Source organism: Micromesistius poutassou, assembly GCF_964030765.1.
Source record: "Micromesistius poutassou genome assembly, contig: SCAFFOLD_2495, whole genome shotgun sequence".
NCBI classification, from domain to species: Eukaryota; Metazoa; Chordata; class Actinopteri; order Gadiformes; family Gadidae; genus Micromesistius; species Micromesistius poutassou.
In genome coordinates, this window is record NW_028179096.1 from 12,963 (window position 1) to 85,051 (window position 72,089).

Consider the following 72,089-nt stretch of genomic DNA (forward strand, 5'->3'; position numbering starts at 1 on the left):
CTGATGTTGTCAAGCTGAATGTTTTCGATGAACAGATCATTATGAGCCAACTGGCCGATGACACCACCGTCTTCTTAAAAGGTTTAGAACGAATCCCTAAAGTCCCTAAGTATAAATGTATAGAAAGTACTAAATTAAAACATTTCATCCATTACGTTTACATGTGATACTTTGAAACTTCAGAATTTGTTCTTTATTATTTGTAATTCAATGCGTGTGTGTGTGTGTGTGTGTGTGTGTAATGTAAAATGGGAACAGACTGAATAATATGTGTTTTATATGAACACTGTCTAATAAAGGTGTAATGTAAAACGGGAACAGACTGAATAATATATGTTTTATATGAACACTGTCTAATAAAGGTGTAATGTAAAACGGGAACAGACTGAATAATATATGTTTTATATGAACACTGTCTAATAAAGGTGTAATGTAAAACGGGAACAGACTGAATAATATGTGTTTTATATGAACACTGTCTAATAAAGGTGTAATGTAAAACGGGAACAGACTGAATAATATATGTTTTATATGAACACTGTCTAATAAAGGTGTAATGTAAAATGGGAACAGACTGAATAATATGTTTTATATGAACACTGTCTAATAAAGGTGTAATGTAAAATGGGAACAGACTGAATAATATATGTTTTATATGAACACTGTCTAATAAAGGTGTAATGTAAAACGGGAACAGACTGAATAATATATGTTTTATATGAACACTGTCTAATAAAGGTGTAATGTAAAATGGGAACAGACTGAATAATATATGTTTTATATGAACACTGTCTAATAAAGGTGTAATGTAAAATGGGAACAGACTGAATAATATATGTTTTATATGAACACTGTCTAATAAAGGTGTAATGTAAAATGGGAACAGACTGAATAATATATGTTTTATATGAACACTGTCTAATAAAGGTGTAATGTAAAATGGGAACAGACTGAATAATATATGTTTTATATGAACACTGTCTAATAAAGGTGTAATGTAAAATGGGAACAGACTGAATAATATATGTTTTATATGAACACTGTCTAATAAAGGTGTAACGTAAAATGGGAACAGACTGAATAATATATGTTTTATATGAACACTGTCTAATAAAGGTGTAATGTAAAATGGGAACAGACTGAACAGCGACATCTAGTGGCGAGGAACGGGACCGCACGCAAAGCGGGATTAAAACGGGGAGTTTAAAACGCACACACGTTCTGTTTGTACGAATAAAACGCATGATCATACCCTATGTTGTAATAATCGGAGATGTATTGATCAACGGAAGACACAGGTGGAGTTAAAGGTGTTGATTTAATGGCTTGTTTTACCACCCCGGTAACACAGGGCGTCCGTCCCCCAAAAGAGTCCCCGACTTTAGTTCCGCAGTCGAGCAGCAAAACTGTACCTGTTGTAACTAACAATCAACTAATGTCTGTCTGTCTGTCTAATTATATACTAATTATAAAGAGTATTTACTATAACTTTATAAGACTAATTATAAAGAGTATTTACTATAACTTTATAAGACTAATTATAAAGGGTATTTACTATAACTTTATAAGGCTAATTATAAAGAGTATTTACTATAACTTTATAAGACTAATTATAAAGAGTATTTACTACAACTTTATAAGACTAATTATGTAGAGTATTTGCTATAACTTTATAAGACTAATTATAAAGAGTAATGAAGCTTTAATAGAAGAGTTCTCAACAGCTTTATTATTTGTTCCTATAACTATATCAGCCTCATTATAACAGGAAATTATGTTACGATGTTACGATGCCTAGCAATTATGTTATGTTAATTACACGTTAGTAGAACCACACACACACACACACACACACACACACACACACACACACACACACACACACACACACACACACACACACACACACACACACACACACACACACACACACACACACACACACACACACACACACACACACACACACGTGTCCGTGGGGGCGGGGCCAAGAGAGGACACGTTGTTGAGGAAACTAAACTTAAGCCGTTTCTCAATACCAAGTACGCGGACTACGTTCTCGCGGACTTGGAAGTACGTACTTGGCAAGTCCGGACTTTCAAGTACAGACTTCCGAGAACGCGAGTACGCACCTGCAATTGGAACAGCAGCGGACTCGATGATGCATTCTGGGATATTTAACGGTCCCAAGTCCACACGAGTCACCTCCGATGCATCCTCGGTAGAACGGCCTCATCGAGAACGCATCGAGAACACTTCCGGGTTTTACGACAGTACTCGCGTACTTGGAATTGGAACAGTGCTTGGGCTACCACTGATGACGTTTATCGAGAACGCAAGTACACGAGAACACACGAGAACGCGAATTGAGAAACGGCTTCTCTCTCCCCACGCTCCAAATGAGAAACTGGGAGTTAGAGGAAGACATTTTCTCCTCTACCGTCTGAGGAGGAGCAGAAGGAGGAGGAGGAGGAGAGGGGTACATTAGATCCACTCTGAGGAGGAGGAGGAGGAGGAGAGGGGTACATTAGATCCACTCTGAGGAGGAGGAGAGGGGTACATTAGATCCACTCTGAGGAGGAGGAGAGGGGTACATTAGATCCACTCTGAGGAGGAGGAGGAGAGGGGTACATTAGATCCACTCTGAGGAGGAGGAGGAGAGGGGTACATTAGATCCACTCTGAGGAGGAGGAGGAGAGGGGTACATTAGATCCACTCTGAGGAGGAGGAGGAGGAGAGGGGTACATTAGATCCACTCTGAGGAGGAGGAGGAGGAGAGGGGTACATTAGATCCACTCTGAGGAGGAGGAGGAGGAGAGGGGTACATTAGATCCACTCTGAGGAGGAGGAGGAGGAGAGGGGTACATTAGATCCACTCTGAGGAGGAGGAGGAGGAGAGGGGTACATTAGATCCACTCTAAGGAGGAGGAGGAGGAGAGGGGTACATTAGATACACTCTGAGGAGGAGGAGGAGGAGAGGGGTACATTAGATACACTCTGAGGAGGAGGAGGAGGAGAGGGGTACATTAGATACACTCTGAGGAGGAGGAGGAGGAGAGGGGTACATTAGATACACTCTGAGGAGGAGGAGGAGGAGAGGGGTACATTAGATACACTCTGAGGAGGAGGAGGAGGAGAGGGGTACATTAGATACACTCTGAGGAGGAGGAGGAGGAGGAGAGGGGTACATTAGATACACTCTGAGGAGGAGGAGGAGGAGAGGGGTACATTAGATACACTCTGAGGAGGAGGAGGAGGAGGAGAGGGGTACATTAGATACACTCTGAGGAGGAGGAGAGGGGTACATTAGATACACTCTGAGGAGGAGGAGGAGGAGGAGGAGAGGGGTACATTAGATCCACTCTGAGGAGGAGGAGGAGGAGGAGAGGGGTACATTAGATACACTCTGAGGAGGAGGAGGAGAGGGGTACATTAGATACACTCTGAGGAGGAGGAGGAGAGGGGTACATTAGATACACTCTGAGGAGGAGGAGGAGAGGGGTACATTAGATACACTCTGAGGAGGAGAGGGGTACATTAGATACACTCTGAGGAGGAGGAGGAGGAGAGGGGTACATTAGATACACTCTGAGGAGGAGGAGAGGGGTACATTAGATACACTCTGAGGAGGAGGGGGGAGGTTAGGGTATAGGGGAGGGGGGAGGTTAGGTTATAGGGGAGGATGGAGGTGAGGGTATAGGGGAGGGGGAGGTTAGGGTATAGGGGAGGGGGAGGTTAGGGTATGGGGGAGGGTATAGGGTTGAGGGGAGGTCAAGGTTATGGTTAGGGTCAGGGTTAGGGGAGGGGGGAGGTTAGGAGAAGAGGAGGAGAGGGGAGGGGAGGTGGGAGGGGAGGGGGAGGATAGGGAATAGGGAAGATTAGGGAGGAGGTGAGGGTAGAGGGGGGAGGTAAGGGGGGAGGATGGAGGTGAGGGTATAGGGGAGGGGGAGGATAGGGGAGGGGGGAGGTGAGGGTATAGAGGAGGGGGGAGGATAGGGGAGGATGGAGGTGAGGGTATAGGGGAGGGGGAGGATAGGGGAGGGGGGAGGTGGGAGGTGAGGGGGAGGATGGAGGTGAGGTTATAGAGGAGGGGGGAGGTTACCTTACCTTATTAGGGTAACAGGCGTGTGTATAATAAAAATGACCACACAAGCCACACAGCCAGGTCGTTTTAAATGATTTTATATCATAAAACAACATCAGTATACATTTCAACAACTGTGCGCACAGAGAAACAATTCTGGGATGTGAATAAAAAAAAACAACGGTTCATCGTGAGACCATCTGACCCTAACTCTGTCCCTAACACTGAACCATGAGGAACCCTTGAGAAACAAGGAACCCTTGACAACCCGTGACTTAAGTCACGTCCTGCGAGGTGGAGCAGTCCCATCGTAGTCCTCGTCTCGCTCCTGGTGGGTCGTCAGCTTCATCTGTTCACAACACAAACACACATTAAAAGAGTGATGTTACGTCACCAGGTGTGAGTGTGACCAGCGGTTACGTTTTAGTTGTGTTTTAGTGTCCACCTTGATGTACGCTGGATAAACTACAGTAGTAGCAGCTGATGTGACCGTAATTACCTCAAATCACAGCTTTGGCTAAAATTCACAGAATGAAAAATCGGAAGGAAAAACGAATTAACACGCTCTATGATCGTTAATTTAAAAAGATTGAATAATTAAAAAGAACCTCCAGGTGTCAAGTGTTTGGTGATGGTTACCCTCCGGTCCCCAGTCTCCGGTCCAGCCTGGTGCCCCATTCCTGGTCCAGGGGGATCTGGATACCCTCTGGTCCACAGCCTCCAGTCCAGCCTGGTGCCCCATTCCTGGTCCAGGGGATCTAGTTACCCTACATTATAATTAAGGGTGAGAAAAGCACTATACACATCCAATGTAGTATTATTATTATTATATATCACCCTGGTGCCCCATACCTGGTCCAGCGGGATCTGGTCTCCAGCCTCTGGTCTCCTATGCCTGGTCTTGGGGATCTGGTCACCTGCTGGTCCTCTGCCTCTGGTCCAGGAGATCCTGTGAAGTCAGACAGCATCTTTATAGACACGTGCACATAGCGGTCTTGAATCTAACTACCAACCCCCCCCCCCCACAGAAGCCCCTTACCTTGAGCTGGAACGACGATGGAGATCTTGGGGTGCTTTGGTCGTCTCGTTGCAAAATACAGCCAACAGACTTACCTTGAGCAGATCTAGTAGTTTGTTGCTGTTGGTTCATGTACAAATAATTGACTATACATTTCATATCCCCCCCATTAAGCAAATAAATCCCACCCATAAACAAGGCTGACAACCGTACAAAATAACAAACTGTTCTCATGCCTTTTGTCTACTTCCTTACTACTCTCTAAAACATTGCATGCACATCGCATGAGCGTTGCCTTACTGATCAGGGTGTGATCTGAGTGACCAGAGATGCATGCTGGGATACTGTGCCATCTGACGCCTGCAGTTCTGTAGACGTTCCCCCTCAGGAGAAACCCAAGTTTTCAAAAGGCTGTCGTGACATCAGTTACATGACCTGGAACGTCCGTCAAGACCGTGACAGGGACTCCCCGAGGAGAAACGCCAAAGGGTAGGCTGTGAGGCTCCCCCTCTCGGCGACTAGAATACAACCCAGCTCTTACAGGAGAGAATCATGGAGCACATTTCAACGTTCCTCTTCATAGACCTTGAAGCCCCAGTGAGGCTTTCTTCACCTCCTCTTCTGATGAAGAGCACAACTGCAGCTCGACAGGGACGTGAGTTGGGATGTTTCCAAGATGGTTTCCGATTCAAGGGGGACCCGTCTCCCAGGTCCAACTAGCCTCGTCGTTACAATTCAGCCCGAGAAAGACTTGGATCTCAGGGCAGGAGTACAGGAGAACCAGAGGGCTAGCAGTCCATCATGTTGAGGTTAGGTAGGGAAGCCACGTCGCAGACTGGTTCATCTTCCATCTTCAGTCAGTTGGTTGGTTTCTCATCCGATTCTGTCCATTCGGAATGCCGTTAGTCCATCATCCATTGTACCAAGTAGCCATTGTCGCTTCCCATTGTTTGCATGATTCAGTCACACTGCAGTCCAAGCTGCATGACACTCAAGTCATCCTGTCCAGTGTGTAGAAGGGTCGAATTGAGATCCAGATGCTAGATCGCTCCAGGCTCTTGCTGTATTGAACACCCACTTTGTTATCCTCTTTGATTTAGGCCGCAGACTTGAGTCATCCAGAAACGTCAGACCAAAAGACACTCAAGGGTGTTTCAGGAAGAGTAGCGTCCTCCTATAGCTGAAAATTAAAATGTTCAGGTAATACAAGCCAAGTAGAAGTAGAAAGATTTCCCCTCACACATGTAGTGCCCAGTACCAGGTTAAAGATTGCCCCTCTCACACTTAGTGCCCCATGCCAGGGCAATGATTGCCCCTCTTACATAGTGCCCCATGCCAGGTCAAAAATTGCCCGTCTCACACTTAGTGCCCCGTGCAAAGGCAATGATTTCCCCCCTCACACTTAGTGCCCCATGCCAGGTTAAAAATTGCCCCTCACATGACGTAGTGCCAAATGCCATGCAAAGATTGCCCTTCACACACTTAGTACCCCATGACATTGGGGTAAAAAAGATTGGACAGTACCAGGTTAAAGATCACACCTCTTTATTTTCAGTTATCAGATTTTGTATATACACAAACGATGACAATACGCAAAGGAATACAAAGCCAAACGAGAGAGGAGAGACCAGTGGAGGGTTTGTAGGTCTTTGAGATAGGAGAGACCAGTGGAGGGTTTGATGGAGAGACCAGTGCTGGGTATATAGGCCTTTGTGAGAGGAGAGACCAGTGGTGGGGGGGCTGGTGGGTCAGACCAGTAGTGGGGGGGCTGGTGGGTCAGACCAGTGGTGGGGGGCTGGTGGGTCAGACCAGTGGTGGGGGGGCTGGTGGGTCAGACCAGTGGTGGGGGGGCTGGTGGGTCAGACCAGTGGTGGGGGGGCTGGTGGGTCAGACCAGTGGTGGGGGGGCTGGTGGGTCAGACCAGTGGTGGTGGGGCTGGGGCTTGGGCTTCAAGGCGTACGGAGGGAAACGTTGGAACGTGCTCCGTGGTTCTCAGGTGCAGGAACCAGGTTGGGTTCTAGTTGCTGAGAGGGACAGCCCTCACATCTCGCCCCCGGTGTGTCTCCTTGAGGAGTCCCTGTCTCCATCCTGAAGGACGTTCCAGTTCATGTAACTGACGTGACGACGGCCTCTTAAACACTTGGGTTCCCCTGAGGGGGAATGTCTACAGAACTGAAGGCCTCAAACAGCGCAGAACCCTAGCATGCATCTCTGGTCAGTCAGACCACACCCTTATCAGTAGGACAACACACACGGGATGTGATGCAATGTTGAGGAATGTAGTAGGAAAGTGGACGGAAAAAGTATCTTCTAGGGGCGAATGAGGCATGAGAACGGGGGGGGGGGGAAGAGAGAGAGAGAGAGAGAGAGAGAGAGAGAGAGAGAGAGAGAGAGAGAGAGAGAGAGAGAGCGAGAGCGAGAGACGGGGCAGGGCCTACGAGGGGCGGGGCAGGGCCTACGAGGGGCGGGGCGGGGCCTACAAGGGGCGGGGCCTGAGAACCAGTTCAAACTAAACGCTGTCAGCATTAAAGCATTAAAAGAAAATGTTTTGACTTACAGTTGGCAGTTTCTTCTTCTTCATGGTTCGATCGTTATACTCACAGAATCAGTTTCTTCTTCTTGAGCTGTGAAGGAGAGCAACAAGATTAGTTTTACAGCTTGTGTGTGTGTGTGTGTGTGTGTGTGTGTGTGTGTGTGTATAAAGACGTCCCCTTCACTGATTAATATCATTATGTTGGTAGATACTGCAGTAATCAGTGTGGATTCAAAGGCGTCAGAAAAGAAAAACGTTTTTTTTTTGCCTCCACCACCAGCCTCTGTGTTTGATTGGTTGATTGGTTAATTGGTTAATTGTTTGCTTCATGGGGTCGCAAACCCCGTTTTAACTAAGGGTACACTAAAAAATAAATAAATCATGAATCAAAATAAAAAGGTAAAAAGAACAGTAAAAGTAAAAAACAAAAATATTGTGTGTCCATTTCTGACTAAACATCACGTTGTGCATAGTTGTCAATAACAATAGAAACTGTCTAATGCTGTGTGTGTGTGTGTGTGTACCTTCTGATTGCCAATTGCTTTGTTTTCAGCTCGTACACAACTGCTATCCAGACCGTTTTAAACAACATGGTTTCACTGAACCCACCGTAACACATCATCTTAAACGTGTCCTCTAACAATCAAACAGACTCACGGCGTTGCCTCTCTGGTGCTTCCCGGTGGACGCTGACTGAGTGCATTCAGACGGCGCACGTGTCCGCCATTCCTCCTCCACAGGTGAGTCTGACAGGAAGTGACGTCACCGGAAGTGGATCAACCGGAAGTGACGCCATCGCAAAACTCAAACGGGCTACATAACACGAATTGATACATTGGCTTATTTAAACTGTCTACTAATTATCCACATCCCCGTTTTACCTGTAATTATGTAACTAACTTATTACTTACTAGCTTAATTATTCCGAAATCCGTAGCGCTGTGATTTTTTTCCCTAAATTAAAAAATAATAATTATAATTAAGAATAATTATAATTATAATTATATATATATATATATAAAAAGATATCTACATATATAGATATCTTTATTTTTTTAATCTTTTTTATTCTCATTTTCATAAAAAAAATTAATACAAAATCGGCGCTGTGTAACTGTACAATCAGGAGTTGACTTACACACTACACACTCACACACTAAATATATTTATATTTTAACAATAAACGGTATAAGTAAGTACGTAACTATTTTTACCAACAAGTCCCCCCCCCCCCCACCCCCCCCCCCCCGTGTGTGTTTAATTCTAGATAATGAGTTTGTGTGTAGTTAGTGTGTGTAGCTCGGGTTGTGTTTGTAAGTGTCATTGTGGTATGAATCTTTGCTCTTCCAGAAATGCGGTTCATAACCCCTGACAGATCACAAGACCCACGCAGAACCGGGGGTTTACTCACAGTCGGGGACAAGGGGAACTTCAGGGAGGAGATTGCGACGGTAGCCATCGCACTGAGAGTGTGAACCTCCTCAAAAATCTCTCACGGGGCGCAAGTGTGTGGTCGTGTAGCATAACCGCGTGAAGTTCCTCTAGTGGCCGCCAGATGGCGCCAGGGTACCGCTGCTACAGCCACAATAACGTAACACTTAAAATAATAATACATTCGGTTTATATATTATATATTTTATGTAGCGCTCTTCCATGTACTCAAAGACGCTTTACAGAGTGAACAAAAAATAATGATTAAATATAATCTAAATTAAAAGTGTGCTTCTTTAAAAATGTGCTTCTTTAAAAGTGTGCTTCTTTAAAAGTGTGCTTGTTTAAAAGTGTGCTTCTTTAAAAGTGTGCTTCTTTAAAACTACAATTCTTTAAAGCTGTGCTTCATTAAAACTGCACGCAGTGATGAACGGGACCTCGTACCGGCTTGCGGCCGCGTCACATGCCGTCGTAACATGTGCACACTTGTCAGCGCACATGTTACAACGGCACGTGACGCGGCCGCAAGCCGGTGCGAGGTCCCGTTCATCACTGCGCGCCGTTTAAATTTTAATGTTTCGCGAACTTATGTAATTTTAATTTTTTGTGAACTTATGTAATCTGTAGAAGCATATGAGATAAATTTCCTAGGAGGAGTTTGTTGAAATGTGAAAGTTGAAAAAGTGAAAAAATTCCATTCAAAACGGGCAAATTTGACGGCACGCCACGGATACGCCCTTCAACGTACAGTCACAAATAACACAGCGTTGGTTGAGCACCATTTTTTGACTGTACTGACCAATTGTGAAGCAGATCCGATAAATTCCCTAGGAGGAGTTTGTTCAAATACAAGGTGAAAAAAGCGAAAATAAGCCACCAAATTCTAAACGGCCAGTCACAAATAACACGGCGTTGGTTGAGCACCATTTTTTGACTGTACTGACTAATTGTGAAGCAGATTCGATATATTCCCTAGGAGGAGTTTGTTGAAATACAAGGCGCAAAAGTGAACTTTGCCGCCCAAAGTGAAAAATACAAATGCAATTAGCCGACTTTCGGTGGGTTTTGGGGCATGGGCTTTTCTGTAGGTATTGCCACGTTATACCTGCCTACCGATTTTCACACATATTGGTGAAACGTGGCGCAGGGGCTGCTTTTTAAAGTTCCTGTAGGGGCCGCTACAAACATGACAAATACGAATTTTGGTATGTGAGCTACAGCACCAGTGTCCTGTGAATTTCATATTCATAACTATTACGGTCTTTGCTGAGTGATTTTGAGCCTCTGGCTGCGCACAGTGATGAACGGGACCTCGCACCGGCTTGCGGCCGCGTCACGTGCCGTTGTAACATGTGCGCTGACAAGTGTGCACATGTTACGACGGCATGTGACGCGGCCGCAAGCCGGTACGAGGTCCCGTTCATCACTGCGTGCAGTTTTAATGAAGCACAGCTTTAAAGAATTGTAGTTTTAAAGAAGCACACTTTTAAAGAAGCACACTTTTAAACAAGCACACTTTTAAAGAAGCACACTTTTAAAGAAGCACATTTTTAAAGAAGCACACTTTTAAAGAAGCACACTTTTAAAAAAAGCACATTTTTAAAAATTTTCGCGAATTGATGTAATTCCAGTTTTGCCTCAGTCCCTAACAAGATGTCGGAGTACGAGGTCCCGTTCATCACTGCGCGCAGTTTTAATGAAGCACAGCTTTAAAGAATTGCAGTTTTAAAGAAGCACACTTTTAAAGAAGCGCATTTTTAAAAATTTTCCCGAATTGATGTAATTCCAGTTTTGCCTCAGTCCCTAACAAGATGTCGGAGCACTGTGCAGCTGTGTATTGTGTGTATGTATTGTGTATCAGTGGCGTTACTATGCTGTTTGAAAACAATTCAACTTTCCGACGGTCCTTGAACGTCCCCCGTTTACCGCACGACAACAGAGCAACAGGTGAGTCGACGATTCACCATGACGTCACACTATGTTCTTCGTTTTTTGACTATGTGTCTATGTTTACAGCCGGCTGGATGGCTTCAGGTCAGTGGTAGCCACTCGCGTTCTGCCACCCGAAAGTGTCGGTACGGCTATTGTTTACTAATTCAACTTTCCGACGGTCTTTGAACGCCCCCCGTTCACCGCACGACAGCAACAAGCAACACGTGAGTCAGTACACTTCAGCTGTCGGACTCAGTGTGACAACCGGACTTGCTTGTGTGTGTGTTTTACAAGTTATATTTATATTATATATAATATATAATATATATATATATATATATTGTGGCAACCCCGCGCTGTCTGGCGTGGACGAACAGCGCCAGCACCCCGAGCGGCTCAGGTAGTCCGCGAGAGATAGGCTACGTGCCATGGAGGGCTCATCCAGCAAACCAGGGCAATCGGGGACATTGGGATCACCTGGGGGAGCAAGACGGCAGAGGGGTTTTAAGGACCGGGCACGTTGGAGACGAGGAGTAAGTCGAGTGGAAGACAGTCGGGGTAAGGCACCGATATCCACATAGCGCACTGACGCTGGAACTTTTCTCCCACAGCGCTGAGCGGGGGGAAGCCGGGAGCGAGAGCCACGCCACCCTCCCGGACGGACCCGATTCGGAGACGCTTTCCCTTGTTGTTTGGCCCGCTGGGGAATAACCTGTGTTGCTTTATGATTCTCCTTTTTTTGTGAGTTGCATGAAATAAAAACGGTTGCACTGCAACCCTGTTTGTGCGTGTGATTTGAGAACCCCCCCGCCGACTATCGGAGTTGCCAGAATATATATATTATGTAGGCTATGTGTGTATTTATATATAGCCTAATCATATGTTAATTGTTTCTTCAACATATTAAAATAGCTGATTTTACTCGCCCTGTTTCTGCTTCTCTATCATATTTATAGTGTGTGATTTGCTAAACAGCTATCATAGACATTCTAAAGAGTAGACGTCGCATTGGCTCATATATGTATACTGACTAGATATCATAGATAGACGTCGATGGGACAGAAGACCGACATTCATTCATTCAGGTGGGTGGTTAGGCCGCCCCAAGATGGAGGTGGCATTGACGTATTATGTTCCACTGACGCTAGAGTTTAGTTTAGTATTTTTTATTATTATTGTGTCATGCATCAGCATGCCCAGCCCACAAGGGCTAACAAGACACCATTATAAAACAGACAGACCAAAAACCAAAATTAGATGCTAAACAATACTAAGATTAACGATATAAACCATCCTGACTACAAATGCGGCCACCGTCTCAGAGCGGAAGTACTACGAGTCGCGGAGCAGCATACACAAGATGGTGGACAGCGCGAAATCAAGAGCTTGTTGACAGTTTTGTGATTGGCTTATTTGAATCCCTGTGTCGTGATTGGCTGATGTTGTGCTGCGATTGGCTGTTGTGATTCAAATGTGTGTGACGCCAGGTAGGCTATAAAAGGATTGTCCGAACGGCAGTTGTCGCCTTCTTTGAGACTCAGAGCTTCGGAGCTGTGTTTTATTGCAAGGTTTAGAGCGATTGTGCGAAATATTTCTACACAGAGATATTTCAATCGAGAGAGTGTGCTTGATAGTTTAATACCTTTTCAGGTATACTATCACTACTATTAGTACTACTAGTAGTATTCTATCTATCTATTCTATCTATCTATTCTATCCATCTATTCTATCTATCTATCTATCTATTCTCTATCTATCTATCCGTCGATCTATCTATCGATTTACTTGGACGCTTGATCCTCCTTGGAACGACGGTGAGTTTATTTCTCATACTTCATTTATCATTCCATTTAAACGTGTGGTAGTTAAGATGCAAGTATGTTTCATTACAGGTTTCATTCGCTTTTTCTAATCGTATTATCGCATATTCTGTTTATATGTCTTTAGATGCCTCGCGGCAAGTCGTACCGTCTCTCTCAGGCGGCCAAGAGGAGAGAGGCAGCCCTACGTCCCGTCGACGTGGAACTGTCGTTTGACCGTCCCGAGTTTGTTGCACGTAAGTAGGGAGTTGGGTTTTTTCCATTGTCATCAAGTTCTATGTGCACAGTGAAGCTTTTGAAATTGTAAATGAGGTCAATATTTGTGTAATCTAGATGAGTAATATTATTACTAATATAGTATATACTATATTTAAGCAATAGATCACGCCAGGCTGTGGTATACGGTCATTATACCACAGTTAAGGGGCGTTGTCCATCCCGCCGCGCAGCGGAGGGACGGCGACCCCCTTCACTCTGGTGATTTTGCTACCTAGTGGTTCTGCGCATGCGCATGACGACGCTATTGATCCGCGGTGTAGTATTGGTGTAAAATATACATACTGTACCCCTTAACTCTCCAATAAAGACGTTATAATACAGTATCAGAATCTATAGAATCATGCTACCCTATCAAAAAGTGCTACCTTATGTGTTTGGTAGCGTATTTAATCTGTTGACCGACTGCCTCTATCAAGCGATGCTCCCACTACAGAAACATGTTATTTTACACCACTACTCACTCCATGTACACCGTAAGAATACTGGGAGCCTATTTTGATACTGTATTATAACGTCTTTATTGGAGATTTCAGGGGTACAGTATGTGTATTTTACACCAAATACTCAATACTATCGAGCAGTTCACTCACCGTGTGCCTATTGCTTTACAACATTTCGACCCTCTCCAGCAATCAACATGTTTTTAGGCTTCAGTGAACTATTCTATTGCTTTTATATATAAATAAACAACAGTTCAAGTTAGGCGCGGAGTGATACTGAACTCTGTGAACCAAACGGGCGTCATAGCTGTGTGTATATGCTCAATATACAACAGTTGGGAACCAATCAGATTGCTTGATTTAAGCCATCCGTTTTATAAATACTAATATACTTCTTTCTGTGAATAGGCCGTGGTACAGGGACACGCCGTCGTGTGACCCAGTACCCGGTGTCTGTGTCAGGCAAGACACACAAGCTCTTCGTTCCTGCGCATTCGGCTGATAAGAAGGTGATTGATTGTTTAAGAATGTGTTAATAATTTTTTTATTTTTTTATAATTTTTAATTTTTTTTATTATTTTTTTTTAATTGAAAAACATGATTTCTAAATAGGTTTTTCTATCTTTCAGTTTGTTCTTATCATAGGGGATTCCCATCTGCGCCCCTTTGCCGATGGAACGGTCGGGATTTCCAAGGGAAGGCTTTCCTTTGGGATCATGACGACCCCTGGGGCCAGCGCGTCTCATCTTAGGACGGAGCTGGTCCACGCTACGCTACCCCGGACACCTGATGCAGTCTGCATCCTGGCCCCCGGTAACAACCTGACCACCAGCACTACTCATGAATTGGCTGGTCAAGAGTTTGGGAAGCTCTTGATTAGTGCAAGTCAGCGTTGGCAGAATGTAAGTAATTTAGTTGATTGTGTGTATTTTGTTCAGTTCTTAAAATGCGTTAATGACGTGTTGCAGTACAGCGTACATGTGTTTAAATGGAATGTCATTGTCTTTCAAGGTTTTTGTCGTGGATTTCGTTCCACGCCTGAGTGTCGCTCCAGAGCTGCAGGAGCACATGAGCCGGGAGTTTCGTTCTGTGGCCAAGTCCATGGGTATGTTTCAAACAGATGTTTATGTTACATGCTTACTTTATTTGTCGATATATGAAGTATATGAATGATTTATATATATTTATCATTTCTTAGGTATGGCGTACTACTCGACGTTCGAACACTTCCCCTTCAGCGACCTGAATCTCTGGGTCAGGGATAGTGTAAGTAGCATATACTGTGTGCAAAGAAGGTTGATGATTTACACTAATTTGTAGTTGAATTGATAGTATTATTTATTGAAAGTTGATGTTATTGTTAGTGAGTGTATTATTCTATCCTTTTCAGGTTCACTTGAGCGACGAGGCTGGCATGGGCATTTTTGCCGAGTTGCTGTGGCATGCTGCCTACACGCAACTGGACGTGCCAGTGCCGGCGCCAGCACCAAAGGCGCCGGATGTTCCCGTGCCTGTGCCAGCACCGGCACAGGCGCGACCAGCATCGCCGGGTCCAATCACCCCTCCAAGGGTGATTGTGAGGGATTCTCCCTCTTCTCCCCCCTGCGATGTCTGGATGGAAGTGGTGAACGGCAAGAAGGTAATATTGGCATACAGTACTTCCCACTCATATTTGCAAAATAGTTGATGGTTGAAATTCAAAAATGTTCACCATGCATTCATTTTAATCAAATAATTGTTATTTGTCATTGCAGAGGATCCAATCTGCGGATCAGCTCTTCAGGCCCTCAAAGAGACGTGTGGTTCGGCATCAGGTTTGTAGTATATATTGTAACGTTAATTGTTAACATATGTATATCGATTGTATATCTGTGCACATTGATTTACTCAATAGCAATTGTGACTAATATTCTGTTTCTGTGTTTATTTCACAGGAGGACGGACGTGCCATCGTGCTGAAGGATTGTTTCATCCCACTCAATCCTGTCCACTTCAGCACCGCCATGTTGGCTGCGATGGACGCCGTGGTTCCAGCTCATCTTTCGAGCCCTGACTGCCCAGCCGTTCCACAACACACAAAGGTAAGTTGAAAATGTGACGTTTTGATTGAGGTCTTTTAAAACTGTATTGTCTCCCTTAAAACACTCCTTTTATATGTTCTAAAAGTGTGTTTGATTTTCTTTAATCAGACACGGTGTGTGGTGGAGCGACGTCCGAAACGTGTGGCCTGCAAGAGGAGACCTGCATTGTGCCAGGTTTGTCTTTATTTCATTAATGTAATCACTGAATTGCGCAGTACAAATGGTAGGCACCGATAATGCAATAGTTTCTTTGCTTTACTTGTTTAGTACTTTGGCAAGTATTGAAAACAATTAATAAAATACATGGTTTTGTTTCGTGTAAACAGGTCAAGGCGGCACCCAGCGTTGGGGTGTCTCCCAGGCTGACACGTGGCATCGTTGTGGACGTGGTTGCAGAGGAGGAGGTTAGTACGCTTTATCCTTAATCAGTTTAATTCTATGTGCATGTACATATTGTGTAATACACATAGCAAATTATTGCTATGACTAGCAAGTTCTCTCAAATGCAATAATGACACTTTTGTTCATGTATTTTCTTTAGGGGGATTCGACTGCTAGTGCTGTGGCTGCGGCCGTGTGGGAGGAGCCATCACCTACCACTGCTGCGGAGGAGGTTGGTACACTATATTCTAAATCAGATCAAACAAATTGTTCCAAATTATTGTATATGATTAGCAAGTTCTCTCAAATGCGATAATGACACTTTTGTTAATGTATTTTCTTAATTATTTTTAGGGGGACGCGACTCCGAGTGCTGTGACGGTGCCGGAGGGGGAGGAGGTCAGCAGAAGATTCATCCAAAGTAAGGTTGACGCTAACCCTCCCTCTTGCAGGTGTGGCGAGCGAAAGCCACAGGCTGTTGTGTCTGGTAGTGTAGTTAGAGGTGGTGGTAGTGGGAAAGTGTCGGCGACAACGACTGACGTGTCAATTGCGTGCAGTGTTGTCGCCGCACTTAAACATGTCATTGCCCCTGTTTGTACATGGGGTGCGCGAGATGTCGATAGTGTTTGTTTAGAAGGTGAGAAGTTGGCTAGTTCTGTAGGTACATCAAGTAGGGATAGTGGCTTTGATAGTGATCTGTGCGAGTTCTTGAAACAGCACAGTGTTTTTGGCAGAAAGTGGAAAGTAGCCATTGGTCCATCAGTCTACAGAGGTTTCGGCTCAGACGACTCTGTGTTCTTCGAAAAGCTACAGGAACCTTTGTTGACTGATGGATTGTGTCTCTTGAACCTGCACGGTGCGGTGAGTGTTGTCATTGAGCACAATGGTTACTTTGTTGTAGTTGATTGTAGTAGTTGTGACGTATCTGGTTTTCCATGTGGTATTGGTAGGTCTGTAGCGGTTTTTAACACGTGCCTGGCCGACCTGATGTTACATATTCAAAGTCTTAAGAAGTCTTTGGGTGCAGAGTGGTATGCCATTAGCAGCCTGTCTGTGGGGGTAGATTCAGACATTGACAGTGCGACATTGCTTGTAGATGTTGATGTCACAACCGTAGTTGAGGGTGGCAGTTCACCGAGTAAATCGAGTTCTGTCAGGGGATCTTTCCATCAGGGAGATTGTCGGTTTCGCCACGCTGGCGTTCAGTGTATGGCTATCAGTTTGGTAGCCATAGCAAAACACTCCATTGATGGCGTGTTTTCGTGGCAGACAGACAATCTCGACAAGGTGGTTTTTTTGGGGGATCAACTTTACAATCGGTTGAGGGACAGCAATGTCACCAGCGATGATTCGCCACTGCTTAGTGTTCCTGATTTGCCCCTACACTCTGTTATCGATGGACGCGCTTTCGACTTTGAATATGGGGAACATGTTTGTGGCCATGTTGATGTGGTGGCAGGTGAGCTGATTGATTGTGGTTTTGTCATCAGTCTCAGATCTGGTTTGTTAAAGATGTTGGTAAAGTATCAGACGTGTTTTCTTACATTAGGTGGTAGTACATGTGCAGTCATTAGTCAAGGTGGACGTTTTGCTATTGTAGATTCGCATGCGCGCAGTGCAGATGGGATGGTGGACGGGGAAGGGAAGAGTGTTGTACTGTATTTCACGTGCTTAGATGATGTTTTTGAGCACATCTGCAAGTTAGCGACAGGATTAAAACCACCCAAACCGTTTGAGATAGCTAGTGTTAGTGTTTTCCAGAGGTCCAGTTTAAAAGTAGAACCAACGGTTAGCTCGAGTGTAAAGCGTAAAGCTTCACCGAGTGGGTGTTCATCAAAGAAGTTTAGGAAGGGTGATGATGATTTGGATGTTGTTTTTGTAGGTGATGTTTTGAGTAAAGGCCTCCAATTTAAGCCGCTTTCTGGGGAAGTTGTAGAAACTCTGTGCAATCAGTTAAATGTTGACTCAGAGGAGGCAGATCTAGTTTCTACACAAGTTGGTCCATTGGGTGCTCCTTGTAATAATGGGAAAATAGTCGGGGATGGTAATTGTTTCTTTAGAGCAGTTAGTCAGTCTGTGTGTGGTACACAAAAGAATCATAGGAAAATTAGACTAGCTGTAGTTAGGCATTTGAAAGCTAATGGTGGTGTTTTGAGAAGTGAGTATAGTTCGATGGAGGAATATCTCACAGTTTCAAAAATGGCGTATGTTGGTAGTTGGGCCACTGAAGTGGAGATTCAAGCAGCAGCAGATATGTTGGGAGTTAGTATTTTTACTTACTGTGGTGGTCGCTGGCTTGAATATAGTTGTAAGTTGGAGTTGTTGTCAGATCAGGGAATTTACTTAGAGAATTGTAACGGTAATCATTATGAGAATGTTGTTTGTGTTCATAAGCCAAACATGCAGTGTTGCTATGGGTATTGCAAAGGGGGTGGGTCTAGTTACAATCTCAGAAAACATAGGGCTTGTGCAGACAATTTAACTTCGGTTGCATCTTCAATTTCAGAAACTAAAGTAGATGTTATTGCACAAAATGTAAAATCGGTAAAAGCCCAATGCATAAGTAGGTCTAAGTTGTGTCGGTCTAACCATTTAGTAAATGTAAATAAATTAAGAATAAGAATGAAATATCAGGTAAACAGGCTTAAATGTCTAGAAAGGAAGAAAATTAAATATCAGGAAAAAAATTGGTACAAGGAAAAATTGCGAGAAATTAGTAAAATTAAATACAGGAAAAATAAGTCTCACAGGGACACAAAAAAGGAAATAAGTAAAACTAAATATCGTATAAATAAGTATCACAGGGACACAAAAAAGGAAATGAGTAAAACTAAATATTGCACAAATAAATCTCACAGGGACACAAAAAAGGAAATGAGTAAAACTAAATATCGCACAAATAAATCTCACAGGGACACAGTAAAGGTAATGAGTACGTCAAAATATGGTGATAATGAGTCTCACAGGCAGAATGTGAAATCTATGAGTAGAAATAAATATCATGGAAATCCTCAGCATAGGCAGCGTGTAGTTGCAGATAATAAATTGAGAAGGCAACATATAAAAGCAACATTGAATGATTTTGATTTAGTTATGCAGCAGTTTTTGGCTAAAGTAAATGATGGCCCGGATTTCGTCTGCTGTGTGTGTTTTAGAAAGTTGTTTAGGAATCAAGTTTCACCTTGTAGCATCAAGGATTATAGTAAAAGTGAAAAAATAAATGAAATTGCAGGAAAATGTATTAGTGAAGCATATTTGCATAAATGTAGTGCAGATTGTGTGTTGCCTTGTCAGTGGTTAGATACAGCTAGGGCAAAGTTGTGGATTTGTTCTAGCTGTCACCATAAAATTACTACAGGTCAAATGCCACCAGAGTGTGCTCTAAATAATTTGGAGACGTGTCACATTCCCCCAGAATTGGCATGCCTGAATAATTTAGAGCAACATTTAATCGCACTGCATATTCCGTTTATGAAGATACTAGCATTGCCTAAAGGTGGGCAAAATGGCGTCCATGGGCCTGTGACGTGTGTTCCTGCTAATATTGTGCAGACGAGCAATTTGCTACCACGTTCTGACATGGCTGGGTCTTTGTTACCTGTTAAATTGAAGCGAAAGCTCACATACAAAGGGCATTATGAGTACCAGTATGTTGATAGTATGCGCATCAAGCAGGCTTTGCAGTATCTTAAACGGAATAATGCACATTATAAGGATATAGAATTCAATGAAGTGTGGATTAATGACTTTTGTAGAGAACAAGAAAGTGTGGCAGTAGATGACATAGCAGTACATGGTAATGGAAACAATGCTGCCGAGGAAGATGAGCTTCTGCATGACAGACAACAGCATTGTATGTTTCAAGACACTTGTCTTATGCCTGTTGACATTGGTCAAGAAGCCCTTGATCAATATTTAGATAACATATTAAATTTGGCTCCAGCAGAGGGAAACAGTCCTGTCAAGTTGTTGTCTGATCATTCAAATGAAGCAAAATGTTTCCCGGTGTTGTTTCCGACAGGATCCGCAACGTACCACGACGGCAGACCTGACCGGTTAACTTTGTGCCGTTATTTTAACAATCGTATTTTACATGCTGATGGTAGGTTTGCACAAAATGTAGATTACATATTTTTTGCTCAGTACATGTCTGAGGTTCAGCAAGTAGTGTCTAATGTCTCCATAGCATTGCGGAAGGGGAAAGGAGGGCAATTTAGAAAGATTAGCACTAGTGTATTGAACGATGAGGAACAGTTGAAGCAGTTGTTGCATTTTGACGATGGGTATCGTTTCCTTAAACCTATTAGAGGTACCCCATCATTTTGGCAGGGAGTGCAGCGTGATTTGTTAGCTTGTGTCCGTCAGCTGGGTATCCCGACGTGGTTTTGTTCGTTTTCTTCTGCCGACATGCGGTGGAAGAATCTTTTGACTAGTATTTTGAAGCAGGAAGGTAGGACGGAGACGGCCGAAGAGCTGGAGTGGGCAGATAGGTGTGAGCTTTTGAGGCGTAATCCGGTTACTGCGGCGAGGATGTTTGATTTTAGGTGGCATTGTTTTCTGAAAGAGGTTTTGATGTCTCCGTCTAACCCTATTGGGAAAATTAAGGATTACTTCTATAGGGTTGAATTCCAGCAGCGTGGTTCACCACATGTTCACTGCCTGTTTTGGATCGAAAATGCACCAATAATTGATAGAAATACAGATGAAGAGGTAATTCAATTTATAGATAATTACATAACATGTGAATTACCCGCACAGGATGAGACACTATTGGACATAGTTTCATCTGTGCAAAAGCATTCCAAACGGCATTCAAAAACATGTAAGAAAAATGGAACTGTTTGTCGTTTTAATTTCCCTAAGCCTCCGTCTGCGAGAACTTTTATATCTCGCCCGCCTATTGAGGAGGAGGAGGACAAAACATGCACATGTCAAGAAGACGGGGCACTGACATTGTCAGAATGTGCATGTCAAATTAGGAAACAGACTAAATTGGAACAAAAAAAAATGGCAGTGCGCACTATAACCAAAATAAAAGAGGCCCTTTCAGATGACAATCTCAGTTTTGACAGTGTAGAGCAGTTGTTTGATCATTTACAGGTAGACCAAAGGGTGTTTGAGTTGGCGTATGGTATTTGTGCTAGGAAGACGAGTGTTGTTTTGAGCAGGGAAACTAGTGAGGTTTGGATCAATCAATATAGCAAACCTGTCTTAAAATGTTGGAATGCGAATATTGATATCCAGTATGTGGTAGACGCGTATGCGTGTGTAGTGTACATTATTTCTTATATTTCCAAGGCGGAGCGTGAGATAGGATTGTTGTTGGGGAATGCGCAGAGGGAATCTGCTAAGGATAGGAATAGTAGTGCTAAGGATGCCCTTAAAAAGTTAGGTAGTGTGTATTTGCATAATAGAGATGTGTGTGCCCAAGAGTCTGTGTACAGGTTGACAGGAATGCATTTGAGGGAGTGTTCGAGGAAGGTTGTATTTGTTCCAGTTGGGGAGAGTAGTGTTAGAATGAGTTTGCCTTTATCAGTGTTAAAACGGAAGGCATCATCCAATGACCTTAGCACAGAGGACATGTGGATGACTAGTCTTGTGGATAGGTATAGGAATAGGCCAAGAGGTAGTGTGTTTGAGGACATGTGTATGGCTTTGTTTGCCTCGGAGTACCGCATATTGAGTAAATCGGAGCGGTCTCCCAACAGGATAGAACTGGAAAACAATTGTGGATTCATTCTGAAAAGAACGCATTCCGAACCTGCAGTTATTCGTTATGCGCGCTTTTCAGAAACAAAGAATCCAGAATTGTTTTACCAGAGTGTTATGCAGTTGTTTTTACCCTTTCGTTTAGATGTGCACCTGAGGCCAGCAGGTTTTGAAACATTTGAAGAGTTTCATAGTCGTGGTTGTGTTAGATTGAGTGATGGATTGTTGTATTCGGTGAAGTTGATAGTGGATTCAAATCGCAGGGGGTTTGAAATGAATGCTGAGGAGTTAGATGACATAAGGAATTCGGTAGATAGTGATGTGGTTTTAGAGGACGCCTGGGGTGAGCTCTGCCCGGAGCAAGAGCAGGAGCGTTTAGAGTGTTTGGAAGAGCGTAGGGAGACTGAAGAAGCTTCAGATGGGCCTGTAGAATTTATTCCGGATTTAGCGGTTAATAGCAGACAAGTTGGTGATTTGGAGAAGAGACAGAATGTACTGTGCAGGAGTGATGGCTTGGCGTTGATTAGATCTCTTAATGAGACCCAGCTCTCTGTCTTTTACCGGATTAGGCAGTGGTGTTTGAGTAAGGTTAATGGAGATAAGGTAGCTGCGTTGCAGGTTTTTGTCACAGGTGGTGCAGGGACCGGTAAAAGCCACTTAATAAGAGCTGTGCAGTACGAGGCAATGAGGTTGTTGTCACGAGGTTGTCGTAATCCGGACGATGTTTGCGTTTTGCTAACCGCTCCTACGGGGATAGCTGCACACAATTTACATGCAGGTACTATTCACAGTTCATTTAGCATTGGTAAAGATGTGCGGTTGCCTTACATTCCACTGGGTGAGGCGAAGCTCAATTCTTTGCGTGCTAAATATAGTAGCTTGCAGATTTTGATAATCGACGAAATTTCCATGGTTGATCATAACCTATTGGCCTACGTCCATGGACGTTTAAGACAAATTAAACAGTCTGGTGACTATTCCCCGTTTGGAAACGTTAGCATAATTGCAGTTGGGGATTTTTATCAATTGCCTCCAGTGAAAGGGAAAGCGTTGTATTCAGAGGATGTTAGTGTCGGTTTGTGGACTCATTTTCAGGTAGTGGAACTGAAAACTGTTGTCCGTCAGAAAGATGGTGTTTTTGCAGATTTGTTGAACAGGGTTAGATGTCGTGTGAAAGGGACCCCCATGCTGTCTTCGGACATTAAATTATTAAGGCGTTGCGAAACTGGTGAAGTGAGCTCAGCTTTACACATTTTCCCAACGAACCGGCAAGTAAATGAGCATAACATTCAACAGTTATTCAAGAGTTGTCCCGCATATGTCACGATCGAAGCAAAAGATTTTGTAACTAGCAAGAAAACAGGCAAGCTTGAGCTGAGGGAAGGACATCATGCCCTATCATACAGTACATGTCTGCAAGAGACCCTGCTTTTGGGAGTGGGTGCTCGTGTCATGCTGCTGAAAAATCTGGATTGCGATGACGGTTTAGTGAATGGTGTGTGTGGCATAGTCACACACATCGTTTATCCACCTAATGATGATAGGTTCCCAAAGACCATTTACGTAAAGTTTGATGATCATGAAATTGGAACCAAAAGGAGGAATTGCTCTTCATTTTCCTCTGCTGTTGAAATGCTTTCCACAGGCATTGAAGCAGAAGAGGAAAGAGTTACCAAACACGGTGGATCGCGCCGGCAATTTCCAATAAGGCTTGCCTGGGCTTGTACAGTCCATAAAGTACAAGGACTTACTGTAGATAAAGCGGTAGTTTCGCTAAAGAAAATCTTTGCAGCTGGTCAAGCATATGTGGCTCTAAGTCGCGTTAGAGATTATTCGGGTTTAGTTATTCAGGACTTTAACGAGAAAGCAATATATTGCAAAGACACAATTCAGGATGCAATTGCAACCATGCCTCCCTTCGTGGTCACTAATATTCCAGGTAGTAATTTCACTACACCACCATTTAATGTGTTTTTGATGAATGTGCAAAGTTTGACTCGACATGTGACAGATTTGGCTTTGTGTACACAGCATCTGCAGCTTAACTGTATTGCTGTTACTGAAACATGGTTGCCGGCAGCTTCCTCATTGGAAACTGTACGACTGGATGGTTATGCTTTTCACAACCATCCAAGGAGTCTGTCGTACGATAGCAGCAACTCCTTATTCAAAGAAATTCAAGACCAACAACATGGTGGAGTTGGCATGTATAGTGCAGACAATTTGGCGTACAGTATTATCCAGGTACCAACTGTAAATTTAGAATGTTTGGTTTACCACTGCACTACACAGGATATATTAATGGCAGTTATTTATCGCCCACCATCATATACCATGACATTGTTCAAAGAAAACCTTGACAAAGTACTTGATTGGCTAAATCACCAGAGTACCACAATTGCTGTCATGGGAGATTTCAATGACGACATTTTGAAATCATCAACTGTCTGCAAATTCATGATCGATAAAGGATTCATCCAAATAGTCAAACAAGCTACAACTGAAAAAGGCACATTAATTGATCATGTGTATGTGAAAACATCACATTATGATGTACAGGCTGTTGTCGTGCCGACATATTTCAGTGACCATGAAGGGATTCTATGTTCATTTACATCTAGGCGTTTAGAGCAGGGACTACTTGAATAACTGTTAATGTGAATGAAATAAGGATTAATTAATTTATTTATTTGTATGAATTTATTTATTTGTATGAATGTATTTATTTGTATGAATGTATTTATTTGTATGAATGTATTTATTTGTATGAATGTATTTATTTGTATGAATTTATTTATTTGTATGAATTTATTTATTTATTTGTATGAATTTATTTATTTATGGCTTATGAAATGCGAATGAAACAATGAAATTATGACTTATGAATTACATAAATGCGAATAAAATACGGAAATTATGGCTTATGAATTACGTTAATGTGAATAAAATACGGAAATTATTGCTTATTAATCACTTTAATGCAAATTAAATACGGAAATTATGGCTTATGAATTACTTTAATGTGAATAAAATACGGAAATTATGGCTTATGAATTACTTAAATGCAAATTAAATACGGAATTTATGGCTTATGAATTACTTTAATGCGAATAAAATAAGGAAATTATGGCTTATTAATCACTAATGCAAATTAAATAATGAAATTATGGCTTATGAATTACTTAAATGTGAATAAAATACGGAAATTATGTCTTATGAATTACTTAAATGCGAATAAAATAATGAAATTATGGTTAATGAATTACGATAATGTGAATAAAATACGGAAATTATGGCTTATGAATTACTTTAATGCGAATAAAATACGGAAATTATGACTTATGAATTACTTTAATGCGAATAAAATAAGGAAATTATGGCTTATTAATCACTTTAATGCGAATAAAATAATGAAATTATGGTTAATGAATTACGATAATGTGAATAAAATACGGAAATTATGGCTTATGAATTACTTTAATGCGAATAAAATACGGAAATTATGGCTTATGAATTACTTTAATGCGAATAAAATAAGGAAATTATGGCTTATTAATCACTTTAATGCAAATTAAATAATGAAATTATGGCTTATGAATTACGTTAATGTGAATAAAATACGGAAATTATGTCTTGTGAAATACTTAAATGCGAATGAAATTATGGCTTATGAATTACGTTAATGTGAATAAAATACGGAAATTATTGCTTATTAATTACGTTAATGCGAATAAAATAAGGAAATTATGGCTTATTAATCACTTTAATGCAAATTAAATACGGAATTTATGGCTTATGAATTACTTTAATGCGAATAAAATAAGGAAATTATGGCTTATTAATCACTAATGCAAATTAAATAATGAAATTATGGCTTATGAATTACTTAAATGTGAATAAAATACGGAAATTATGTCTCATGAATTACTTAAATGCGAATAAAATAATGAAATTATGGCTTATGAATTACGTTAATGCAAATAAAATACGGAAATTATGGCTTATGAATTACTTTAATGCGAATAAAATAAGGAAATTATGGCTTATTAATCATTGTAACGCAAATTAAATAATAAAATTATGGCTTATGGATTACTTAAATGTGAATAAAATACGGAAATTATGGCTTATGAATTACGATAATGTGAATAAAATAATGAAATTATGGCTTATGAATTACGATAATGTGAATAAAATACGGAAATTATGGCTCATGAATTACTTTAATGCGAATAAAATACGGAAATTATGTCTTGTGAAATACTTAAATGCGAATGAAATTATGGCTTATGAATTACGTTAATGCGAATAAAATAATGAAATTATGGCTTACGAATTATGTTAATGCGAATAAAATATGGAAATTATGGCTTATTAATTACGTAAATGAGAATAAAATACGGAAATTATGTCTTGTGAAATACTTAAATGCAAATGAAATTATGGCTTATGAATTACGTTAATGCGAATAAAATAATGAACTTATGGCTTATGAATTACGTTAATGCGAATAAAATAATGAAATTATGGCTTATGAATTATGTTAATGCGAATAAAATACGGAAATTATGGCTTATTAATTACGTAAATGAGAATAAAATACGGAAATTATGTCTTGTGAAATACTTAAATGCAAATGAAATTATGGCTTATGAATTACGTTAATGCGAATAAAATAATGAAATTATGGCTTACGAATTATGTTAATGCGAATAAAATAATGAAATTATGGCTTACGAATTATGTCAATGCGAATAAAATACGGAAATTATGGCTTATGAATTACGTTAATGTGAATAAAATACGGAAATTATGGCTTATTAATTACGTAAATGAGAATAAAATACGGAAATTATGTCTTGTGAAATACTTAAATGCAAATGAAATTATGGCTTATGAATTACGTTAATGCGAATAAAATAATGAAATTATGGCTTACGAATTATGTTAATGCGAATAAAATAATGAAATTATGGCTTACGAATTATGTCAATGCGAATAAAATACGGAAATTATGGCTTATGAATTACGTTAATGTGAATAAAATACGGAAATTATTGCTTATTAATTACTTTAATGTGAATAAAATACGGAAATTATGGCTTATGAATTACTTTAATGCAAATTAATTAATGAAATTATGGTTTATGAATTACTTTAATGCAAATTAATTAATGAAATTATGGCTTATGAATTACATTAATGTGAATAAAATACGGAAATTATGGCTCATGAATTACATTAATGTGAATAAAATACGGAAATTATGGCTTATGAATTACATTAATGAGAATAAAATATGAAAATTATGGTTTATGAATGACTTTAATGCGAATGAAATTATGGCTAATGAATTACATTACTGCGAATAAAATACAGAAATTATGGCTTATGAATTACTTTAATGCGGATTAAAAAAAAATTATGGCTTGTGAATTACGTTAATGTGAATAAAAAAAAAAAATTATGGCTTATGAATTATCTTAATGAAAATAAAATAATGAAATCATGCTTTATGAATTATTGTAATGTAAAATCATGAAACTATGAATTATCTTAATGTGAATCAAATCATAAAATAATAATGTCTGTAATAAGCCCTGTGTTTTCTGAGATAGTGGGGAGATGGATGGAGAAGAATGAGTGTAGGTGGTGTAAGGTCGGTGGAGGTGCTGAGGTGAGGCATTGATCCAAGGGTATGGTGGATGTTGTTGATGAGGAGGTTGTATAGAGGTGAGGGGAGAGAGTCCTGGGGTTTGGTGGTATTGTGGAGTAGGGAGAAAAGTGACTTGGAGTTGTATTGATTGGCAGTGATTAAGCTGGAGTAGTGGTGTTTTTTGGTGCAGGAAATTGAGTCGTTATAGTGTAAGATGTGGTTATTGTACATTCCTTTGTGTATAGTGAGAGCAGTTTTTCTATAGAGTTGTTGAAGTTGTGGCGAGGCGTGGTGTTTTAGAGATGGAGTGTGTGGAATAGTGTCATGTTGCTGTCATCCATTGTGTTTTATGAATGTTTATATATTATGTATATATGTTTTATTAATTATGTAAATGTAAATGAAATGATGTTTTATGAATTATATATGTTATTGTATTGCATGTTAAATATCAAAGGGTTTCGTTTCTGCATTGGCTACAGCATTTGTAACTTAAAAAAAGAATTGATAATTATTTATATTATACAACAGTTATTAATAACTGCAGACATTAAAGTAATCTATATTAAATATCCCAAAAGAAATGCAACTATGGCATATTTAGAATTGTAAACACTTAAATGCTATTGCCGATGCAGTTTTTGCTTTACCTTTCATGTATTATCAAAAAGCAAAAAGACACTAGTAATGGTACTCCTGGTTTACTGGGATGGGGTTCGATTCCCTGTGGTGTCCTGCTGATTGTTTTTACATTATGACCATAAAGGGATTCTATGTTAATTTACATGTAAGAGTTTAGAACATGGACATTGATAATGTGCATGTCATATGTGTTTTATGAATTATGTTAATGTGAATGAAATTATGAAACTAATAAAAGTTATTGCATGCTGTTTGCTGTTGGTCATGGTGGTTTGGCTTCTTTCTATCATGATAACATAAAATGTTATAATATGCATGTTTTTTATAGGTTCTTGTACTGCACGTTAAATATCATCAAAGGGTTTTGTTTCTGCATTGCAACAGCATTTGAAACAAAAAAAAGAATTGATAATCATTGATATTATACAACAGTTATGAATAACTGCAGACATTAAAGTTATCTATATTAAATATCCCAAATGAAATGCAACTATGGCATATTTTGAATTGTAAACACTTAAATGCTATTGCTGATGCAGTTTTTGCTTTACCTTTCATGTATTGTGAAAAAGCAAAAAGACACTAGTAATGGTACTCCTGGTTTACTGGGATGGGGTTCGATTCCCTGTGGTGTCCTGCTAATTGTTTTGACATTAACATGTAAGACCAGATTTAACAGAATTACATGTTGTAACAACTTTAACTAACATTATTAACCCTACATCAACTTTTTATAATTCCATACATGAAGCCATATCATCACACTTACACGGACATACCCTTCAACGTACTGTCACAAATACCACGGTGTTCATTCAGCAACATTGTTTAAGTGTACTGACCAATTTTGAAGCTGATCCAATAAATTCCCTAGGCGGAGTTCATTCAAATACAAGGTGAAAAAGACCGAAAATGGCCAACTTTGACAGCACACCACGGACATGCCCTTCAACGTACAGTCACAAATAACACGGCGTTGGTTCAGCTCCATTTCTTGACTGTACTGACCAATTGTGAAGCAGATCTGATAAATTCCCTAGGAGGAGTTCGTTCAAATACAAGGCGAAAAAAGCGCAAATAAGACCACCAAATTCAAAACGGCCAACTTTGACGGCATGCCACGGACACGCCCTTCAACGTACAGTCACAAATAACACGGCGTTGGTTCAGCTCCATTTTATGACTGTACTGACCAATTGTGAAGCAGATCTTATAAATTCCCTAGGAGGAGTTCGTTCAAATACAAGGCGAAAAAGCGAAATTTGCCGGTAAAAGTGTAAATAAAAAAAGAAAACAGCCGACTTCTGGTGGGTTTTGGGGCATGGGTCCAAGAGGCTTTTCTGTAGGTATTGTCATGTTGTACGTGCCTACCGAGTTTCATACATATTGGTGAAACGTGGCGCAGGGGCTGCTTTTTAAAGATCCTGTAGGGGGCGCTACAAACATGACAACCACGATTTTTGGTATGTGAGGTACAGGCAACAGTCTACACGTGTCCTGTGAATTTCATATTCATAACTCTTACGGTCTCCGCAGTGTGATTTACCCTCCTCTGGCGGCCATGTTGTTTTTCCAATCGACGTCATTTTACTTGAGCAGTTAGAACTTTGGTCCCCAAAGGCCACTGAGTTGGTCCCGCTGAAATCAAACATTGCGTCTATGAACTGTGGCTATTTTAGTAACAGGCCACGCCCATTTTGAAGCCACGCCCCATTCGAAATTCTTTTGACTTTATCTTGTTCAGAATTTGATTCTGAACAACTTTTGTATCTGGGTCAACATCATAGGAGTGAAAGTTGATGTTGATATGAGCAATTAAAGATTTTAGCGTTTTTAACCACACACCTTTTGGCTCATGGGTGCTTTAAACTTTATTGTACAGACTAATCCTTATGGCAGATTGAAGATAATGGGCCATAGATGATATGTGCCAAAGGATTTTTGTCAAAGTCGAAAAACCTGGGATCCTTAGGCAATTTGCTGTTTTTAACAAAATTCAAAATGGCGGAAAATCTGGCAACCCGGAAATTTTCAGTTGAAGAGACTTTTTTGTTCATCATGAGGATTTGCATGTGTGTGCAAAGTTTCATGAGTGTAGGTGAAACTGGTGACGCGTGCTGCTCGTGCAAAGTTTGCACTTTTGAACAGTTGGTATAGCGCCACCTTGGGGCCAATGTGAAGTTGACGGCTAGAATATCTAAGTTACAGCAGTCCCCACAAATGTACCAAATAAAAATGACTTTTCGTATATGTTCAGGGGGGGAAAAATGCAGTCGAAGACGAAGGAAAAGAATAATAATTAAAACTGCGCGCAGTGATGAACGGGACCTCGCGCCGGCTTGCGGCCGCGTCACGTGCCGTCCTAACATGTGTGCTGGCAAGATGTGCACATGTTAGGACCGCACGTGACGCAGCCGCAAGCCGGTAAGAGGTCCCGTTCATCACTGCGCGCAGTTTTAAAAAAAATTCGCGCCGGCTTGCGGCCGCGTCATGTGCCGTCGTAACATGTGTGCTGACCAATGTAGAAGCAGATCCGACACAAGATGTCGGAGCACTGTGCAGCTGTGTATTGTGTGGATGCACTGTGTGGCAGTGGCGTCACTAGGCTGTTTTCTAAAATAAAAACAAATCAACTTTCCGACGGTCCTTGAACGCCCCCCGTTTACCGCAGGACAACAACAAGCAACACGTGAGTCAGTACACTTCAGCAGTCGGACTCAGTGTGACAACCAGACTTGTTGTCATTGCTTGTGTGTGTGTTTCACAAGTTATATATATATATATATATATATATATATATATATTGTGGCAACCCCGCGCTGTCTGGCGTGGACGAACAAGGCCAGCACTCTGAGCGGCTCCGGTAGTCCGCGGGCTACGTGTCATTCACCGCGGCGGCACTGGAGGGGTCATCCAGCAAACCAGGGCAAACGGGGACATTCGGATCACCTGGGGGAGCAAGACGGCAGAGGGGTTTTAAGGGCCGTGTACTTTGGAGACGAGGAGGAAGTCGAGTGGAAGACAGTCGGGGTAAGGGACCGATATCCACATAGCGCACTAACGCTGGAACGTTTCCCTCACAGCGCTGAGCGTGGGGGAAGCCGGGAGCGAGAGCCACGCCACCCTCCCGGACGGACCCGATTCGGAGACGCTTTCCCTTTTTGTTTGGCCCGCTGGGGAGGAGCCTGTGTTGCTTTATGATTCTCCTTTTTTTTGTGAGTTGCATGAAATAAAAACCGTTGCACTGCAACCATGTTTGTGCGTGTGATTGGAGAACCCGCCGCCGACGATCGGGGTTGCCAGAATATATATTTTATGTAGGCTGTGTATATTTGAAAAATTGAGTTTTCGCATATGTGCAGTGGGGGAAAAATGCAGTCAAAGTGCCGAGAAATAATAATAAATATATAGCCTAATAGAATTGTGTCAACATAAAAATATCTGAATTAATTGTCCCTGTTTCTTTGTCATATTTATAGTGCGTGATTTACCAAATACCTATCTATATAGAGTAGAGGCTGCATTGGCTCATAGATGTATATTGACTAGATATAGATATATACACTGACTAGATGTTGCATTCGGCTTCTAAGCATCTGTCAACAATGCTGCCATCTTGGGGCATGGTAACCACCTACCTGAATGAATATTGATGGGACAGAAGACCCACATTCTTTCTGGTGGGTGGTTAGCTTGCTCCAAGATGTCAGTGGCACTGTCTGTGCCACATTAACACATTTTCCCTGTGGATCAATCTTATAACTAAAGCACTAACAAATGTTTCTGGAGATTAAAATTAAGTTCTAAATAATAAAACGGTATTTTCTACTGATATTGTTAGAAACGAAAAGCGCAACAATTCAGATATATTTTCTACACATCCACTTTTACATATCCACCAAATAACCACAACACACAAATAGGCCACACAAAAAAAATATTTATTAAATTAAACAAATTAAAAAAAAGCAAAAAAAATATGAAAACAAAAATTACATGTCCTCATCAGGGTCCCCTGGGTCCTCTGCTGGTGTGTGGGCCTGTGTGTTGGCCAGGTCCTGCGCTTGATCTGCACACATACAAAATATATATTCTCAATTGTGACAGTAAAGGATTTATTCCATCTAATGTGTTGTTCCAAATAATTCACCAACACACAATAAAACATAACATACGTACCAGCTCTGCAGAGCATGAGCTCCAGCTCTAACGCGTTTATTTTAGATTGTAGTAGGGTTTTCATTACGGCCATCTTTTGTTCTCCGCAGGTACTCTTTCTTGTGGACCGGATGAGGGCGTCTAGGGCCAGGCCATGGGAGGCCAACATCATATGATACAGTTCCTCTCTGGATATACTACTATCCAGGGCGGCATACTATGAACAAACAAAAGCAAATATTATTTATACATAGGGCTACGAGTTAATAGAACTGTTTATCAATCACACTGAATAAAGTCTTTAACAATCCACCTCTTTCCTTTTAACCTACAATCATATTTTTACACCAATGTTCACCCAAATACAAATGAATAAATAAAACATCACTAATGTAGCACCAAACATAGGCTATATGGAAAATGTAGCTACATCATTGTACACATTGTTGTTGAGAACAACTGCAAACGAATATAGTTCTTTAAACACTGTCTTAATAATAAAACCACTATAAGAACAGAAACACATTTAATACTTACAGAAGTCAACTGCAGGTCCCGCCTCACGACCTCCACACAGTTGGACGACATCGTCGGGAACTTGGTTGGGGAATTGTACTTGGCCATGTTCTGTAAAACATAAAACCGTGAAGAGGTTAACCCATCAATGCATACTATCAATAACACTGAATAAAGTGGAAAAAACCTTTGCAAATGACTTTCTCACACAAACATAAAATACAATCATGGCAAGCACAAACGCGTCTTACCGTTGCTGAATACGTCTGCCAGACACATCTGTCGGTCCGGCTTTATATAGGAGAGGTGCGTGCTCAAATCCCGCGCACTCGCGGCACTTGGCGAATACACATTTCGCTTACAATCATTGGCTGCCTAGACGCAAGAAATGCGGCTGCCATCTTGTGTGTAAGTGGCCTATATGAATCCGTTCTATCCGTTGTAACGTTGTAACAACAAAAATATCTGAATTTACTGCCCCTGTTTCTTAGTCATATTTATAGTGTGTGATTAGCAAAATACCTATCATCATCTATAAAGAGTAGACGCTGCATTGGCTCAGATGTTTACTGACTAGATAGTATTCGTAAACAATGCCTCCATCTTGGCATCTGAATGAATGAATGAAGGAAGTGAAGAATGAAGGTCCTTTCCGAGTATAAATCACTGTAAAACGCCTTATTACGGCAATATTCAAGCCGGTTGGTTGCTGACATAGGTCGGACGTGTAATATATATATATATTTACTAGCATTACCATAAACACACGTTTGACCCGACCCGATTGAAGATTTCCCTAAAAAGGCGTTTTAGAGCCATTTAGACTGGGAAAGATCGACATCGACATTCATTCATTTAGGTGGGTGGTTGTAGCCCGTGGCAAGATAGCGGTGGCATCGACGTATTATTATGTTCCACTGAACAGCGCAGCTCATGCGAAATCTCTGTATATGTATGCCATTATGGCATTGCTTGGACGTTAGAAATGCGGCCGCCATAGGCCGTAGTTAGACACAAGATGGCGGAGCACTGAGCTGTGTTCGAAATCGTTCCCTATTCCCTCACTCACTCACTATTCCCTATATAGTGTTGTAACAGACTTGTTTATTATTATTATTGGCGGGTTACTACCTATATAATGTTTATGATATAGTGAACTATATAGGGTACGAACAAACGAGAATTCGGACACTACGGTGAACAATTCTGAACGTCATTTGCGTCAGTAAATGCGCCCGCATTGTATTGTGGTACACGGGAGTAACATGTAGGGACATGTATGTTCCTGAACATACATATAACATGTATGTTCACTCAAATGTTGGGTATATATTCTGCATAAATCATATAAATCATATATCTATAAATGGCACAAATAGCACTATAACCGTGATAGGGATCGAAATCGACAGGGGGTCTTTGTTCGGGTTTTGGAGCTGCCCACTTCCATCCCTGTGTTGTGATTGGCTGAATTCAAACTGTGTGGCGCGAAGGGTACAAAAATACTTTGTCGAAGAAGGGATCTGGCTCTTGTTTTCAAACTGTGGAGAGGAGTGTTTGCATTTGCAAGGCTTAGAGAGTGTCCATTTGAACGTTTCAACCCTTTTCAACTACGTGATCTTCATTCTACTTACGGTTCGTTAATTTCTCATACTTCATTTGTTATTAAATGTAAACTTGATTATATGTATATATCTGCTGTGTATTAAATAATAAACAGCAGCTGTTTTTGTCATATTGTTACTACAATGTTGGTTACTAGCACTGTATGTACTCAGCACACTGTCTGATTATCTGAGAAGAATGCAGTTATTTATAATTATCGGTAACTGTATTTGGTATAGTCACAGGTATGCACACTATAGAAGGACTTTGTCATAGGTACGCACTGCACACGTAGCGCCGTTAAAATAATAAAGGGATTCCACCGCGGTGGGGGGAGGTGGGGGGGGGGGGGGGGGGGGGTGGAGGGGGCTTTGCGCCGGGTGTAAACTAGCAACGACACATGCGTCCGTGTAGAAAGTCAATTGCGCCGGGCGCAAGATAGGGCCCTACTGCTGGCGCACATGGCTAATTTGCATACGCGCACGTGACTCGGAATGGGGGGCGCACATGGCTAATTTGCATACGCGCACACAGGACTCGGAATGGGGGGGGGGGGGGGGGGGGGGGCGGGCGGTGGGGGAGAGTTGTGTTGCGGGCGGACGGGGGGTGTTGTTGACGGGGGAGTGGCGGAGTTACATTAAAAAATCGCGTTCAATAAAAATAAATAAGAAAAGTAGAGAATCAATTTGTGGCGCTCGTTGTTCAATCTGTGGCGCAGCGCCACACATTGGCCTATGTGTGGGAAACACTGATGTATCTATATCTATCTATATATCTATCTATCTCAGTGTTTCCCACAGACCAGGTAGCAATGTGTGGCGGATTTGTTGTACATCTATCTATCTGTCTATCTGTCTATCTGTCTCTCTCTCTCTCTCTCTCTCTCTCTCTCTCTCTCTCTCTCTCTCTCTCTCTCTCTCTCTCTCTCTCTCTCTCTCTCTCTCTCTCAGTGGGTCCCACAGACCAGGTAGCAATGTGTGGCGGATTTGTTGTACATCTATCTATGTATGTATGTATGTATGTATGTATGTATGTATCTATTTATGGAAACCCTTACCATAATAAATGCAGTTGAATGAAATTCTCACAGTATCATCAGAAACATTGATTAGTATACACGTAATTATTAGTTATTGCCATAGTTATTAACTACAAGTGGACATGTTTCATTTGAATACATTTGTACTTTTTTAAACTAATGTAGGCTACAACAAATGTAGTGGTTAATGTTAAACACACAACACATTGTTTCATAACAGGTTTCATTAGGTTTTTATAATCTTATGTTTATATGTTTTTAGATGCCACGCGGCAAGTCGTACCGCCTCTCTCAGGCAGCCAGGAGGAGAGAGGCAGGCCGACGGCCAGCAGAGGTGGAGCTGCTGCGTGCAAGTCCCGAGTTTGTGCCAAGTATGTAGCAGTTGGTTTATTCCATTTTTAATCAAGTTCTATGTGCACAGTGAAGTTGTTTAGTAAATTAGGTCAATATTTGTGTAATCAAGATGAGTAATATTTTTCTTTCTGTGAATAGGCTGTGGTACAGGGACACGCCGTCGTGTGAGCCAGTACCCTGTGTCTGTGTCTGGGAAGACGCACAAGCTGGTTGTTCCGGCTCCTTCTCCTGATAAGAAGGTAATTTATTGTTTAAGAATTTGTTAACAAATGTTCAGAGTAAAAACGTGATTTCTAAAGAGGTTTTTCTATCTTCCCAGTTTGTTCTTATCATAGGAGATTCCCATCTGCGTGCCTTTGCGGATGGGACGGTCGGGATTTCCAAAGGAAGGCTTTCCTTTGGAATCATGTCGACCCCGGGGGCCAGCGCGTCTCATCTGAGGACGGAGCTGATCCACGCGACGCTGCCGCGGACGCCTGACGCAGTCTGCATCGTTGCCCCTGGTAACAACCTGACGACCAGCCCTACCCACGAGGTGGCTGGACAAGAGTTTGGGAAGCTCTTGATCAGCGCTCGTCAGCGTTGGCAGAATGTAAGTTATTTCGTTGATTGTGTGTAACGTGCCATTTTTTGTTCAGTTATTAAAATGCGTACATGAGGTGTTGCAGTACAGCGTACATGTGTTTAAATGGAATGTCATTTTGAACAAAACTAGATTTGTATTTAAAATCTGTTATTCTGTTATTGTGTAGGTGTTTGTGGTGGACTTTGTTCCACGCCTGACAGTTGCGCCAGAACTGCAGGAGCACATGAGCCGGGAGTTCCGTTCTGTGGCGAAGTCGATGGGTATGTTTCGAACAGATGTTTATGTTACATGTTGAATGAATCATATTTTCTCATGTATTACAAACAGATTTATGCTTACTTTATTTGTTGATATATGCAAGTATATTTATATATAATTTTTTTTTTCATTTCTTAGGTATCGCGTACTACGCCACGTTCGACCACTTCCCCTTCAGTGACCTGAATCTCTGGGTCAGAGATAGTGTAAGTAGCCTACTGTGTGCAAAGGAGGTTGATCATTTACACTTATTTGTAGCTGAATTGATAGTATTATTAATTGAAAGTTAATGTTATTGTTAGTGAATGTATTATTCTATCATTTTCAGGTTCACCTCAGCGATGAGGAGGGCATGGGTATCTTTGCCAAGTTGCTGTGGCATGCTGCCTACATGCAACTGGACGTCCCAGTGCCGGCGCCAGCGCCAACGGCGCCGGATGTTCCCAGACCAGCATCGCCGGGTCCAATCACCCCTCCCAGGGTGATTGTGAGGGATTCTCCCCCTTCGTCTCCCCCCTCTGACCCGTATGTCTGGATGGAAGTGGTGAACGGCAAGACGGTAATATTCGCATACAGTACTTGTGTTTTCCCACTGATATTTGCAAAACAGTTCATAGTTCAAATTCAAAAATGTTCACCATGCATTCATTTTAATCAAATAATTGTTATTTGTCATTGCAGAGGATCCAAGCTGCGGATCGGCTCTTCAGCCCGTCAAAAAGGCGCCTGGTTCGGCATCAGGTTTGTAGTATATTGTAACATTAATTGTTAACATATGTATATTGATTATATATCTATGCACATTGATTTACTCAACAGTAATTGTGACTAATATTCTGTTTCTGTATTTATTTCACAGGTGGACGGATGTCCCATCGTGCTGAAGGAGTGTTTCATCCCACTCAACCCTGTCATCTTCAGCACCGCCATGTTGGCTGCGATGGACGCCGTGGTTCCAGCTGCTGTTCCACAACACACAAAGGTAAGCTGAAAATGTGATGTGTTGATTGAGGTCTTTTAAAACTCTATCCTCTCCCTTAAAACACTCCTATATATGTTCTAAAAGTGTGTTTGATTTTCTTTAATCAGACACCGTGTGTGGTGGAGCAGCGTCCGAGACGTGTTGCCTGCAAGAGGAGACTTGCAATGTGCCAGGTTTGTCTTCATTTCATTTTATTAATGTAATGCAATTGTTTCTTTGCTTTACTTGTTTAGTACTTTGGCAATTATTGAAAACGATAATAAAATACATGGTTTTGTTTTGCGTAAACAGGTCAAGGCGGCACCCAGCGTTGGGGTGTCTCCCAGGCTGACACGTGCCAGTGTTGTGGACGTGGTTGCAGAGGAGGAGGTTAGTACGCTTTATTCTTAATCAGTTTAATTCTATGTGCATGTGTCTTTGGCCAAAACAAATTGTGTAATACACATACAAAATTATTGCTATGACTAGCAAGTTCTCTCAAATGCAATAATGACACTTTTGTTCATGTATTTTTAAACTTTTTTTAGGGGGATGCGACTCCTCCTGCTGCTGTGACCGTGTCCTCGGAGCCATCGCCTACCACTGCTGTGGAGGAGGTTGGTACACTTTATTCTAAATCAGTTTAATTTTGTGTGCATTGGCCAAAACAAATTGTTCCAAATGATTGTATATGATTAGCAAGTTCTCTCAAATGCAATAATGACAGCTTTGTTAATGTATTTTCTTCATTTTTTTAGGGGGATGCGACGCCGAGTGCCGTGATCGTGACCGTGACCTTGTCGGAGGAGGAGGAGGAGGAGGAGGTGGAGGAGCAGCAGCGCCCATCAAGATTCATCCAAAGTAAGGTTGACGCTAACCCTCACTCTTGCAGGTGTGCCGAGAAACAGCCACAGGCTGTTGTTTCTGGTGCTAATGTCAGAGGTGCCCCGTCACCTGCTGGTGTTTCCGGCGTTAATGGCAAAGTTGCGGCGACAGCAACTGATGTGTCTATTGCGTGCGGTGTTGTAGCTGGGCTTAAACACGTTATTGCCCCTGTGTGTACATGGGGTGGTCGAGATGTCGATACCATTTGTTCAGAAGGCGAGAAGTTGGCTAGTTCTGTAGGTACGTCAACTAGGGATAGTGGCTTTGATAGTGATCTGTGTGAGTTCTTAAAACAGCACAGTGTTTTTGGCAGAAAGTGGAATGTAGCCATTGGTCCATCAGTCTACAGAGGTTTCAGCTCTGACGACTCTGTGTTCTTCGAAAAGCTACAGGAACCTTTGTTGACTGATGGAATGTGTCTCTTGAACCTTCACGGTGCTGTGAGTGTTGTCATTGAGCACAATGGTTACTTTGTGGTAGTTGATTGTAGTACTTGTGATGTATCTGGTTCTCCAACTAATATTGGCAGGTCTGTAGCTGTCTTTAACACGTGTCTGGCTGATCTGATGTTGCATATTCAGAATCTAAAGAAGTCTTTGGGTGCAGAGTGGTATGCCATTAGCAGCTTGTCTGTGGGGGCGGATTCTGACATTGACAGTGCTACATTGCAGACAGATGTAGATGTTGATGTCACAGTCGCAACTGTAGTTGAGGGTGGCAGTTCACAGAGTAATGCAAGTTCTGTCAGGGGATCTTTCCATCAGGGAGATTCTCGGTTTCGACACAATGGAGTTCAGTGTATGGCTATCAGTTTGGTAGCCATAGCAAAACACTCCATTGATAGCGTGTTTTCGTGGCAGACCGACAATCTGGACAAGGTTGTTGTTTTGGGGGATCAACTGTACAATAGGTTGAGGGACAGCAATGTCACCAGCAATGGTTCGCAACTGCTTAGTGTTCCTGATTTGCCTCTACAGTCTGTTATTGATGGACAAACGTTTGACTTTGAGTATGGGGAACATGTTTGTGGACATGTTGATGTGGTGACAGGTGAGCTGGTTGATTGTGGTTTTCTCACCAGTCTCAGATCTGGATTATTAAAGATGTTTGTTAAATATCGCACATGTTTACTGACATTGGGTGCTAGTACATGCGCAGTCATTAGTCAAGGTGGACATTTTGCTATCGTTGATTCGCATGCGCGCAGTGCGGACGGGATGGTGGACGGGGACGGGAAGAGTGTTGTAGTGTATTTCACGTGCCTAGATGATGTTTTTGAGCACATCTGCAAGTTTGCAACAGCATTGAAACCTCCCAAACCGTTTGAGATTGCCGGTGTTTGTGTTTTCCAGAGGTCTGGTTCAAAAGTAGCAGTAGACGGCAGGGGAATTCAGCTGGGTTGTAGTTTACCGACATTAACGACTGGGTCTTCATCGAAGGAGTTCATAAACAGTGATTATGATTCGGATGTTGTTTTTGTAGCTGATGTTTCGAGTAAAGCCCTCCAGTTTAAACCGCTTTCTGGTGAAGTTAATGATTCGGATGTTGTTTTTGTAGCTGATGTTTCGAGTAAAGCCCTCCAGTTTAAACCGCTTTCTGGTGAAGTTAATGATTCGGATGTTGTTTTTGTAGCTGATGTTTCGAGTAAAGCCCTCCAGTTTAAACCGCTTTCTGGTGAAGTTGTAGAAACTCTGTGCAAACAGTTACATGTTGACTCTGAGAAAGTAGATTTAGTTTCTACTTCATCGAAGGAGTTCATAAACAGTGATTATGATTCGGATGTTGTTTTTGTAGCTGATGTTTCGAGTAAAGCCCTCCAGTTTAAACCGCTTTCTGGTGAAGTTGTAGAAACTCTGTGCAAACAGTTACATGTTGACTCTGAGAAAGTAGATTTAGTTTCTACACAAGTTGGTCCATTGGGTGCTCCTTGTCTAAAGGAGAAAATTGTTGGGGATGGTAATTGTTTCTTTAGAGCAGTTTGTCAGTCTGTGTGTGGTACACAAAAGAATCACAGGAGAATCAGACTTGCTGTGGTTAAGCATTTGAAAGCTAATGGTGGTGTTTTGAGAACTGAGTATTCTTCCATGGAGGAATATCTCACAGTCTCAAAAATGGCCTATGTCGGTAGTTGGGCCACTGAAGTAGAGATTCAAGCAGCAGCAGACATTTTGGGAGTAAGTATATTCACTTACTGTGATGGTCGCTGGCTTGAATATAGTTGTAAGTACGAGTCGTTGTCAGATCAGGGAATTTATTTAGAAAATTGTAATGGTAATCATTATGAGACTGTTGTTTGTGTTCAGCAGCCAAACATGCAGTGTTGCTATGGGTATTGCAAAGTGGGTGGGTCTAGCTACAATTTTAGAAAACATAGTGTTTGTGCAGACAATTTGACTTCGGTTGCGTCCTCAATTTTAGAAACTAAAGTAGACATTATTGAACCAATAAAACAGTGTATTACATCTGTAAAAGCCCAATCTAAGTCTAATTATTTAGTAAATAAAAATAAATTACTAAATAGAATAAAATATCAGGAAAACAGGCAAAAAGCTCTAGAAAACATGAAAATGAATTATCAGGCAAAAAGTTGGTACAAGGTAAAATTGAGGGAAATGAGTAAAACTAAATATCGTGATAATAAGTCTCACAGGGACACAGTAAAGCAAATGAGTACGTCAAAATATCGTGAAAATAAGACTCACAGGGACACAGTAAAGCAAATGAGTACGTCAAAATATCGTAAAAATAACACTCACAGGGACACAGTAAAGCAAATGAGTACGTCAAAATATCGTGATAATAAGACTCACAGGGACACATTAAAGGAAATTAGTAAAAGTAAATATCGTACAAATAAGTCTCATAGGCAGCGTGTTGTTGCAGATAATAAATTGAAGAGGCAACATATAAAAGCGACATTGCAGGATTTTGATGTAGTTATGCAGCACTTTTTGGCCAAAGTAACTGATGGCCCGGATTTCGTCTGCTGTGTGTGTTTTAGAAAGTTGTTTAGGAATCAAGTTTCACCTTGTAGCATCAAGGATTATAGTAAAACTAAAGAAATAACAGAAATTGCAGGTAAATGTATTAGTGAAGCGTATTTGCATAAATGTAGTACAGATTGCGTATTGCCTTGTCAGTGGTTAGATACAGCTAGGGGCAAGCTGTGGATTTGTTATACGTGTCACCATAAAATTAGTACAGGTCAAATGCCACCTGAGTGTGCTATAAATAATTTGGAGACGTGTTACATTCCCCCAGAATTGGCATGCCTGAATAATTTAGAGCAACATTTAATCGCGCTGCATATTCCGTTCATGAAGTTACTAGCGTTGCCTAAAGGTGGGCAAAATGGCGTCCATGGGCCTGTGACGTGTGTTCCTGCAAATATTGTGCAGACGAGCAATTTGCTTCCACGTTCAGACATGGATGGATCTTTGCTACCTGTTAAATTGAAGCGCAAGCTCACATACAAAGGGCATTATGAGTACCAGTATGTTGATAGTTTGCGCATAAAGCAGGCTTTGCAGTATCTGAAACGGTCTAATGCACATTATAAAGATATCGAATTTAACGAAGTGTGGCTAAATGAGTTTTGTAGGGAACAAGAGAGTGTGGCAGTAGATAAGGATAGCATAGCAGTAGATAACGGTAACATAGCAGTAGATAACGGTAACATAGCAGTAGATGTTAATGGTAACGATGCTGCTGAGGAAGATGAGCTTCTGCATGACAGACAACAGCATTGTATGTTTCAAGACACTTGTCTTATGCCTGTTGACATTGGTCAAGAAGCCCTTGATCAATATTTTGATAACATATTAAATTTAGCTCCAGCAGAGGGAAACAGTCCCGTCAAGTTGTTGACTGATCATTCAAATGAAGCAAAATGTTTCCCGGTGTTGTTTCCGACTGGATCCGCGACGTACCACGACGCCAGGCCACACCGCTTAACTTTGTGCCGTTATTTTAATAACCGTATTTTACACGCTGATGGTAGGTTTGCACAAAATGTTGATTACATCTTCTTTGCTCAGTACATGTCTGAGGTTGAACAGGTTGTGTCAAACGTATCAATTGCGTTACGGAAGGGAAAGGGTGGGCAATTTAAAAAGATTAGCACAAGCGTATTAAACAACGAGGATCAATTCAAGCAGTTGTTGCAGTTTGACGATGGGTATCGTTTTCTTAAACCTATTAGAGGTACCCCATCTTATTGGCAGGGCGTGCAGCGCGATTTGTTAGCTTGTGTCCGTCAGCTGGGGATCCCGACGTGGTTTTGTTCCTTTTCTTCTGCCGACATGCGGTGGAAGAATCTTTTGAGTAGCATTTTGAAGCAGGAAGGTAGGACGGAGACGGCTGAACAGCTGGAGTGGGCAGATAGGTGTGAACTGTTGCGGCGTAATCCGGTTACTGCGGCGAGGATGTTTGATTTTAGGTGGCATTGTTTTCTGAAAGAGGTTTTGATGTCTCCATCTAATCCTATTGGGAAAATTAAGGATTATTTCTATAGGGTTGAATTCCAGCAGCGTGGTTCACCGCATGTTCACTGCCTGTTTTGGATCGAAAATGCTCCAATAATTGATCGAAATTCAGATGAAGAGGTAATTCAATTTATAGATAATTACGTAACATGTGAATTACCCGCACAGGATGAGACACTATTGGACATCGTTTCATCTGTGCAAAAGCATTCCAAACGGCATTCAAAAACATGTAAGAAAAATGGAACTGTTTGCCGTTTTAATTTTCCTAAGCCTCCGTCTGCGAGAACTTTTATATCTCGCCCGCCTATTGAGGAGGAGGAGGACAAAACATGCACATGTCAAGAAGACGGAGCACTGACATTGTCAGAATGTGCATGTCAACTTAGGAAACGGATTAAATTGGAACAAAAACAAATGGCAGTGCGCACTATGACCAAAATAAAAGAGGCCCTTTCAGATGACAATCCCAGTTTTGACAGTGTAGAGCAGTTGTTTGATCATTTACAGGTAGACCAAAGGGTGTTTGAGGAGGCGTACGGTATTTGTGCTAGGAAGACTAGTGTTGTTTTAAGCAGGGAAACTAGTGAGGTTTGGATTAATCACTATAGCAAACCACTTTTAAAATGTTGGAATGCAAATATTGATATCCAATATGTTGTTGACGCGTATGCGTGTGTAGTGTACATTATTTCGTATATTTCAAAAGCAGAGCGGGAGATAGGATTATTGTTAGGGAATGCACAGAGGGAATCGGCTAAGGATAGAAATAGTAGTGCTAAGGACGCACTTAAAAAGTTAGGAAGTGTGTATTTACACAATAGAGATGTGTGTGCCCAAGAGTCTGTGTATAGGTTGACAGGAATGCATTTGAGGGAGTGTTCTAGGGCAGTTGTGTTTGTTCCAGTTGGGGAGAATACTGTTAAAATGAGTTTGCCTTTATCTGTGTTAAAACAAAAGGCATCATCCAATGACCTTAGCACAGAGGACATGTGGATGACTACTTTTATGGATAGATATAAGAATAGGCCAAGGGACAGTGTGTTTAATGATATGTGTATGGCGACATTAGCCTCAGAGTACCGCGTTTTGAGCAAATCACAGCGATCTGCCAAAAGGATAGAACTAGAGAACAATTGTGGCTTCATTTTGAAAAGAACGCTTTCCGAACCTGCAGTGGTTCGTTATGCGCGCTTTTCAGAAACAAAGAATCCAGAATTGTTTTATCAGAGTCAGTTGCAGTTGTTTTTACCGTTTCGTTTAGATATGCACCTGAGACCCGCAGGTTTCGAAACGTTTGAAGAATTCCATAGTCGTGGTCATGTTAGATTAAGTGATGGACTGTTGCATTCAGTGAAGTCCATAGTTGATTCAAATCGCAGGGGATTTGAAATCAATGCTGAAGAGTTAGATAATATACGGAATTCGGTAGACAGTGATGTGGTTTTAGAAGACGCCTGGGGTGAGCTCTGCCCGGAGCAAGAGCAGGAGCGTCTACAGTGTTTGGAAGAGCGTAGGGAGAGTGAAGAAGCTTCAGATGGGCCTGTAGAAGTTATTCCGGATTTAGTGGTTAATAGCAGAGAAGTTAGTCATTTAGAGAAGAGACAGAATGTACTGTGCAGGAGTGATGGCTTGGCGTTAATTCGGTCTCTTAATGAAACCCAGCTGTCTGTCTTTTACAGGATTAGGCAGTGGTGTTTAAGTAAGGTTAATGGCGAGAAGGTAGCTGCGTTGCGCGTTTTTGTCACAGGTGGTGCAGGGACAGGTAAAAGCCACTTAATAAAGGCTGTGCAGTACGAGGCAATGAGGTTGTTGTCACGAGGCTGTCGTAATCCGGACGACGTTTGCGTTTTGCTAACTGCTCCTACGGGGATAGCTGCACACAATATACATGCAGGTACTATTCACAGTTCCTTTGGCATTGGTAAAGACGTGCGCTTGCCTTACATTCCACTGGGTGAGGCAAAGCTCAATTCTTTGCGTGCTAAATATAGTGGCTTGCAGATTTTGATAATCGACGAAATCTCCATGGTTGATCATAACCTATTGGCCTACATCCATGGACGTTTAAGACAAATTAAACAGTGTGGTGACTCCCCGTTTGGAAACGTTTGCATAATTGCAGTTGGGGATTTTTATCAGTTGCCTCCAGTGAAAGGGAAAGCGTTGTATTCAGAGGATGTTACTGTCGGTTTGTGGACACATTTTCAGGTGGTGGAACTGAAAACTGTTGTCCGACAAAAAGATGGTGTCTTTGCGGAGTTGTTGAACAGGGTTAGATGTCGTGCGAAAGGGACCCCCATGCTGGCTTCGGACATTCAATCATTAAAGCGTTGTGAAACTGGTGAAGAGAGCTCAGCTTTACACATTTTCCCTACGAACCGACAAGTAAATGAGCATAACATTCAACAGTTATTCAAGAGTTGTCCTGCATATGTTACGATCGAAGCAAAAGATTTTGTAAATAGTAAGAAAACAGGCAAGCTTGAGTTGAGGGATGGACATCATACCCAAACATACAGTACATGTCTGGAAGAGACCCTGCTTTTGGGAGTAGGTGCTCGTGTCATGCTGCTGAAAAATCTGGATGTCGATGACGGTTTAGTGAATGGTGTGTGTGGCATAATCACACATATCGTTTATCCACCTAATGATGATAGGTTCCCAAAGACCGTTTATGTAAAGTTTGATGATCATCAAGTAGGAACTAAAAGGAGGAATTGCTCTGCATTTTCCCCTGCTGTTGAAATGCTTTCCACGGGCATTGAAGCAGAAGAGGAACGAGTTACCAAACACGGTGGATCGCGCCGGCAATTTCCAGTGAGGCTTGCCTGGGCTTGTACAGTCCATAAAGTCCAAGGACTTACTGTAGATAAAGCCGTAGTTTCGCTAAAGAAAATCTTTGCAGCTGGTCAAGCATATGTGGCTTTAAGTCGCGTTACAGATTATTCGGGTTTAATTATTCAGGACTTTAACGAGAAAGCGATATATTGCAAACCCAAAATTCAGGATGCAATTGCAACCATGCCTCCCTTCTTGGTCCCAAATATTCCAGTTAATAATTTCACTACACCACCATTTAATGTGTTTTTGATGAATGTGCAAAGTTTGACTCGACATGTGACAGATTTGGCTTTGTGTACACAGCATCTGCGGCTTAACTGTATTGCTGTTACTGAAACATGGTTGCCGGCAGCTTCCTCATTGGAAACTGTACGACTGGATGGTTATGCTTTTCACAACCATCCAAGGAGTCTGTCGTACGATAGCAGCAACTCCTTATTCCAAGAAATTCAAGACCAACAACATGGTGGAGTTGGCATGTATAGTGCAAACAATTTGGCATACAGTATTATCCAGGTACCAACTGTAAATTTAGAATGTTTGGTTTACCACTGCACTACATACGATATATTAATGGCCGTTATTTATCGCCCACCATCATATACCATGACATTGTTCAAAGAAAACCTTGACAAAGTACTTGATTGGCTAAATCATCAAAGTACCACAATTGCTGTCATGGGAGATTTCAATGACAACATTTTGAAATCATCAACTGTCTGCCAGTTCATGATCGATAAAGGATTTATCCAAATTGTCAAACAAGCTACAACAGAAAAAGGCACATTAATTGATCATGTGTATGTGAAAACATCACATTATGATGTACATGCTGTTGTCGTTCCGACATATTTCAGTGACCATGAAGGGATTCTATGTTCATTTACATCTAGGCGTCTAGAACATGAACAGGGACAACTTGAATAACTGTTTTGATAATGTGTTTTATGAATTATCTTAATGTGAATAAAATAATGAAATAATGTTTTATGAATTATATATAGGTTATTCTACTGCATGTTGAATATCAAAGGGTTTCGTTTCTGCATTGGCAACAGCATTTGTAACTAAAAAAAGTATTGATAATCATTTATATTATACAACAGTTATTAATAACTGCAGACATTAAAGTTATCTATATTAAATATACCAAATGAAATGCAACTATGGCATATTTTGAATTGTAAACATTTAAATGCTATTGCTAATGCAGTTTTTGCTTTACCTTTCATGTATTGTCAAAAAGCAAAAAGACACTCGTAATGGTACTCCTGGTTTACTGGGATGGGGTTCGATTCCCTGTGGTGTCCTGCTGATTGTTTTGACATTAACATGTAAGGCTTCTATGTTCATTTACATCTAGGAGTTTAGAAAAAAACTGTATTGATAATGTGCATGTCTGTGAATAAAATAATGAAATGAATAAAAGTTCTTGCATGCTGTTTGCTCTTGGTCATGCTGGTTTGGCTTCTTTCTATCATGATGACATTAAATGTAATAATATGCATGTTTTTTTATAGGTTCTTCTACTGCACGTAAAATATCATCAAAGGGTTTCGTTTCTGCATTGGCAACAGCATTTGTAACTAAAAAAAGTATTGATAATCATTTATATTATACAACAAAGTTATCTATATTAAATATCCCAAATGAAATGCAGCTATGGCATATTTTGAATTGTAAATGCTATTGCTAATGCAGTTTTTGCTTTACCTTTCATGTATTGTCAAAAAGCAAAAAGACACTCGTAATGGTACTCCTGGTTTACTGGGATGGGGTTCGATTCCCTGTGGTGTCCTGCTGATTGTTTTGACATTAACCATGAAGGGAACATTAACCATGAAGGGATTCTATGTTCATTTACATCTAGGCAAGGGAACATTAACCATGAAGGGATTCTATGTTCATTTACATCTAGGCAAGGGAACATTAACCATGAAGGGATTCTATGTTCATTTACATCTAGGCGTTTAGAACATGAACAGTGACAACATGAATAACTGTATTGATAATGTGCATGTCATAATATGTGTTTTATGAATTATCTTAATGTGAATAAAATAAAGAAATGAATAAAAGTTCTTGCATCTCTTGGTCATGACATTAAATGTTATAATATGCATGTTTTTTATACTTAAATGCTATTGCTAATGCAGTTTTTGCTTTACCTTTCATGTATTGTCAAAAAGCAAAAAGACACTCGTAATGGTACACCTGGATTACTGGGATGGGGTTCGATAAACCAAAAAGACACTAGTAATGGTACTCCTGGTTTACTGGGATGGGGTTAGATTTCCTGTGGTGTCCTACTGATTGTTTTGACATTAACATGTAAGACCACATTTAACTGAATTACATGTTCATTAACCCTATATCAACGATCCGATAAATTCATTAACCCTATATCAACGATCCGATAAATTCCCTAGGAGGAGTGAGTTGAAATACAAGGCGAAAAAGTGCAAAAATTCCATTCAAAATGGCCAACTTTGGCGGTACGCCACGGACACGCCCTTCAACGTACAGTCACAAATAGCACGATTTTGTTTCAGCACCACTTCATGACTGTACTGACCAATTTTGAAGCAGATTCGATAAATTCCCTAGGAGGAGTTAGTTCAAATACAAGGCGACGGAATTCAAAAATGGCCAACTTTAATGGCATGCCACAGACACGCCCTTCAACGTACAATCACAAATAGCATGATTTTGGTTCAGCACCACTTCATGACTGTACTAACCAATTTTGAAGCAGATCCGATAAATTCCCTAGGAGGAGTTCATTCAAATACAAGGCAAAAAAGTGAAAAAAATTCAAAATGGCCGCCGAGAGTGAAAATTAAAAATGAAAATAGCCGACGTCCAGTGGGGTTTGGAGCATGGGTCCAAGAGGCTTTTCTGTAGGTATTGGCACGTTATACGTGCCTACCGATTTTCATACATATTGGTGAAACGTGGCGCAGGGGCTGCTTTTTAAAGTTCCTGTAGGGGGCGCTACAAAAAATAGAAACACGAATTTTGGTATGTGAGCTATCGGCACCAGTTTACACGTGTGCTGTGAATTTCATATTCATAACTATTACAGTCTCTGCACAGTGATTTTGAGGCTCTGGCGGCCATGTTGTTTTTTAAATCGACTAAATTTTTGGTGAGCAGTTAGAACTTTGGTACCTAACGGCCACTAAGTCGCTCCTGCTGAAATCAAACATTGCGTCTATGAACTGTGGCGATTTTAGTGTCAGGCCACGCCCATTTCGATGCCACGCCCCATTTGAAAATATGTTGACTTTATCTTGTTCAGAATTTGATTCTGAACAACTTTTGTATTGGGGCCAACATCATAGGCGTCCAACTTGACGTTGATATGAGCAATTAACTATTTTCGAGGTTTCAACCACACCACTTTTAGAACTCATTGGTGCTCTAAACTTTATTGTACAGACTAATCCTTAAGTCAGATTGAAGATAATGGGCCATATATGATATGTGCCAAAGGATTTTGGTCAAAGTCGAAAAACCTTGGATCCTTGGGGAATTTACTGTTTTTAACTAAATTCAAAATGGCGGAAAATATGGCTACCGGAAGTGTTCAGTTCAAGAGACTTTTTTGTTCATCATGAGGATTTTCATGTGTGTGCAAAGTTTCATGAGTGTAGGTCAAACCGGTGACGTGTGCTGCTTGTGCAAAGTTTGCACTTTTGAACAGTTGCTATAGCGCCACCTAGGGGCGAATGTTAATTTGAGGGCTAGAATATCAAATTTTTCACCAGTCCCCACAATTGCACCAAAAAAAAATGAGTTTTCGAATATGTTCAGGGGGGGAAAAATGCAGTCGAAGTGTTTAAAAATAATAATAATAATAATCACGAGGGTTTCAATAGGGTCCTTGCCAAGTTTGGCTCGGTCCCTAATAATCGGACCAAAAACAATAGGGACCTTGCAGGTTCTGCTCGGTCCCTAAAAATGAGTTTTCGAATATGTTCAGGGGGGGAAAAATGCAGTCGAGTGTAAAGGAAAAGAAGAAGAATAATAATAATCGGATCAAAAACAATAGGGACCTTGCAGGTTCTGCTCGGTCCCTAATAATACTAATTTAATAAGAACGTATATTAGTAGATAAGAAGTGATAATAAGTTCCTCTAGTCGCCGCCAGATGGCGCCAGGGTCCCGCTGGTACAGCCACAATAACTTAAAACTTAAAATAATAATAATAATACATTCGGTTTACATATGATATATTTTATGTAGCGCTTTACCATGTACTCAAAGAAATAATTACTTAATAATAATTGAATAAGAACGTAGTTAGAAGTTAAGAAGTGACATGCCATATCTCGTTCACACTTCAACCGTCTCATGGGGTGAGCCTTATTCATACATTCAATCAAATGTATATATATATATATATATATATATATATATATATATATATATATATATATATATATATGTATAGAGAGAGAGAGAGAGAGAGAGAGAGAGAGAGAGAGGAAGGGTTCTCATGAGATATATATGATATATAGGCTATAGGGGTACTCCTAGTACCTAGTACTCCGCACTTAAAAAACAGTAGAAACACTAACACAAATAATAATAATTAATTAATAATAATCTGTGAGCCTTATTCATACATTCAACTATATATCGGCGGAATGTCAAAATCTGTGCGTCAGAACTGCTGCTCAATCACTGCCTTCTTTGAGGCAGAGAGAGAGAGAGAGAGAGAGAGAGAGAGAGAGAGAGAGAGAGAGAGAGAGAGAGAGAGAGAGAGAGAGAGAGAGCGAGAGAGAGAGAGAGAGAGAGAGAGAGAGAGAGAGAGAGAGAAAGAGAGAGAGCGAGAGAGAGAGAGAGAGAGAGAGGAGGCCCTCAGGGTGCAGATGGAGCCTCTGGTTCCAGCCCGACTGGATCCTCTCGGTGGAACAGACACAGAGAGCGTTCCTCGGTCCTCCGACCGTAGGCTGAAGACTCCCAGAGCTCCGCCTCGTCCTCGTCTGAAGGACCGTCCCTCAAAAGGGTCCGACCGTCCGTCTCGCCCACGTCCTCCGCTCCCAAAGTGGATCATACGATGCGTCTCGTCTCCTCTCCTTGTCTCCTCTCCTCGTCTCATCTCCTTGTCTCCTCCTCTCGTCTCCTCTCCTTGTCTCCTCTCCTCGTCTCATCTCCTTGTCTCCTCCTCTCGTCTCCTCTCCTCTCCTTGTCTCCTCTCCTCGTCTCATCTCCTTGTCTCCTCTCCTCTCCTCGTCTCCTCTCCTCGTCTCCTCTCCTTGTCTCCTCTCCTTGTCTCCTCCTCTCGTCTCCTCTCCTTGTCTCCTCTCCTCGTCTCCTCTCCTCGTCTCCGCTCCTCGTCTCCTCTCCTCGTCTCTTCTCCTTGTCTCCTCCTCTCGTCTCCTCTCCTTGTCTCCTCTCCTCGTCTCCTCTCCTCGTCTCCTCTCCTCGTCTCCACTCCTCCTCTCCTCTCCTCGTCTCCTCTCCTCCTCTCCTCTCCTTGTCTCCTCTCCTCGTCTCCTCTCCTCTCCTCGTCTCCTCTCCTCTCCTCGTCTCCTCACCTTGGTAAACTGTCTTCCTCTCCCAAAGTGGATCATACGATGCGTCTCCTCTCCTCTCCTTGTCTCCTCTCCTCCTCTCCTCTCCTTGTCTCCTCTCCTCCTCTCCCCTCCTCGTCTCCTCTCCTCTCCTCCTCTCCTCTCCTCGTCTCCTCTCCTTGTCTCCTTTCCTCGTCTCCCCTCCTCCTCTCCTCCTCTCCTCTCCTCCTCTCCTCTCCTCTCCTCGTCTCCTCTCCTCCTCTCCTCTCCTCGTCTCCTCTCCTCCTCTCCTCTCCTCGTCTCCTCACCTTGGTAATCTGTCTTCCTCTCCCAAAGTGGATCATACGATGCGGTCCGCAGCCCGTCTGACTGCGGAGGCGTTCGCCTCGTTTGCGTCCGGACTTTTACGGAGCGAGTCGTTTCCCAAACGCTTCAGAAAAAAACACGTCTCCGGGCGCCCCCTGACGTGGGCCCAGTCTTCAGTCCCAGGTCTCTAAGGGGTCCTGCCCCCTGACGTGGGCCCAGTCTTCAGTCCCAGCAGGTCTCTAAGGGGTCCTGCCCCCTGACGTGGGCCCAGTCTTCAGTCCCAGGTCTCTAAGGGGTCCTGCCCCCTGACGTGGGCCCAGTCTTCAGTCCCAGGTCTCTAAGGGGTCCTGCCCCCTGACGTGGGCCCAGTCTTCAGTCCCAGCAGGTCTCTAAGGGGTCCTGCCCCCTGACGTGGGCCCAGTGTTCAGTCCCAGGTCTCTAAGGGGTCCTGCCCCCTGACGTGGGCCCAGTCTTCAGTCCCTCCCACTGGCTCTTCCTCAACTCACTGGTGGCTGGGGGGACAATAAGCTCTGACCTCTGGAGACGTTTCCTCCAACACGTCACAACAACAGTGGAGTCTCCATTCACCTCTTCATCAGTGTGTGGAGGGAGGATATTACCACACAACAGTGTCTCAATCTGTCAAATCCTTCCCTCTTTGTTAATCACATTATGTCTCCTCTTTGTGGATCCAGTCTTTACTAAAGGCCTTAGCTGTTCAACGACCCCATAACAGCAAGTTAATGAATAACCATTTGACCCAGTTATAAGATAACCTAAAGTAAATGATTAACTAATATCACTGACTATTAAGCCCAGTTATAAGATCTACACCTTAAACATTACAATTATATCAAATGTAGAGCAGTGAGGTACTCTGTGATTAAAATCAACTTATTATTTGAACTGATTTAAAACAGACATAATATACTACATGTGCTTATGAGATGAGCCATGTATAATCAAATAAAACAAATCCCTATACCACACATATGGGTTAAAGATGTGACATGCATGAGCATAATGACAATCACTTATACTTAGACAATCAGTGTCTGTGTGTGTGTTTGTGTGTGTGTGTGTATCTTTGTGATACATGTTGTTGTATCTATATATGATATATGTTGTATCTTTATATGATTTATGTTGTATCTCTATATAAATTCTGATCTTTTTACAATATATGTTGTATCTTTATGATATATATGTTGTATTTTCAGATGATATGAAGAATAATGTGGCGTGTGTGTGTTTGCGTCCTTGAGTCTGTTTGTGAAATGATGGCAACTGATACGATTAGAAGAAAAACATTTCCTGACACTGATGGTACAGATTGCAAGCAGACTGGGGGGGGTACAAAGCGGCGAAGGCGTGGGATGGGGGTGCTGGGGGTGCTGGGGGGGGGGGTGATTGCGTATCTGTATCTATGTTAGAGTTTGTGTACGCGTCGGCCTGGAGAGTCGCTCCGCCTGGCGTCCCCGACCGCGGCGGTCTCAGCCGCAGGATGTCACCGCGATAACACAGCAGGTTGCCATGGAGACGGCCTTGATCAGGTCCCAGACAGAGTCGACAAGCAGCAGGTGTCGGTGGGGCGGTGGGGGGGGGGGGGGGGGGGGGAGGGGAACGCAGAGAGAGCATCTCACTGCGGTGCTCATCCGGGGGACTTGTTGTTCCAGCAGTGGCCTTGGCCCAGGCCAGCGCTGGTTGGGGGGGGGGGGCGGGGGGGGGGGGGGGGGGAAGCAGATCAAATTGGGATTGTTTGGTCTTGGGGGCGAGTGGCCGCATTCCAGTTTACACGACTACTCTCTGTGTCCGTTCCGGTCTCCAGCACGATCCATCCAGACAGGTGGCAAGAATCTACACCTTAAACATTACAGTTATATCAAATGTAGAGCAGTGAGGCACTCTGTGATTAAAATCAACTTATTATTTGAACTGATTCAAAACAGACATAATATACTACATGTGCTTATGAGATGAGCCATGTGTAATCAAATAAAACAAATCCCTATACCACACATATGGGTTAACATAAAGATGTGACATGCATGAGCATAATGACAATCACTTATACTTAGACAATCAGTGTGTCTGTGTGTGTGTTTGTGTGTGTGTGTATACAGCTTGACAGCTAGACATGTCCACTACCTTCTAGTGTACAGCTTGACCACTCCTAGACATGTCCACTACCTTCTAGTGTACAGCTTGACCACTCCTATGTCCACTATGCTACCTGCTGTATTCTATCTTTTTACAATATATGTTGTATCTTTATGATATATATGTTGTATTTTCAGATGATATGAAGAATCATGTGGCGTGTGTGTGTGCTTACGTCCTTGAGTCTGTTTGCGAAATGATGGCAACTGATAAGATTAGAAGAAAAACATTTCCTGACACTGATGGTACAGACTGCAAGCTGATGATTGGTCAGAGTTAAAACACGTGACGTGGTTTCTCCAGCTGATATAGCGGAGCTGAATCCTGAGAGCAGAAGCAGTGGAAGCTGTCAGAGAGGAACCATGGACACCATCTCTGAACCGTACCCTGGACTCTCTGAGGAACCTGAGGACACGTCTTTGGACCGGAGGGAGACCAGCCAGAGAAGATTTGGTAGGTGCCCTTTTTTGAGCATTTAAAATAAATAAACCAGTAAAATAAATATTTTCATGTATTATGTTTATGTATTACTGTACTACTGTCTGTGTACGAATGTGTTACTGTATAACGGTATGTATGCTTATATGCAGGGGTGCACATAACTGGTACGCAAGTACGCATGCGCGCCCATAATCAGCGATGCGTAACGTCACTTGTGCCACTACAGCGCTTTTGCGTAACTCACCGTCAGGTCATCAAAACAAAACTACACGTGTATCTTGTACTACTTCTGCGTTTCCCCACCTGCAAAAAAAAAAGGCAAACGGAGCCGCTGTGTGCGCTGTGCACCGCGCGCACACTGTAGAACTGCGCAAAATCAGCTGGTCGCAACGCCCCCCCCCCCCCCACCCCCGTCAACAATCCTGCCTGACTGCAAACAAACACGCTCCCCCCACCCCCGTCAACAATCCTGCCCAACCGCAAACAAACACTCTCCACCCGCCCCCGTCAACAATCCTGCCCAACCGCAAACAAACACGCTCCCCCCACCCCCGTCAACAATCCTGCCCAACCGCAAACAAACACTCTCCACCCCCCCCCCCCCCCCCCCCCGTCAACGATCCTGCCCGACCGCAACCATCAATCAATCAGAGGGAGACAGCAAGTGCAGCTCGCAAGCGACCTCCCACACGAGCAATGGAATCATTTGACTTTAATATATGCCTTGTGATAGGGTTGCCTTGTGACGTGGCGTTTCATCGGTACATTTATTTTTAGAATTTTAAATTGCTGCAATAAATGATATTTTTAACATGTCTCTGTCTTTGCTGTTTAAATCTAACAATAGTCTACGAGTAATATATATGCGGGAACCACTGTTTTTGGGGTATTGCGAAATTGCACCAGCTGGACATTCAGTGGTATTGGATGACGTGTTTTAATAAAACACATCCAATACACGGAATGTCTGTAGAGGTCTTCAGATGTTTCTTCAAGACGAGGGATTCTGCAGTCCGTAGGGAGACTGTCTGGACTGTGAATTATAGCCGCACAGTATGAATATATATATATATCTGTGTGTGTGTGTGTGTGTGTGTGTGTGTGTGTGTGTGTGTGTGTGTGTGTGTGTGTCCTATTCCTGAACAGCTCTGAAGTCCTGCAACATTGTCTTTCTGATCTTCGGACTGATGAGTATTCTCCTCATCGCCCTGCCCTTCAGTGAGTCTAAATCATATCATCCTGAATACAATTAAAATAATAATAGAAGTAAAAATATAAATAGTATTATTGCTATTATTATTATTATCATTATTATTATTAATAATAATAATAATAATAATAATAATAAAAGCTGTGAGCAGCATTTAAGGTGCCAAACATAAGCCGACCAATAAACCATCAAACCTAACCCTAACCATTAAGACCATAGACTAACCCTGCCCATAACTTAACCCTAACCATAACCTAACCCTAACCATTAAGACCATAGACTAACCCTAACCATAACCTAACCCTAACCATAACCTAACCCTAACCATTAAGACCATAGACTAACCCTAACCATAACCTAACCCTAACCATAACCTAACCCTAACCATTAAGACCATAGACTAACCCTAACCCTAACCTAACCCTAACCATAACCTAACCCTAACCATTAAGACCATAGACTAACCCTAACCATAACTTAACCCTAACCATAACCTAACCCTAACCATTAAGACCATAGACTAACCCTGCCCATAACCTAACCCTAACCATAACCTAACCCTAACCATTAAGACCATAGACTAACCCTAACCATAACTTAACCCTAACCATAACCTAACCCTAACCATTAAGACCATAGACTAACCCTAACCATAACCTAACCCTAACCATTAAGACCATAGACTAACCCTAACCATAACCTAACCCTAACCATTAAGACCATAGACTAACCCTAACCATAACTTAACCCTAACCATAACCTAACCCTAACCATTAAGACCGTGACTCAGACCATAAACCTAAACCTAACCCTAACCTAACCATTAAGTATAACCTAACCTAACCTGTAACCTAACCCAAAATGGCCAACTTTGACGTCACGCCACGGACACTCCCTTCAACTTAGTCACAAATTGTACAGCGTTCATTCAGCACCATTTCTTGACTGTACTGACCAATTTTGAAGCAGATCCGACACGATTCTGAACAACTTTTGTATTGGAGTCAACATCATAGGAGTCCAACTTGATGCTGATATGAGCAATTAACAAATTTTGCCGTTTAAACCACACCCCTTTTAGAAGTCAATGGATCATGGGTGCTTTAAACTTTATTGTACAGACTAATCTTTATGTCAGATTGAAGATAATGGTCCATAGATTATATGGGCTAAAGGACCTAAACCTGGGATCCTTAGGCAATTTACTGTTTTTAACTAAATTCAAAATAGCGGCAAATCTGGAAAGCGGAAGTCATAGGTTCTTGAGGCATATTTGTTCAGCATGAGGATATGCATGTGTGAACGTAAGTTTCATGAGTGTAGGTCAAACTGGTTACGAGATATGCTTGAGCAAAGTTTGCATTTTTGGACAGTTGGTATAGCGCCACCTTTGGGCCAATCAGTGTAATATTTGCTATATCTGTTAATCTTGGGTCAACCTCTACAGTTGCAGTAAATTTCATAAAAAGTGTGCGAGCGGTTTAGGCTGTGTAAGTCAAACGTGTCGGAATAATAATAATAAAACTAATGATTACAATAGGTTGCCTCACACTTTGTGCTTGGCACCTAATAATAATAATAGTTACAATAATAATAATAAAAACAATAATGCTTAATTATTATAATAAAATTATAATGATAATAATTAGTATGAATATTAATTGTAAATTCATGTTTTCTTTCAGGGGGGATGGACTTTGTGTTTGATTGGCTGTGGGTCCTGTCATGTTTAGAGATGATGTCATTCTGTTTTGGAGCTCATTTCTTCTGTTCTCTTCTGTCCTGTCCTAGACTCAGCGACACCGTGGACGGAGGGGAGAGAGCACGTAATGGATGAACTCGGTAAACACCTACGTAGCTTATTTTTCTGCGTTGCACTAGTTTCAATTTGAGCTTGTAAATGTATTGCATTCTCCTCCACAGGGCCAGTTCTAGCTCTTTGGTAGCCCTAGGCGAGATTGAGTTTTGAGGCCCCCCCCCCCCCCCCCTTCCCATAGCGAGCGGAGCATTGCCCTGTTAATTAACATTACTATAATAAACATCACTGAAGACACATATTAACTGATTTACCTTTACGTTGCTTAGCAGTTTTTTTACCCATAAACATACATAAACAACCTCCATACATAAATTAAAGATGCTCAATAATATTTTACATTAAATGAACTATTAAAAAATAAGCAAAAAGGATCAAGTCTAATAAATTGCACACACAAAAATGCTACAAAGAATGTTCAAGGATATTTAACAAATTATGACAACTGTGCAAAAGCTCTTAAGCACACTGTAAGGACACTTTTATGTGTGCCAGTTTATGACCCATAAACTGGATTAACTATACACTCAAACTACAAACAAAAGTGCTATTATGGATACTGTACGTACCACTACTAAATTAAAAGAGAGAAGTTCTTTGCCTATCTCAAATTATAATTTAACCGTTGTATCTGGCGTTTCTATTCAGAGAATTAGAATTTGACTCAGTTCAGAGAGAGGTGACATGAAGGATCAGTTGTCCTTTCTCCTGCAGGTGCTGGGCTCTGCAAATATTGCCCCCACATACACTTATTGAAAAATTATTTACAAAAATCATCAATTAAATCGAATAAGTAAACGCGTGGCTGAGGGTGCGCCCTAGGATGATCATGTTTAATAAACATGTTTTATTTCGCTTGTTTAATTAAATTAAGATTAAATGTAGATACTGCTGTGATATTCAATCATATAGGAAAAGGTAGGTGAGAAAATTGGGTCAGAATCTTCTGGGTCGCCCTCTAGTGGACAGGTATTAGGAGAGAGTGAAGGGAGTGTCTGATGGTGCATCTCTAGATACGTGTTGTAAACGTTCATTCATCTCATCCTGGTTTCTTCTGGTTCAGTGATGCCCATGGAGGAGAAGGCCCCCAGCATCATAAATTTACACTCATCTACCCAGCGATTGCCCGTGGGCCAAACGACCCGCTTCACCTGCAATGCCAGTGGCACGCCAGAGCCCACCGTCGAGTGGCTCCACAATGGCAGGCCCCTGGAGAGGAACGGCACAGACGGCCAATCAGAGGCCTGGGTGGAGAGGGGGTTCCTCTTCATCAGAGGGGTGAAGTATGGCGTGAACACAGTCTGCTGCATGGCGAGCAACAGCGCTGGCACGGCCAATCACACCGCTGAGCTGCTTGTCTATGGTAAGATCTGGATCCAAGAAGAGATTGTTGTTGTTGATGTAGTCATAACATTGTTTATGTATTCACAACATTGTTGTTGATATATTCATAACATTGTTGTTGAGGTGTGTGTATATATATATTTAGAAATGTATATGTGTGTATATATATATATATATATATATATATATATATATATATATATGTGTGTGTGTGTGTGTTTGTGTGTCTATATGTTTGTATGTGTACTTTTTTTTTATTGCCACTTGTGTCATCCCCTGCTTTACCCAAAACGTAGCGAACCCAAAACCGTGATGTGAACCGAACCGTGAATTCTGTGAACCGTTCCCTAGTTTTAGTGGATGTCATGACGTGGAAGAGGTGTTTTTAAGTCCATTGATGTTAAGCTTCTACTGGAAGCAGACAACCAGCCATGTATGTTGTCTAATTGAACCTAGCCTCAAACCACAGACCCATTCTCAATAACAAAACAAACTATAACTCAGATGTGCAAACTTAATGGACAAGTGGAAGGATAGTGAAATAGGACACTATTTATAGGACACACACACACACTATTATAATCTCAAATATACACCACTATACTCATACACACACTATTATACTAATTTTACATGTATGTATGAGAGTGTATAGTCCTGTATATGAGAGTATAGTTGTGTATTCAAGAGAATATAGTTTTGTGTGTGAGAGAGAATAGTAGTGTGTGTGGGAGAGTATAGTAGTGTGTGAGAGAGTACAGAAGTGTATTTGACTGAAACGGGTTTGACAGAGTTTCACTCTGGAATTTCCAGCGATTCTGTTATGCTGTGTTCACACCAAAAAATGGTTTGGTTGCTTGTTTGCGTGGTCGCCTGAGTTTGAGAGTGGCTTCCTCTTGTGACCGCCCTGTTTCTGTCCTGCCAATTCATTCTCAACCTTTGGTCTTTACTTGTTGTGGAAGTACCAGAGACGTCAGAAAAACCGACACGGTCCTTTAGGATTCTGCAGGATTCGCAGTATTTTGAGCGCCAGGAGCTATACCGCTTCTTCTTCGCCAATCATGAACTGAGGAATCAAACTCGCTCCAATTTCAGTTAAACCCTCTCACACACACTTCTGTACTCGCTAACTGCAGCGCTAACGTCAACGCTAACTGCAAAGCTAACATCAACTCTAACTGCAGCGCTGACGCTAATGTAAATGCTAACATCAGTGCTAATGCTAACGTCAACGCTAACGTCAGCGCTAACACTAATGTCAGTGCTAATGTCAACGTAACATCAGCGCTAATGCTAACATCAGTGCTAACGCTAACGTCAGCGCTAACACTAATGTCAGTGCTAACGTCAACGGTAATGTCAATGCTAACGCTAACGTCAATGCTAACTTCAGCGCTAATTCTAACTTCAGCGCTAATGCTAACGTCAATGCTAACATAAACACTAATGTCAACGCTAACTGCAGCGCTAATGCTAAAGTCAATGCTAACTTCAGCGCTAACGCTAATGTCAACGCTAACTGCAGCGCTTACGGCAACGCTAACTGCAGTGCTAATGCTAATGTCAATGCTAACTTCAGTGCTAAAGCTAAAGTCAGCACTAATGCCAACGCTAGCGTCACCGCTAACGTCAACGCTAATGCCAGCGCTAACGTCCATTATTGTAGTCCACTATTGTAGTCCATTGTTGTAGTCCACTATTGTAGTCCATTGTTGTTGTCCATGAGGGAGAGAGAGAGACTAACAAAGACCACACTACCCTCCACCACGTGACTTTAACCAGACTCCTCCAGAGTGGTGTGATGTCCACTGATTGCTCAACGGGCAACAGCTGAGTCAGAAGGCTAGAGCGAGGCCAACTGAAAACGAATCCGGAATGAAACTAAAACTGTGATTCTGAAAAAAGTATGAATGTGTCTGAAAAAGTATGAAAATCTACAAATGTGTAGATTTGTTTTATTGTTTGAACGATGGTAAACGGTAATGATGGTCATTTTAACCAAGTTATGAAGTCTTAAGTTGTTGAAGTGTTGAAGAGGATGAAGCATGAATCAGCATTTTTTGAATTTTCCAATGGAAATGAATGTGGGAATTTTGGGTGAATAACCTGGAATATCTCGGCAATTATGAATAATATCATGTCTTGTTCTCCCGTCAGATGCCTGTGAACTCACACTGGACCCAAACACAGCCAACAGACGACTCTCTCTGTCTGAGGACAACAGAAAGGTGACGGTGGTTAGAGCGGACCAGTCGTATCCGGATCACCCAGAGAGATTTGACTACTACCGCCAGGTGTTGTGTAGAGAGGCTCTGACTGGCCGCTGTTACTGGGAGGTAGAGAGGAAAGGAGTTGTTTTTATAGGAGTGACATACAGAGGAATCACAAGGAGAGGACGGGGTGTTGACAGCGTGCTTGGAGGGAACAACAAGTCCTGGAGTCTTAATTGTTATGATGATCGTTACACTGCCGTGTACAACGGTAGACCGACAGACATACGTCTCGCCCCCGCTGGCTCTACCAGAGTAGGAGTGTATCTGGACCGGCCTGCTGGCACTCTGTCCTTCTACAGAGTGTCCCGAGGTGTAGGAGGGTCCTCAGACACACTGACACACATCCACACCTTCAGGTCCACCTTCACCCAGGAGGACCTCCTCCCTGTGTTTTGGTTAGCGGGGGAGGGTAACTCAGCGTCTCTGTGTCGGTTGTAGAAAAAAAAAAAGAGCGGCGGGGCGGGCACACACACACACACACACACAAAACAAGTTGTTGGGGGCGGGGGGGGGGGGGTTACGGTCCACGTGAGGTCTGTGGGCTTAACGGAGGCGTTCCAGGCGCCTGTCACCCGGAGCGCGTCTATACGTTGACTTTGTACAGATCGGCGCCGCCCCGTCTCTTTTGGCGTGAGCGCGGCTTTAGGCTGATCACTGTCGCGTATACGGGGACTCAGTGTCTCTGTGTCGGTTGTAGGAAAAAAAAAAGCGGGCGGAGGGGGGGGGGGGGGCGCACACACACGCATCTACACACATAAACACATACACATATACACGTAAGCACACACATACACACACACACACACACACACACACACACATACACACACCCCCGGACGACGACGCACACACACACGTGTGTGTGTGTGTGTGTGTCCGTCGTCGTGCGGGCGAGCAGGGGGGTGCGGAGTTGTTGGTGCGGGGGGGGGGTCCACGTAATGTTTATCGGCTCAGGCTGATGACTCAGCGTCTCTGTGTCGGTTGTAGAAAAAAAAAAGGGCGGACTGACACACACATACAGTATACATATACACACACACACCCACGTACACACACACACACACACACACACACAGACACACACACACACACACACACACACACACACACACACACACACACACACACACACACACACACACACACACACCAGGCGTGGTAAGTTGTTTTCGTCCGGGGGTGCGCGCGGGCGGAGTTGTTGGCGGGGGTGGGTGGGGGTGGGTGGGGGTGGGGGGGGTTGTGGTCCACGTAACGTTTATCGTCTCAGGCTGGTTGCCATCCCATAAAACTGATCGGCTGATGAACATCGAAGACAGATGAAATGATTAGCCCTCCCTTCGTCCCGTACTTCAAACGTGACGTACAGAATGTTGTGGAACAGGAAAAACCTCCTACCCCCCCCTCCCCCCTCGTCTCCCCCTCCTCCCCCCTCGTCTCCCCCTCCCCCCCCCCCCCCCCCCGTCTCCCTCTCCCCCTCCTTTTTATGGGGCTTCCTAAAAGTTGATGCTGGTAAACCATGAAAGGAAGAGACTTTTAAGATCTTCCATAGGGTTACCTGAGCAGGTTTTGTTAAGATTTGATTTTTAATTTGAAATGTATATTAAATACCTATTGATGGTAAATCACATGTTTTTTTTATGCTACAATATTTGTCCATTTTCAGACATTACCATATTTTATTCTCCAGGGCTCTGATCATCACTTTTGTCCTAATCCTAACAAGGATGATTTAGATGAGATTAGATTCATTAGGATCCCGATTAGCAACACACCAGAGAGAGAGCTAGTCTTCCTGGGTCCCAAACATCAAATATAGACAACAGACAATCACTTGTTTGACCTTATGTCAAACTCAAATAGAAATAGACTAATAAAAAAGTTTAAAAAAGATATGAAGGCTACAAAAAGAAATGACAACATTAAAAATGTATATACATTATGGACCACATGATTTTTTTGCAGACTTTTTAAAGTTGTATTTGCTATTTTTGCTAGAACGTATGTTTTTTTGGTAGTTCATTCCATAATGAAATAGTTGTGTAAATGATGGTATTTTTCAGTAGATTGGACCTCGGTCTGGGTAAAGCTAGCTGTCCTTTACTTGCTCCTCTAGTGCTATGACCGTGTCTGTCAGACACACTGACTAGACCTTCAGCAAAGAAGGCGGGTCTTTTGCAGTTTAAGACTGACCTTAGGAACAACAAGAGGTTAAGAGAGATTGTTTGTTTTACTGTGAGCCATGAAAGGCTAGTATGCATTACTTCAGTGTTAGTGTGAATAGAGCAGCTCGGTGCCAAAGGAACCTGATTTAAAGCAGGTTTTATATTTCATTCATAATAACCAGGAGGTCTGTGTTGTAAATGACTTTAAACTGAGTATTGATTCCTGGTGTTCTGTTGGGAACCAAACGGCAGCAGAACATGTTCAGTTATTAAAGATACGTGCACACCTGTTTATGATTAGTAAAGTCTGCAGCTTCTATTGTTTCAGTCCTTGTGTTTATTGTGTACATGTAAGGGACTATTTTTCTGTTGCATTTGTTAATGAAGCATAATTTTAATAAACAACTCAGTGGATCCAACTGAATGTTCTCGTGTGTTCAGCCCATCATCATTCTCCTTTTATTACTAAATAATGTTACATAAGTGCCTTAAGAATAATAATTTGTTAATCAGAAATTATAAATAAAACAGCAAATGTTGTTCTGATATTATTCTGGACCTCCTCCCTGGGTTTTGGTTGGGGGCGGGGGGGGGGGGGGGGGGGCGGTGCCTCAGTGTCTCTGTGTCCGTTGTAGAAAGAAACCACAGACAGACGGCCGGACACACACACACACACACGGGATTGGGATCACTTCCGAGTGGTCGCAGTGATCCCAATCCCAGTGTGTGCAGTGTATCATGCGTTGCTATGGTGCATCAGGTGCATGCTGGGAGGTGTAGTTCTTCCTGTCTCTCAGGTGCATGCTGGGAGGTGTAGTTCTTAGTGTCTCAGGTGCATGCTGGGAGGTGTAGTTCTTCCTGTCTCTCAGGTGCATGCTGGGAGGTGTAGTTCTTACTGTCTCTCAGGTGCATGCTGTGAGGCGTAGTTCTTCCTGTCTCTCAGGTGCATGCTGGGAGGTGTAGTTCTTCCTGTCTCTCAGGTGCATGCTGGGAGGCGTAGTTCTTCGTGTCTCTCAGGTGCATGCTGGGAGGTGTAGTTCTTAGTGTCTCTCAGGTGCATGCTGGGAGGTGGCAGTGAGTTGAAGTAGGGGTGCTGTAGCCCCCCCAGGGCGGGGGGGGGGGGGGGCGTCCTGCAACGACCATGCAGGACGAGGTAATAACGACCCCCACAACCAAACCAGGAGAGGATAATGTTACAACCAAGGCAAATAAAATATTAACCGTAGACTCTGATATACCTACGACTACAAATCAGTCAATCCTTTCTGAAGTAATGAACAAAATCAGAAACAGTAATTTTTCGACAATGAGAACACTCAGACAGATCAAACATGAGCCCATTAAAACAGTCGTTGTGCTAAAACCACAACTACTGCTGTAGCGGCCGTACAAGACGGCAAAGTCAAACAATTGGTCTGAACGGGTTGAACACAAACAGATCCCAGCAGAAGACTGTCAGACGTGTGCTAGAAGTGGTCGGGACGCGTTCTGGGTAACAAACACTAGATAACGTTGGGATCTCTGTACTGAAGGAACAACGCAGCGGCTGCTGGAGCAGGAAGGAAGCCCAACGCCAGCAGCAAACTAAATGACTGTTGGGTTGTGGCGGCGTGTTCAGCCCAGTGTCTGCTCTCCACAGGGCCCCGTGACTACAGCACATATCTCCGTAGAAGTAACGCTGACCACGCCACGCCCTGTTGTCTGAGGTCACGTCGGGGGACGGACACAACGCTGTCCAATGAGGTCGCTGAATTATCAGCCCCTAAAGAGACTCGTCTCCGTGTGGAACGGGGAGGACAACGTTTCCACAACAGTGAAGAAGGTACAGAGGCGGACGGCGTTGGGCGGGTGGAGGAGGAGTTATGCAACGTCATTTGGAATATCACCACAGACTGTATTGACGGGACGGGAACATGGCTCAGCGCCAGCCATAAAAGGTAGTGTGATGGAAAAATCGACATATCCGAATTGTTGTTTGATAAGTTTGTCTGTTCTTGTGTAACTTGTAGTGTCCTCAGTTTCAACCCTGATTGTCCCGCCCATTTCCTCCCAGCTGTCTATTGATCCTTGTGCTTTGGGTGAGAACGTCACAAAGACAGGCGTCTGGAATTTGCATTTGTTTGTCGTGAACCCCGACCGTTGTATTCCTAGGTGTTGGGACAGAAGGGCCGTAAAGAGAAGAATTTGCCCTTTGGTCTTCTCCTCTCTTCTTTGATGAACCTTTTGTGTGGGGAGGGTCTGAAACTGTATAAGAAACCATGTCAACCTGTATTCAGGACTCACTCTGCTAGAGAGGAGTCTAATGTATGCATGCATTAAAACCTAGGACCTTTTGCTTTCCAATGTATTGTGTGCTTTACTGCAGTGGGAATCTCACCTGGCCCAGACGCAATCTCTGTTAAAGGGGAATGGCCACGACAGTGGTCAGCTTAAAGAGGGTCATGTGTTTAATGTGCTACTCGCATATAATGAGTGTTTATTCCAGAGCCAGGACGAAGTGGTGGCGGATCAGTCAAAGTCCTTCTAGGCAAGTCCTCTCACTCGCGGCCATCTTGGCCACGCCTTTCGGGCAGCTATTTGGTCTCAACAAGACCAGGGCCCTGTCTAATGAATAGGGAGAGAGCTGGATCTCCATTTTCCGAGATCTAAGGGGCATAAAAAACACATGTTTGAAATCACGATGAAAAACAGACTAAAGGTAGGAGGAAAAGAGCGCACGCCCCGGAGCCAGAGATACAAACGGAGCGGAGAGGACCACCCAGGGGAGCAGCCCGTAAACACAAGGCTAGGAACCAGGGAGCAGGAGGGGGTGAAGCTCTCTCCCCAATGATCGGGCTGGTGAAGAACGCAGACTGGATGAACTGCGTTTATTATAATCAACAGAGGTTCGTTAATTACACGGACGACGCTTTATCTGCGCTAGGTGAGCAGCTGCGCGCCACAAGACAAATGACTTTGGCAAAACAGGCAAGCCCTGTGATTGGTTACTGGCGGAACAAGGAGGAGTCTGTGCTCTTATAGGAGAAATGTGCTGCACCTTATTAAATAATTAATTATATTATTATTTAATAAGTATAATAATATATAATAATATAATAATTGTATAATAATATTTATTTTATTATAATTATATTAATAAAGTTACAAATTAAAAACGTTCCCACACACGCTTTGATTCACAGCCAGTCAACGCCTGCCCTCTGGTGGACAAAACGAGAACTGCACGCAGCATATATTTTGTGGTCAGGAACGAGTTGAACTTCGCTTAATCTCTAAAAATAAAAATATATAACTACACATTACAGGCCACAATACAAGACGAACACCGCTGTTTTTAAAGTTTTGATTTTTTTCATACAATAAGTTATAAATTAAAAAATATTCCCACACACGCCAATATTCAGTCGGTCAACGCCTGCCCTCTGGTGGACAAAACGAGAACTGCGCGCAGTATATATTTTGTGGTCAGGAACGAGTTGAACTTCGCTTAATCTCTAAAAATAAAAATATATAACTACACATTACAGGCCACAATACAAGACGAACACCGCTGTTTTTAAAGTTTTGATTTTTTTCATACAATAAGTTATAAATTAAAAAATATTCCCACACACGCCAATATTCAGTCGGTCAACGCCTGCCCTCTGGTGGACAAAACGAGAACTGCGCGCAGTATATATTTTCTGTGGCCAGGAAGGCGAATTCATACGAGTTGAACTTCGGTTAAGCTCTGAAAACATGAAACTGTATTAAAACACGTCGTGTGTAGAAAACAGGAGTAGAGCAACGTTAGACTCGTCTGCAAATTAAAATATAAGCTCCAACTCAATACTTGCGTTTAAAGTTGCTGGTCGGACTGTAAACAAAGACCCGCCCACGGAGGAGGAAGTCTAGATCCGGATATCCGGTATCGGCTCCACCGGTGGGCGGGATATATCGTCCCCATGGTTACCGTAGCTCCTTATCACGCCACAGGTTACCCAGATCGGTGTTCAAAGAAACGCAATTCATGTAATAAAATAAACCTAACAGCGTCACGCTTGTTGTTAAGACTGTGATTATAATTTAGATTTAATCTATCTATTTTAGATCTATTTTTAGATAACTATCGTCCAATTTCACTATTAAACAACGATTATAAATGACTAACCTACATTTACATTTACATTTATTTAATGTAAAATGGAAACAGACTGAATAATATATGTTTTATATGAACACTGTCTAATAAAGGTGTAATGTAAAACGGGAACAGACTGAATAATATGTTTTATATGAACACTGTCTAATAAAGGTGTAATGTAAAACGGGAACAGACTGAATAATATATGTTTTATATGAACACTGTCTAATAAAGGTGTAATGTAAAATGGGAACAGACTGAATAATATATGTTTTATATGAACACTGTCTAATAAAGGTGTAATGTAAAATGGGAACAGACTGAATAATATATGTTTTATATGAACACTGTCTAATAAAGGTGTAATGTAAAATGGGAACAGACTGAATAAAATATGTTTTATATGAACACTGTCTAATAAAGGTGTAATGTAAAATGGGAACAGACTGAATAATATATGTTTTATATGAACACTGTCTAATAAAGGTGTAATGTAAAATGGGAACAGACTGAACAGCGACATCTAGTGGCGATGAACGGGACCGCACGCAAAGCGGGATTAAAACGGGGAGTTTAAAACGCACACACGTTCTGTTTGTACGAATAAAACGCATGATCATACCCTATGTTGTAATAATCTGAGGTGTATTGATCAACGGAAGACACAGGTGGAGTTAAAGGTGTTGATTTAATGGCTTGTTTTACCAGTGTAAAACACAGGGCGTCCGTCCCCCAAAAGAGTCCCCGACTTTAGTTCCGCAGTCGAGCAGCAAAACTGTACCTGTTGTAACTAACAATCAACTAATGTCTGTCTGTCTGTCTAATTATATACTAATTATAAAGAGTATTTACTATAACTTTATAAGACTAATTATAAAGAGTATTTACTATAACTTTATAAGACTACTTATAAAGAGTATTTACTATAACTTTATAAGACTAATTATAAAGAGTATTTACTATAACTTTATAAGACTAATGTACAAGTGTGTGGTGTACAAGACGAACACCGCTGTTTTTAAAGTTTTGATTTTTTTCATACAATAAGTTATAAATTAAAAAATATTCCCACACACGCCAATATTCAGTCGGTCAACGCCTGCCCTCTGGTGGACAAAACGAGAACTGCGCGCAGTATATATTTTCTGTGGCCAGGAAGGCGAATTCACACGAGTTGAACTTCGGTTAAGCTCTAAAAAACATGAAACTGTATTAAAACACGTCGTGTGTAGAAAACGGGAGTAGAGCAACGTTAGACTCGTCTGCAAATTAAAACATAAGCTCCAACTCAATACTTGCGTTTAAAGTTGCTGGTCGGACTGTACACAATGACCCGCCCACGGAGGAGGAAGTCTAGATCCGGATATCCGGTATCGGCTCCACCGGTGGGCGGGATATATCGTCCCCATGGTTACCGTAGCTCCTTATCACGCCGCAGGTCACCCAGATCGGTGTTCAAAGAAACGCAATTCATGTAATAAAATAAACCTAACAGCGTCACGCTTGTTGTTAAGACTGTGATTATATTTTAGATTTAATCTGTCTATTTTAGATCTGTTTTTAGATAACCATCGTCCAGTTTCACTATTAAACGACGATTATAAATGACTAACCTACGTTTACACTGACACATTAAAACGGTTCAAAGGAGCAACAGGTCTGTACGTAACAATATGAGGCTAGTGACCTTCTGGAGCACAGCCGTCCGCTAGAGGACAAAGGGGTCGTTTTATCCCCTGACTCCTACAAGGCGTTTGATACGTCACAACATCAGCTCCTGTTTAAAGTCGTGCATATGTACGGATCTGGACCTCGATTCTGTAACATAACAGAATCATTTTACAACGGCAGCACTAGTTCAGGAGCACCCCCCCCCCCCCTCGCTTCACCGTCAATAGAGGGCTTCAACAAGGACGCAACGTCTCCCCGTTCCTCTTTGTTTAGGCAGAAGAAATGTTGGCCGTTCTTATTCTAAACTCTGATGTTGTCAAGCTGAATGTTTTCGATGGACAGATCATTATGAGCCAACTGGCCGCTGACACCACCGTCTTCTTAAAAGGTTTAGAACGAATCCCTAAAGTCCCTAAGTATAAATGTATAGAAAGTACTAAATTAAAACATTTCATCCATTACGTTTACATGTGATACTTTGAAACATCAGAATTTGTTCTTTATTATTTTTGTAATTCAATGCGTGTGTGTGTGTGTGTAATGTAAAATGGGAACAGACTGAATAATATATGTTTTATATGAACACTGTCTAATAAAGGTGTAATGTAAAATGGGAACAGACTGAACAGCGACATCTAGTGGCGAGGAACGGGACCGCACGCAAAGCGGGATTAAAACGGGGAGTTTAAAACGCACATATGTTCTGTTTGTACGAATAAAACGCATGATCATACCCTATGTTGTAATAATCTGAGGTGTATTGATCAACAGAAGACACAGGTGGAGTTAAAGGTGTTGATTTAATGGCTTGTTTTACCACCCTGCTAAAACAGGGCGTCCGTCCCCCAAAAGAGTCCCCGACTTTAGTTCCGCAGTCGAGCAGCAAAACTGTACCTGTTGTAACTAACAATCAACTAATGTCTGTCTGTCTGTCTAATTATATACTAATTATAAAGAGTATTTACTATAACTTTATAAGACTAATTATAAAGAGTATTTACTATAACTTTATAAGACTAATTATAAAGAGTATTTACTATAACTTTATAAGACTAATTATAAAGAGTATTTACTATAACTTCATAAGACTAATTATAAAGAGTATTTACTACAACTTTATAAGACTAATTATAAAGAGTATTTACTATAACTTTATAAGACTAATTATAAAGAGTATTTGCTATAACTTTATAAGACTAATTATAAAGAGTATTTACTATAACTTTATAAGACTAATTATAAAGAGTATTTGCTATAACTTTATAAGACTAATTATAAAGAGTAATGAAGCTTTAATAGAAGAGTTCTCAACAGCTTTATTATTTGTTCCTATAACTATATCAGCCTCATTATAACAGGAAATTATGTTACGATGTCTAGCAATTATGTTATGTTAATTACACGTTAGTAGAACCACACACACACACACACACACACACACACACACACACACACACACACACACACACACACACACACACACACACACACACACACACACACACACACACACACACACACACACACACACACACACACACACACACGTGTCCGTGGGGGCGGGGCCAGGAGAGGACGCGTTGTTGAGGAAACTAAACTTAAGCCGTTTCTCAATACCAAGTACGCGGACTACGTTCTCGCGGACTTGGAAGTACGTACTTGGCAAGTCCGGACTTTCAAGTACAGACTTCCGAGAACGCGAGTACGCACCTGCAATTGGAACAGCAGCGGACTCGATGATGCATTCTGGGATATTTAACGGTCCCAAGTCCACACGAGTCACCTCCGATGCGTCCTCGGTAGAACGGCCTCATCGAGAACGCATCGAGAACACACACGGGTTTTACGACAGTACTCGCGTACTCGCGTACTTGGAATTGGAACAGTGCTTGGGCTACCACTGATGACGTTTATCGAGAACGCAAGTACACGAGAACACACGAGAACGCAAATTGAGAAACGGCTTCTCTCTCCCCACGCTCCAAATGAGAAACTGGGAGTTAGAGGAAGACATTTTCTCCTCTTCTGTCTGAGGAGGAGCAGGAGGAGGAGGAGGAGGAGGAGAGGGGTACATTAGATCCACTCTGAGGAGGAGGAGGAGGAGGAGAGGGGTACATTAGATCCACTCTGAGGAGGAGGAGGAGGAGAGGGGTACATTAGATCCACTCTGAGGAGGAGGAGGAGGAGGAGAGGGGTACATTAGATCCACTCTGAGGAGGAGGAGGAGGAGGAGGAGGAGAGGGGTACATTAGATCCACTCTGAGGAGGAGGAGGAGGAGAGGGGTACATTAGATCCACTCTGAGGAGGAGGAGGAGGAGAGGGGTACATTAGATCCACTCTGAGGAGGAGGAGGAGAGGGGTACATTAGATACACTCTGAGGAGGAGGAGGAGGAGAGGGGTACATTAGATACACTCTGAGGAGGAGGAGGAGGAGAGGGGTACATTAGATACACTCTGAGGAGGAGGAGGAGGAGAGGGGTACATTAGATACACTCTGAGGAGGAGGAGGGGGGAGGTTAGGTTACAGGGGAGGGGGAGGTTAGGGTATAGGGGAGGATGGAGGTTAGGGTATAGGGGAGGGGGAGGTTAGGGTATGGGGAGGGTATAGGGTTGAGGGGAGGTCAAGGTTATGGTTAGGGTCAGGGTTAGGGGAGGGGGGAGGTTAGGAGAAGAGGAGGATAGGGGAGGGGGAGGTGGGAGGTGAGGGGGAGGATAGGGAATAGGGGAGGTTAGAGAGGAGGTGAGGATAGAGGGGGGAGGATGGAGGTGAGGGTATAGGGGAGGGGGAGGATAGGGGAGGGGGAGGTGAGGGTATAGAGGAGGGGGGAGGTTACCTTACCTTATTAGGGTAACAGGCGTGTGTATAATAAAAATGACCACACAAGCCACACAGCCAGGTCGTTTTAAATGATTTTATATCATAAAACAAAATCAGTATACATTTCAACAACTGTGCGCACAGAGAAACAATTCTGGGATGTGAATCAAAAAAAACAACGGTTCATCGTGAGACCATCTGACCCTAACTCTGTCCCTAACACTGAACCATGAGGAACCCTTGAGAAACAAGGAACCCTTGACAACCCGTGACTTAAGTCACGTCCTGCGAGGTGGAGCAGTCCCATCGTAGTCCTCGTCTCGCTCCTGGTGGGTCGTCAGCTTCATCTGTTCACAACACAAACACACATTAAAAGAGTGATGTTACGTCACCAGGTGTGAGTGTGACCAGCGGTTACGTTTTAGTTGTGTTTTAGTGTCCACCTTGATGTACGCTGGATAAACTACAGTAGTAGCAGCTGATGTGACCGTAATTACCTCAAATCACAGCTTTGGCTAAAATTCACAGAATGAAAAATCTGAAGG

At 42.1% G+C, this 72,089-nt stretch overlaps 3 protein-coding genes across 4 annotated transcripts; all 3 read left to right on the forward strand.

Moving 5' to 3' along the window:
• Positions 1-12,720: 12,720 nt before the first annotated feature.
• On the forward strand, positions 12,721-16,043 carry LOC311373108 (uncharacterized protein; the record flags this gene model as incomplete). Its single annotated transcript, XM_084489952.1, has 11 exons — positions 12,721-12,812; positions 12,946-13,054; positions 13,946-14,046; positions 14,167-14,439; positions 14,549-14,642; positions 14,736-14,803; positions 14,928-15,176; positions 15,292-15,351; positions 15,472-15,618; positions 15,727-15,792; positions 15,945-16,043. Exons 2-11 carry the CDS (start codon positions 12,946-12,948, stop codon positions 16,041-16,043), a joined length of 1,266 nt encoding a protein of 421 aa, XP_084346078.1. The 5' UTR covers positions 12,721-12,812.
• A 19,644-nt stretch (positions 16,044-35,687) lies between these two features.
• LOC311373109 (uncharacterized protein) lies at positions 35,688-40,054 on the forward strand (the record flags this gene model as incomplete). Its single annotated transcript, XM_084489953.1, has 11 exons — positions 35,688-36,270; positions 36,431-36,524; positions 36,661-36,716; positions 36,851-37,081; positions 37,204-37,263; positions 37,382-37,504; positions 37,612-37,677; positions 37,796-37,873; positions 38,032-38,100; positions 38,242-38,466; positions 40,001-40,054. Exons 1-11 carry the CDS (start codon positions 36,085-36,087, stop codon positions 40,052-40,054), a joined length of 1,242 nt encoding a protein of 413 aa, XP_084346079.1. The 5' UTR covers positions 35,688-36,084.
• Positions 40,055-53,956: 13,902 nt separating this feature from the next.
• LOC311373112 (tripartite motif-containing protein 16-like protein) lies at positions 53,957-62,474 on the forward strand. 2 transcript variants are annotated; one of them, XM_084489956.1, is made up of 7 exons: positions 53,957-54,137; positions 55,272-55,343; positions 57,127-57,177; positions 58,215-58,514; positions 60,653-61,260; positions 61,790-61,923; positions 62,318-62,474. In XM_084489956.1, exons 1-5 carry the CDS (start codon positions 54,047-54,049, stop codon positions 61,204-61,206), a joined length of 1,068 nt encoding a protein of 355 aa, XP_084346082.1. In that variant the 5' UTR covers positions 53,957-54,046; the 3' UTR covers positions 61,207-61,260; positions 61,790-61,923; positions 62,318-62,474. The 2 variants fall into 2 exon arrangements, with proteins under 2 accessions (XP_084346082.1, XP_084346083.1); XM_084489957.1 differs by lacking the exon at positions 62,318-62,474 and having other exon boundaries at positions 61,845-61,923.
• Positions 62,475-72,089: the final 9,615 nt, after the last annotated feature.

Bases quoted from the DNA above. Each gene is read 5' to 3' on its own strand.
- LOC311373112 (XM_084489956.1), top strand. From the start codon at position 54,047: ATGGACACCATCTCTGAACCGTACCCTGGACTCTCTGAGGAACCTGAG. The intron at 57,178-58,214 runs GTAAACACCTAC...CTTCTGGTTCAG, and splicing joins GCACGTAATGGATGAACTCG to TGATGCCCATGGAGGAGAAG. The intron at 58,515-60,652 runs GTAAGATCTGGA...TTCTCCCGTCAG, and splicing joins CGCTGAGCTGCTTGTCTATG to ATGCCTGTGAACTCACACTG.